Here is a 72,089-nt window from a genome sequence, read left to right as displayed (position 1 = left end):
TTTTGGTGCAACCTTGTTTTCTGTGGTAAGGAAAATAGACAGATTGTGTGCAGGGCTGCTGTGACCTCCAAAAATGGGATCCCGGCTATGCACACAAGAAAGGAGTCATACACAACAAATACAGAATTTTTTAAAAACCACAAATGTAAAAATTTCAAAACATAAGATAAAACAGTTTGTATCATATTTGACTCAGCAAAGTAAACAGATCGAATTGTTAAAATTAGATTCAGTAACTGCCTGGGATGAAATTGGAAATTTATTAACCTTAAAAATAGAAGGAGGAGACAAATCGGCTCTGAAATTCCTCCCAGTTTTTCTTTTAATTCGAAAAGAATTAGTTAACAGAGAAATAAAAACAGAAGACAAACAAGCACCACAGTATCCACCTAATTTTCCTAACTTTTCCCCCAAAACCTCTGTTCCCCCAATAGAAAAGATACCCGAGACAAACAATACAAGTTCTAATCCGGTGTGTCTCTCTCAGTCACCCAGTCCTGCCTCACAAGCCATCAAGGCTCCCTCCCTATACCCTGTCAGTGTTACAGAAAATGTATCTTTCTATCCCCACATGGCTGAGAGCCAAGATGGCGCCGGCCACGTGTTACCCGGCCACATGGTGAATCCTGCTGTGTATCCCCTTTCTCCAACCCATAATCCCCCCCAGCCCTGCCTGGCCCCACCCTATGACCCTGCCCCCCGAGGCTGTAACCCTATTCCCTGTTCCTCCGGCCCCTGTCCCGTGGAGAGGAAGAGCGGGGAGGGAGAGAGTTACACCCCTTGCTCCGGCAGAGGGGCAGGGAGAGGGGTGTCCCGGCTCTGCCCCCCGATGGGGGGCTGCGAGCCTCCGAGACCCGGCATGGGTGGGGGGGAGACCCCGAAACCCGGCATGGGGGGGGGTGGAGCCCCGAGGCCCGGTGGGGGGGGGGTGGGACCCCGAGACCCGGCATGGCGGGGGGAGAGACCCCGAGACCCGACATGGTGGGGGGTGGAACCCCGAGGCCAGGCGTGGGGGGGAGCGCCCCCCCGCCCGGCTCCTGCGGGGGCGGGGCTGGGGGCGGAGATAGGGTGGAAGCGAGGGGCGGAGCTGGGGGCTGGGCCGAGTGGGGGCTGAGGGGCGGGGCCCCGCCCAGTTCCCACGGTCCGGGGGGCGGGGCCGAGACCGAGCAGGGAGGTGAGGTTGCCTCACCACATTCCAAAGGCGGGTGTGGTTGCGCTGCTGCAAATTGCCCTGATGGCCCCGGGGGACGCCCCGGGGGATGGAGGGGTGGAACCTCACAGCCTGCTCCCAGTGTGGAGCCACATGGTGCCCCTGGGAGATGGGGGAATACGGGCTTCCCCGATGTCCGAGCAAGACAAGCCCTTCCCCCCGCCCAGCTCAATACAACTGAGAATAGAAAACTAAATAGTTTTAATTCAGCCTTTTTCCCCACTGTTGCTCCTGTCACCTTTACTGGAACGAGACCACAAAACCGTACTTACAAACCGTTTTCATACCAAGACAAAAAAGAAATTTGCAAAGTACAAAGAGAATTTAGCCGTAATAGTGAAATATTTAAAAGCATTGTTAAAACAACATTAACCTCAAATGATTTAGTTCCTACAGATATTAAAGATCTTTTTAAGTGTTTGCTTACACCATCTGAATTTGAATTATGGGAAAACACATGGAAGCGGTTTCTAAAAAACATACTGGTGGAATTATTAAAAACTAATCCCCAATATGTAGATTTATTAAATAATCCTATTACTTTAGAGCATTTATGCGGTGAAGGAGTATGGGAAAAACCTGAGGACCAAACTAGGGCATTGCCAAAAGCTGTGATAGATAAAATCACTACAGCTGCAGAAAAGGCTTTCACACAGCTACCTACAGCTGACACTAAGGGCAGTTATATTAATGTAAAACAAATGCCCTCAGAAGGATTCCTGCAATTCTTAGACCGATTAAGAGAACAAGTCTCCCGTCAGGTAGAAGACCCTGTGGTACAGACAGAGTTAGTCAAGGAACTTGCTCAGAGAAATGCTAATGAATCTTGCCGTAGAATTATTTTAGGTTTGCCTGTGGATCCCCCTCCAACCCTTGCACAGATGTCAGCGGCCTGTGCAAAGAAAGCAGAGATGTTTTCGCAGGAAAAGAGACCTCCCTGGACCACCCCAAGACCTGTTGCTGCAGTTTCATCTGAGACAAGGAATGAACAGATGACGCCTGACCAGCAACAGCGAATTTGTTTTTATTGCAGAAAACCAGGACACTTTGCTAAAAACTGTCCTTTAAAACAACAGAAACACATGGATACCAGCTTGCCAAAAAACTTACATCACAGCGCTTATCCACTCAGCGTGCAGACATAAATGAAGTGGAAACGAATCTCTGTCCTTTAATAAAAAGGGGGAAGGGGGGTGAAAAACTGCAAAACTATAATTGTGAAAAACGTTTGCCTAATAAGGTCTGGCAACCGCAAAAGCGATTCAGACTTGTAACTTCTAAAGCTTTTTGTTTCAGATCTGACCGCTGGACTGTCGTGGGAGTAGATTTGCAGGATAATTCACAAGACCTGGCTGGACTGGATAGTAGGTATTTTGTTATTGGAGACACAGCACACACACCAATAGAGATTGAGGTGGCTCCCATGACAATCACAGGAGGCCTAACACACCTCACTCTCTTAGCTAGGTGTCCCCAACCACCTTTCTATATAGACAAAGGGCAGGTAATAGCCCAGGTAATCCCTGTTCCAACAGAAGTCCCAGTAGATGACAAAGCACCGGGAGTTTACTGGGCAGAAGTAGTGGGTAAAAACAAGCCTATTATAGGATGCAATTTAACACATAAATCAGAACATCTCCATGTAGAAGGGTTAATTGACACTGGGGCAGATGTGACCATCATACCGGAAAAGGTGTGGCCATCACACTGGGAACTACAACCAGTGGCAGGAAAAATACAAGGTGTTGGAGGGATGAAACTGGCAAAAATTGCTAGAGATATCGTCCAGATCGAAGGTCCGGATGGTAGGATTGCTAGTGTCCGACCTTTTGTAATTGACTACAAGTGCCCCCTGTGGGGGAGAGATACCATGTTGCAGTGGGGGGTAAAACTCACTATTCCTGAGACACCTCAGGATTTTTAATAGAGGCCACTGTACAGCGTCCTGTCCAAAAATTATCTTGGCTAGATAATGATCCAATTTGGGTGAACCAGTGGCCTCTCAGCAAACAAAAACTTGGGGCGCTAGAAAAATTAGTGGAAGAAAAATTGGCTAAGGGACACATAGTAGAAACAACCAGCCCTTGGAATTCCCCGGTGTTTGTAATAAAAAAGCCAGGGAAAGACAAATGGCGTCTCCTTCAAGATTTAAGAGAAATAAACAAAAAAATACAAAACATGGGATCTCTCCAACCAGGAATGCCCTCCCCAACCATGCTACCACAAGATTGGCTACTAGCAGTACTGGATATTAAAGATTGCTTTTTTCAAATTCCCCTGCATCCAGAGGATGCACCAAGGTTTGCCTTTTCCATTCCTACCATTAACAGGGAAGCCCCAATGAAACGGTACCACTGGACAGTATTACCTCAGGGGATGAAAGCCAGCCCCTTCATCTGCCAGTGGTATGTGGGGTCATTGCTGTCCTCAGTGCGTGCTGAAAAGAGAGAGGCTATCATTTTGCATTATATGGACGATATTTTAATATGCTGTCCCAATAACAACATACTGAAAGACACCCTTGACCTAGTGGTTAAAGTTTTAACCTCTGCTGGATTCCAATTGCAGGAAGACAAAGTTCAGAGGATGCCACCTTGGAAATATCTGGGCCTGCAAATTACAGCACGGACTGTTGTTCCACAAAAATTGGAAATTATTGGTAATCCTAAAACTCTAGCAGATCTTCATTCTCTATGCGGGTCACTAAACTGGGTCAGACCCTGGCTAGGTCTCACCAATGAAGACCTGGGCCCCCTACTCAATTTATTAAAAGGGGAGAGAGAGTTACTGTCTCCCAGAGTGCTAGCTCCAGAAGCAAAAACTGTAATTGAAAAGGCACAAAAGGCCTTGACAGAAAGACAGGCACACCGCTTCAAACCTGAGCTGCCTTTCAAATTTATTGTCCTGGGAAAATTGCCACACCTACATGGGTTAATATTCCAATGGGCTGAAGGGCAGAGAGACCCACTCTTAATAATAGAATGGGTCTTCCTCTCCCATCAAAGACCCAAGACTATCACCAAGCCACAAGAGCTGATGGCTCAGCTGATTCAAAAGGCCAGGGTAAGGCTGCGGGAACTGGCAGGTTGTGACTTTATGTGTATTCACCTCCCAGTCAGGCTCTCTGGAGAAGGGAAAAACTCCCCTGAGAGACTGACCAAAGAGATGTTTGAGCATCTGCTGCAGAGCAATGCTAACCTCCAGTTAGCTCTGGACAGCTATAGTGGGCAAATTTCAGTTCATGCACCATCACACAAATTGTTTCATGAGGAATTCCATCTCATTCCTCGTGAGAAAAGGAGCCGGAGGCCACTCAAAGTTCTCACAGTGTTCACTGATGCATCTGGGACATCTCACAAGTCGGTGATGACTTGGAGAAATCCACAGACTCAGCTTTGGGAAGCTGATGTTGAGTTTGTAGAGGGGTCACCCCAGATAGCTGAACTAGCTGCGGTCGTGAGAGCCTTTGAAAAATTTTCAGAACCGATTAATTTAGTTACTGACTCAGCCTACGTAGCAGGAGTGGTGTCCAGAGCGGAACAGGCAGTTCTCAAGGACATTGAGAACGAACATCTCTTTAGATTGCTTTCAAAACTGATTTACTTAGTCTCGAATAGAGAACAACCTTTCTATGTGATGCACATAAGATCGCACACCCCATTGCCAGGTGAAATCGCTGAGGGGAACCGGAAGGCTGATTCCCTTGCTGCCCCAGCCGAAAAGGTATGTCTCCCTGATGTGTTTCAGCAGGCAAAAATAAGTCACCAGCAATATCATCAAAATGTGCCAGGACTGATTCGTCAGTTCCAGCTGACACGGAATCAAGCCAAAGCCATCGTGGCTACCTGTCCCAATTGTCAGCTCCAGGCAGTGCCATCATTAGGCATCGGGGTTAATCCCAGAGGCCTTAAGAGCTGTGAGGTGTGGCAAACAGATATCACTCACATTCCCAGTTTTGGTCGCCTGAAGTATGTACATGTGAGTATCGATACATACTCAGGAGCGGTGTATGCCTCTGCTCATGCAGGAGAAAAGTCTGTGCATGCTAAACAACACTTAGTACAAGCCTATTCTGTATTAGGAATCCCTAAAGAAATTAAAACAGATAATGGCCCAGCGTATAAATCCAAGGAGTTCCTGGAATTTGTCCAGCAGTGGGGAGTGGAACATAAAACTGGCATCCCCCACTCCCCCACAGGTCAGGCTGTAATCGAGCGTACACACCAGACGCTCAAACAAGTCCTAGCCAGGCAAGGTAGCGAAGCAGTGTGGATGTCTCCCCAACAGAAACTCTGTAAAGCTCTGTTTACTATTAATTTCCTAAACTGTTCATTTGAAAACATGAATCCTCCTGTAACTCGGCATTTTAACAGTGGTGATCAGTTTAAATTGTCACAGCATCCACCGGTGTTAATCAGGGACCCTGAAACTTGGCAAACCAAGGGTCCCTATGAACTTGTCACCTGGGGGCGTGGCTACGCGTGTGTATCCACCCCTTCAGGCCCCCGATGGATCCCTCAGAAATGGGTAAAACCTTTTATTCCAAAGAATCCAGCACCAGCAAGAAGAGAAGAGAAGCAAGTGGCTGTTGCTTCCAAAAGAAGACGCCGCTGAAGAGAGCAAGAAGAAACCTCTCTAGCCTCTGACCTGCATACTTTGGCTGCGAATATGTTTTAAAAAATTTGTTTCCTTTTTTGAAATAACCTACCTCTTATTCAAATCCATGTTTCTCATTTTTGTATAACAGAAAAGGGTGAGGTGTTGTAGTGCATCTAGAAATCTTGGTACCTCCCAAGGGTAAAACTCACCTCTGGTTTGTGTAATGTTAGTTCCTACCTGAAAACCTTCTTTCCCTCCCCCCCCTTCCCATTGGCTGTGACCTCCCTGCATCCCCTAATCACCCCTGCCCCCTGGTATAAGAGATAAGATCCAGAGCATTTCGCTCTCTCTCTTGCCCCGGATGGACGACAGACAATAAACCCGGGATTATTCCAGCAAGTTTGAGCCTCCTGTGTCTAGATACTTTGAGTCCGTGTTGTATCCACTCCAGGACCCCCTCCGCCGCCTGTGCCCAGAGACGAGCAGGCACCACGGGGGGTGGGACAGAGGGGTCCCATCGGGGAGCTGGATAGCAACACAGCCCCAGTTTGTACAGTCCCAGTTTTGTACAGAGCCCCAGTTTGTACTTAGCCACAGTTTGTACAGCCCCAGTTTGTACAGCCCCAGTTTTGTACTTAGCCCCAGTTTTGTACAGAGCCCCAGTTTTGTACAGAGCCCCAGTTTGTACAGCCCCAGTTTGTACAGAGCCCCAGTTTGTACAGCCCCAGTTTGTACAGCCCCAGTTTTGTACTTAGCCACAGTTTGTACAGAGCCCCAGTTTGTACAGAGCCCCAGTTTGTACAGCCCCAGTTTGTACAGTCCCAGTTTTGTACAGAGCCCCAGTTTGTACAGAGCCCCAGTTTGTACAGCCCCAGTTTGTACAGAGCCCCAGTTTGTACAGCCCCAGTTTGTACAGTCCCAGTTTTGTACAGAGCCCCAGTTTGTACAGAGCCCCAGTTTGTACAGCCCCAGTTTGTACAGAGCCCCAGTTTGTACAGCCCCAGTTTGTACAGCCCCAGTTTTGTACTTAGCCCCAGTTTGTACAGAGCCCCAGTTTTGTACAGAGCCCCAGTTTTGTACAGAGCCCCAGTTCGTGAGTTCCCCAGGCTCCAACAGTGGGTGAGAGCCAGGCTTTGCCCTCATGCAGCTCAGTTCAGGGCTGGTGTCACCAGCTCTCTGTGCCAGCTCTGATCTCCCTCCTCCCACCTGGGGAACTTTTGGATCATATGCAATCTGTGCCCCCACAAACCCTCTAGAAAAGAAGGGTAGAATTCCCTCTCACCCACTCCCGCTTGTCTGTGTTTTGCCTCATTGCCTGAAGAGTTTATTTGGAGTCCAGTTTGGTGAAACACCTTGATACACATTTTCTGCACTCAAAAAAGCAGGCATAAGCTTAACTAGATCCTGAAGATTTGCTCTATCAGGGCCTTTTTGGTGTGAATTTCAGTCCAGTGCCCACCCATCACTAACTGACTTGAAGTCAGGATGCTGAAACCAAGAACTGGATAAAGATCTTCTTTCAATGTCTGATACAAACCTACATGCCTCTGAGCTTCTATTAACACAGGATTCTAGATTACATCAGCATAAACCAGTTCAAACTATTCATTTGGGAACAGAATATTTAATGTCATTAAAACTGGAACTGAAATTTTATAGCTCTAATTCTTGTAAAATTATAAAAGCAGGGAATCAAGAATGAACTTTTTTTGTTTAAAATTAGATGAATCAATAGAATAAAAATCTTGGTGGCACAAGTGATAAGAAAGTGTGCACAGTAGTTTAGTACTTGAAACGTTCACTAAATAGACATAGTTTAGTATTGTATGGAAGAATATTCCCTGTACTTTTTGCCATTGATCTAAATATCTCTTATCTGCTGCTGATGCACTTACCCAAAGCCACATTGCTGTAACACCCTGTTGAAATGTTTTAATTCAGTATAATTTTTATATCATTCATTGTTTCAGAAATACTCCTCTTTACACCATCAGGGTTTTTTTCTTTGTGAGCGCCACTCTCTCAGGGATGAGGGCAATCATATGTAGACCAGCACAGCATATCTAATGTACTCCTTCTCTAAAAGACCACCAAAAAAATCTTATTTCTTGCCCTCAGAAAGATTTAGCAGTTCCTTTCCACAGCTCACATTGTCCCAAGCTCCTGGGACAGGCTGAGACTAGCTTACCATGAGGCTGAGCTGGGAAAAAAGGGGCTCCTCATCCCCTTTGCTGGGGATGTGACAGCGGTGGTGGCAAAGGGCTGGCAGCAAGCTGCAGGGCTTTGGTCAGGTCTCTAGGCCTGGCTACCCACAGCTGCCTGGAGCCTCACCAGTGGGAAGATGTATACCATGTATCCAGCAGTAATTTATTTAGGAATTGGACTGGATGATCTTTGAAGGTCCCTTCTAACACGAAGCATTCTATTATCCTATGATAACTCTTCCTATGACTATTCCTCTTTGTCAGCAGGAATGTTTTTTATATTTCTCCTTTGTTTTGTTTTTTTTCTAAGAAAATATCTCCAAGGTGGCAGTCTGGATTTGCTGTCAAAGAACTGCAGACAATGACATCATAGCCTGTCCGTGGAGTAAGCCACAGAATTTGGGACCAAATGGACCAACAAGGCCATGTTTCTCAGTAAAAGACCTTCTCTTAGCTGTTAAACCACATGGCTAAGGTAGTGCTGACAAACAAAGTACTGCAGATAAGAGACTTGCTCTGAATACCACCCCTGAATTCCAACTTGCTGCTTAGATACTGTGATTTTAAAACCAGGAAGGGATGAATCACCAGTCTTGATGGTGCACAAGTTGGTTAAAAATGTAGACCATTGATAATTGCCAGAGATTTTACTTGTGAGCTTTCCCTGCCTCTGGGCAGCAACCATACAGGATTTCTTCCCCACGCTGTGGCACTCATGATCCACCTTTCCCTCACCAAGATCCACCAGTGACAGTGCCTGGGTGAAGTGATTAGGAGGAGAGATTGGGAATCTGATACTCCCTAAGGTGTCACATCAGAAGGGACCCTGTTACTGGGGCTAGTATGGATCCTGCTATAGAAATAAAATAGATCTGAAAAAGCTACAGGTATTTAAATTGCTTATGGATATAAAAACTGGATTTCACACTGAAGAGTGCTCTCACTCTACCATCCTAACCACTCAGCTTGGAAGAGGTGAAAGCCCCTGGGGTGATTTTCTGAGTTCCATGGAGCAGCACGATGGAGTAATGATTTAAAAAGCACAATTTCCCTGGACTACTCTGCTGTTATTTCCCATTTCAGCGACTATCAGGCTGTGTAAAACCAGCCAGCTCTTCTTTGGCACAGGCTCCCTCCTGGCCCTTGGAAGAGGCATGCCCAGCCAGCCTGGGAAGAGATTTCTCCTCTCTTCTGCTGGGAGCTGAAGCTCTCCACCCCCTCCCAAAACCTGCTCAAGGGCAACTCCAGGAGCTCCCATAGCCGGGACCCAGCAGATGGCACTCCTGGATGGTGTTTCCTGGATGGATCTCAGACAGCCTCCAGCTGCCCCATCCCAGCTGCCCTCCTGGGGAGAGGCAGGGGCAAGGCACAGCTGTGCCTGGGCAGGTGGTGAGCTCTGCCCTGCCTGGTTCATCTTCAAAATCCCGCTCAAGCTGCCACAGGCACAAGGCTTGGAATTGCTGCCAGCTCCTGACACGGTGGACCAGTTTTCTGGGGGCTTGTGCTCCTCTGCCAAGGAAAAAGAGCCAGGGTTTGGCCTCTTTGGAAGTCATTCCTGGCTTCTCCCAGGAGCCTCACTGGGTTAGACAGACTTTATGAGAGAAAGGTGAACCTGTGGGCTGCACAGTAAATACAGCATCCCACAGAGGGTCCAGAGAGGTCAGCATCTCACATGTCAAAAAATCCTGGAAGCACAGAACAGCTGGGGTTGGAAAACATCTCTGGAGATCATCCAATCCAGCCACCTGCTCACACCATGGTCAGCTAGAGCATCTGTGTCCAGTTGGGGTTCTCATATCTCCAAGGATGGAGACTCTGCAATTTCCCTGGACAACCTGCTCCAGTCTTTGACCCCTTCCAGAGTAAAAAAAAAAATGTTTAAGTGGAATTAGTTTTATTTTAATTTGTGCTGATAGTCTCTTGACCTGTCACTGGGCACTGCTGAGAAAAGACTGTCTCAAACTTCTTTACTAACCCAATCAAGTATTTACACACATGACTAAAATCTCCCCAAGCATTTACTTGGGGAATTTGATATATTTTCTTTCTTATGAAACCACACCAAAATTTAGCAAGCCAGGAATCAGCTCTGAAAAGTAAAATTTATTTGATTGTTTATGAACACAAAAACTGGCTTTTAAAAAAGATTTTGCAGGATTAGGACCATGAGGTAGTCCCAGCTTTATCATCCTGTGAAAGCAGGCAGGGTGCTATGCAGAGCTCATCCCACTGGCAGAAGTCACAAGTTCTAAGCATGGGGCTGAGATCACAGCAGGATGCACTTCTCAGCACACAGTAGGTGTTTCTTTGTGTTAGGTAAAGGCAGCCAACCCCAGAAACTGGATCAAACTATTCCCAGCTTAGAGGAAGAGATTTCAAGCCTGGATCTTGGGCTTCTGAAGTCTGCTGTTGACAGACCCAAAACACTGGAGGTTTTTCTGGAACTGGGGCCCAGGTGAAATGCTGTTCAGTGGGGTGAGATAGTTAGTTCAAACTTTTAGAAATATTACTTAGTTTGTTTTATCCTTGTTGGACCTTGCCACTGTAATAACTAGCTCCTGATAACAGGATAGCCTGGGAATTTCTTGTGTTTTCACTTGACAGTCATTGGCTCCTCCAGATAGAGATGTCTGCATGCCAAGCCATGATATTCCTTCACAGAATGATTTAATAGTGATTTATTTATTTCTGTGCTGCATCTCTCCTGTTTGCCAGTGGAAATCTGCCGGGAGGGGTTGTTTCATGTCTCTTGCAATGAGATGTGGAAATCTGCCTTCCCAGCTTTACCAAAGTACTCCCAGCCAGTAGAAGGAGAGGGTGCCAGAATATAACAGCTCCTGTACTACAAGGGAAATGCATCATCTGGCTAAAAACTGTTTCTCTTTGGTGATTCTCTGCTCCTCCACTTTCTCCTCCTTCTAAACCTCCTCCTGGTGCTCATCTTTTAGAACTGTTCTTAATGATACGTTTTATTTCCAGAGGAAGCAAAGAACTATCTTACAGCCCTGCCAAAGAGCCTTATCTGTATACTATGCCTGAAATGTAGATTTCTCTTTAGTCATGGACCCACACTTATCATGCTCAGCTTTATTAGTCCCACCCCCTCAAGCTCTTTGTTTAAGGGAAGTCTTGCAACCCACTTTAATCCCTGCTTCCTACAGAACGGAGATAAAAGGTCTTTCCCCACTGTATTGTTTAAAGCTGAGCGTTACACAAGAGACACCACAAGGCTCTTATTGCAGCTTTTGATTGTGTCCAGATACAAGACCATGTTCAGACTCTGTTGGCCTTCATATGTTCCATGCTGAGACAAAAAAAGAGGTAAGAAAGGGGCCTGATGCAAACCTTACTGGAGTCAATGGAAGGGTTGCTGTCAGATGATTGAAGCAGGTCTTTAATGGCAAATTCAATTATTTGAGCCAGCGGGATTTTGGAGTTGATGGGTTTCTAGATACTGGCTTTTAACATTTCGTCCAAATCAGCTTCTGACAAGGAGTATGAGACTGTCCTCTATATACCCTTGACTTCAGTTTAGGTAAATTTCTTTATGGGAGTATGAGCTGTATGTGACCATTTAGATGAGTTTCAGTAATGCTACTCCACACTAGAGAAGAAAAAAGATGCAGCAGTGGGGGTTATAAGAGCTACAGTTGGTGTCCTCATTATGGCATCATTGCAAAATATTAACAGAAAAAATGCTGAAGATATTAGAGATTACTCAAAATGTCCTGAATGTTGCGTTAGATTCATTGAAATGGCACTGGATTTTTTTCAATAAAAACAGTGAAAAAAACATTAAAGAGTTGTCCCATGCCCATCTTCACTTAACATGAGACTGGTCAGCTTGTAAAAAATCTGTAAAATCCTAAACAGATTTGTACAGCCGAAATGTGACAACATTACAGGAAAGCACATCCTGTCACGGGAAAAGTTCCTGTTTGCCAGTCATGTACCAGAGACATCCAGCAGCACATCTGAGCAGCAGAGATGTCAGAATGAAGACATTGTGTTCGGTCTGCAACTGGCCATAAAAATATGAAAATTCTGTTTCATGTTTCTTCCTCCCTTCTATTGGTGAATACAATAGATTTATATATAAATAGAGGAATATAATATTATATATATAGAGGAATACAATTCCTCTGTGGAGGAATGGCAAGCCAGGGGGTCTGAGGTAAAAGCTTCCTACAGCTGGCAGGAGAGGCTGGAAAAAAAAAAGGATCAGAGATCTGAATATATATGCCACTTGATAAAGTCAGCATTTAAGATCCCTGTTCTTGTTCTTGCTCCAACCCAACTGGACATGCAGATTCCCACCCAGAGCTTTTATCTCTCAGGCTGTTCCGATGTACCAAATTCACACTTGTCAGTGCTAAACTGTAGCCCTGAGCTCTGCAGGATGGTGTGGGAGGGGAGCAAAGCACATCCATTTCTACAGCCTTTTTCCCAGGCTTTGTAAATCCAGTTGTGGTCCTGGGTGTAGTGCTGCATCCAGGCTGCAAATTAAAGCTTCAAAGGAAGCCAGTGGGAACTGGTACCTGTCCAGTCAGGCAACTTGGAAAGGCACAGTGTAGAAACATGAGCTTGTATAACAAGTCAGCAGAACACTTGGGTTTACCTGAATCATCATCATACCTTACTAATGAAGTGTTGGGGGCTCAGCTAGCAGCAGACAAACTCCTTGGGAAGTCAAGATCCCACAGTCCTAAACTGACTTGAGTATTTTTACTACTTCTCAGAACCTGAGATGAGTAAACACACAGGCAAGATCACTGGCATCTTGGGGGAAGAGTGTATGAAAACACACTGAACTGATTAAATGGAAAGAAGGCACAACTGGCAAGGAATGCTATCACAGATCCTCAGCAATGATGTTGAGGTGCCTGAAACAAGAAGCAAGCAGAATTCAGGTGGCTGAACTCACTGGACTGTTGAACTTTATCTCCAGGTCTCTTGGCTTTTCAGCTCATCACAGAAACAGCATCAGGAAGAGGGAAGCAAGAGCCCAGGTATCTCAGTGCTCTGACAGAACCTGGCCTCTTTTGTCCACTGACTCCTGAGTCCCTTGGCTGTGTTGTGTCCACCTTCAGCAGTAGGATGAAAGAGCCCGGCAACAAGTTGTTCTGGAGCATGATGATTAGGATTTTCCTGGGACAGATGAGAATTCCTTTCACTACAGCATGTGATGGACCTTACTACACCAACAGTAGTGGGTAGTGGTTCTTCCAATGCAGCCCTGGAGAAGCACTGAATTCCTACAGAGAAATGTAGAATTTATTGTACCCCTTTGTTCAGCTTTTTTATGATTTATCAAGCTTCCTAGTGAATTTTTTTGGATCAATCTGAAAAGGCACCAAGTTTCTCCTGTAGGCTAGGAATTATTGGTCAGGATCTTACCTTTGGCTTTGCTGGGCACAGATCCACAATGGTATGTGGTGGGTTTGCAGACATCTGTCATCACATGGCATCAGTGATATAGATAAATAGAGAATACCTTCTCTATTTTTGGCAGCCTTTGCCAACTCTGTCTCTGTTTTCCTGAACTGGGACCAGGCTCTTTTCCTTTTTTTTTTTTTTTTTTCCTTTTTTTTATGATAACAAAAGTTCTAAATTAGGGGTACACTGGATCCCTAAAAAGCACACCGTGTGTTGGGTCATCATAGCTTCTGATGGCTGTAACAGTAAATTGAGGTTTTATAGTTCCTTCAGCACAGAGCTGACAGAGGTCAGACACATGCACACACATACACAGCCTGTCAAGTTTGGGGCTATAAGACATTAAAGGGTTTAACAACATGTGCAGCCCCTTCCCACAGCTCTTCAACAGACCAGTGAAGGCCGTACATTGAGGGCTGAGTCTGGCCTGTGATGTTGACTAACCACTTTAACATTATAAGACTAATCCATGTTTCTGACATGAGAATGAGATGTGGAAACGGATTTGCATAAATGGCTCAGCCTGAGTATCAGCTTGGAAAAAAATTGTTCTCGTTTCAGATAAGCAGCAAGGCAGTTCCATGTGTTATGTTTTACATTAGTGAACTGCCCCATAGCTCCTCAAGCACAAGATGCTGTTGAGTGGTTTATTTGAGGGTGGACAGACACACAGAAGCAAGAGGAAAGGTTTGAAGGCAGCCACAGGCTAGAGGCATGCACTCATCTCCTTGGTACTGTGAAGTGATGCATATGAATAACCCTCATTGCCTCATTTAGCACCCCAGCAAGGTGTGCTTGCTTGGTCTGGACACTGTTAGATCAGCCACACACATTCTGACAAGGTTCTTTGTCCCTTCCTGTGCCCCTGCATTTGATATATGTGTCAAGAAGAGAAAGGCAGTGTGTGTTTAGTTTGCCCCCTCCATTCTTAACCTTGGCTCTCCATCTTAGTGCTCCATACACAGCACTGTTTCTCACGCACAGTCCAGCCCAACAGAGAAAGTATAAAACAAAAGAGAAGCAAGCAGCTCTCACACCCCACACTCACAGTCTGGAAGCTGCATCATTTCAGCATGGCCAGGAGCAGCACTAGTAGAAGCTGGTGGATGGGAGATGGTTACCTGCCTGACCAGTTTGGTATCACTGCTGGCATTTTGCAGGCTCTGGAGATGATGATGCAAAGATACCTGAATGCAAAATCAACTCAAGTCAATCAAGCCAGAGCTGCTGGCAACAGCCCTGAGGGGTGAGAGGGAGGTGGAGGCAGAACCCGGAGCCATCACACTGAATATTTCACGCTCCAGGGTGCCGGAACTCCTACTGCTCTGGGATGGAGCAGCACCGGCCCAGGAGGCGGCCTGGGCTTGGCTCCCAGGGAATTTACCCTGCAACAGCCAGTGCACAGGACTGAAGGGTTTCTGCAGGAGCCAACCCAGACCAGAGCTGAGTCTTTGTCAAGTTGCCCAGGTAGCTGTGCATCACACTTCAGGAGTTTTACAGTACTGGGAATCCCAGCCCTGTGTTTCCCCAGCTGATGGGGAGCTGTCTATAAATCAATGCCTGTTTAGCATGATCTGTCTTTAAAGGCCTGAGTTCACTTGGCTGACAGCTACCTGACAAAGGTATTCATTATCCTGAACAGGGAGGCAAAGGCATTTGCTTAACATCGGGTGAATCAGCAGCAGCCCAAGGATGTGCATTGAGAGGCTCTGGCTCCCCCCACAAAAATTCACAAGACTTCACTGCCTCACATGCTAATGGCTTCTGTGCCCAGAGAGCATCACCAAAAGCTGTTGATAAAGCCCAGAGAGTGTTACCAAAAAGCCCTGAGTGTGAGAGAGATGCCTGTGTGGAATCTTGGAAGAGTTTCCTAAGGACAGGGCATGCAGGGAATGCCTGAGGGATGGCTCAACTGGCCCTACCTCTGTGCACGTGAAGTCTGCCGATCTTGCCATGCACATCATGCCACTAATATCTTTTCCAGAGAAGGCGTTTTCCTATCCATTTCTGCATCTATGTGTTTGAAATGCACTGAAGTCAGGTAAAGCAATTTGCTTGTGTTTACCTCTAGATCAAAAGCTGTTCTGATATTCAGGTATATTTGAATTACAATTAAACTCACAGCTGTAACAGCCCTTTCCACGCCTGTGTTATCACTCTGGTTTGAGGCAAGTGAGTGGGAGTTAGAAGGTGCCTGAAAGTATGGGCATTTTTAACTATATGAATGAGTAAGCAGGAAAGGTTTTGGATTGCAGATGTTTTAGTTCAGCTTAGGGGCAGACACTTAGGTAAGTTTTCCTTAAAAGTCTGAACAACTGCAGTTCAGACATGTGCTGCTCCTAGGCGAGCACTTCCCTATCTCCTCTCCTTCAAACACAGCAGCTGTGCACTTGTGAGAAGAAGTGGTGTCATATTAATAGTCAGTAATGGCTAAGAGCTGATGAATCTCTCAGATGAAAGGCACCATCTAATTGCAAACTTTTGTCATTGTTATTATGAAGCCATTACTTAAAGGGCTGTTACCCCTAGAAATTTCATTTTTTTAAGTGTTTACAAGTTGTTTAAATGGTTTGAGTTCTTGCATCCTGCTAATGTTTTATTCTCAGACTTGTGGGCTTTTATTTTCTTTTGTTTTTTTTCTCTCAAAGAGGTTTTTGCCTTTTCTGTTTCATGAGGTTTCTCAACATGCCATATAGGTGGTGTGGTATATGATATTTGCACACCCACACTAAAAATGCTGCCTGAAAGCTGACTGTTATTTCCAGGCATGCCTTAGCTGAAAATGTAGTATTTGAGCCTAATCTTTTGTTCCTTAACAGTGTTTCTGTAAACTGCAGTGCTTGTTTGAAGTAGACAACACTTGTGAAAGAAGATGGAAAAGTTCTTAGAAGTAAAAGTTGATCAAGTCCAGCAATGATCTGGTCTGTGCATCTGTGTATGCCTGGGCCTCTGTGCGTGCAATGCCAGGCTGCAGCTTGTAAATAAGAACCACAATAACAAGGCAGATATAAAATAAACAACTCACAAGATCAAAGAGACAAGTTCAATATATGTGAAACAGAATATCAGACATAGCAGTAAATTTGACCAGCCTGGAAACTTAAACCACTTCTGTGTCAAGACCATGGTGGGAATAACTTCATGGAGTTTAGTGGTGAACCATGGACAAGTTTGGCATGGGATGAATTTTTTGTTCTTGGGTAAGTTGTGGCATAATGTTGAAATTGTTGTTATTGAAATGTGCTTGACTCAAATTGCTGAGGCTCAAAGCAGGAGTTTGGTTGTTGTGAACAGAAACTGCATGCAAAGTTAACAGAGACTTACTTAGACAGTGATTGCTTCCAGTTGATTAAAGTAAGATAACCATCCTGCTGAAAACTATAACTGAATTTCCACAGCCATTCACTCTCAGAAGGCTTCAATTAGACTACTGTTCATGCCTTCCTCTGCACTGGAAACCACACTGCTGCTGCTCTCTGAGCCACCTTAACACTCATATGGGCTCTCACCTCCCACTGCCATATGCCTGTAGGAGGTGGAAATACACATCTTCAGCTTTTAGACAAGGGGATGAACATTTTCAATTTTGATCCATGTAGCTGTTTCCCTTGGTTTGCTACTACAGTTTGGTAAAGGCTCAAACAGAGGAGCTGAAAACCCTGTTCTTGGGATAAAGAAATTCTGGCCTGTTGGGTTTCCTCCTGCAGGACCCTGGTCCTGAACTGCATATAGACACACCTCACAGTTTCACAGCTGTGTCTTCAGCACAGGTTCTGCACATTGCTGATGCTTTGCTGGGCAGGGACTCTGTGGTGAGTGATAGAACTCCGGCCTTTATGAAATCACAGAAATAATCCAAATACAAAAGTACTGATATTGCTGAGTTTTAAATGAACAAAGAGCTTCAGACCCTGGGGAGAATGTAGCGATTCCAAATTGTTTGAGAAATATAACCCTGGAGTATCCTTATTTCTTTGTAAAGCAACAAACTATACTACTACATCTCTGAGTTTTGTGATTCATTATGCTCCTTTAAATCTCCACCAAAACAGGTGGCAATGATTGCAAGCCTTTCTGTCTTTTTCAGATGAAAAGGAAAATTTATCTCAGTCCTAAGAGCTCATGTATGAAAGATGCTCTTAACTTGGCAGGCTTGTGAAAAGAAACCAGTGCTGCTGTTCTGCAGTAGGAACACAGTGGGAAAAGGATCTCCAAAGCCTTCAGGATCCCAACGATGCCAGATAGTCCTGGTGTTTGACTGATTTATAGGCTGCCCTAAATAACTCAGCTTCCCCTCGCTGATAGCAGAAGTCTGCTTTGCTTAATCCCACAGAAGAGCAGAAGGTTCTGCTCTTCTGACGAGCATTTACTTGTGAACTTACTGATAACACCTCCTCTGAGGAAGCAAACCCTGGCAAAATAATAGTTCCTTTGCTGACCCAAGTTATTTAAAACACAAAATAACGAGGTTATGTTACTTATTATTGGATCTAATAAGAAGCAGCGTGAGATTTAATTTCCATGGTGTATTTCACAGAAGTGCTTGCGTCCCAGCCATCCCCATCAGTGGCAGTGGAATGCCTTGGTGTTATCCTGGCAATGGGTCAGGTCTCAGAGCAGAGGACAGAGAAGTGTGTCTCCAGTGCTAATTCTTGTTCATCCAATGAACAAGTAAAAAGATGGAAGTAGCAGGTAATGGATGTCAAAGAGAAGTGCAGAGTATAATTGAGAGTGATAACAGAAATTCATGTTTCCAAGGTTTTCTTTGGAAAAGTAAGGCTACAAGATGCCATATTATAGAGTTTTGTTCTTTTAACTTTGTTTCAAGACATACTGATTACACAAATGGCTCCCAGCTGAAAAAGGGATGGGATTTTGACTTGTTTATAAATCAGAGTTTTCCTCTTCACTGTCCTTAGTATTTGCCAATACTGCTGCAGAATTGATGTGTTCTAGGATTTATTTTTTTCCAGTTGTTTCAATTGCAATCTGTTTTGTTTCTGTACCCATCTTATGCTTAAAGAAAAGTAGCATGGCCCTGTACAACCTAGGGTTTTTTGTAAAAAAAATATCCTTCAGTGTTTGAATATTCAGAGGTTTTTTTTTCCAGTAAGTCTTAAATAAGCCACTTTTTTCTGTAGTTCAGAAAACTATATTCTGCAATTACCCTTAATCTTATTTGTCCTTATCCTGAACTGTATCTTTTTTTCTTCATCCAACTGCCATCTTTTCACTGGGAAAGGTATTTGTGGAAGAAAGGCCATTGATTTTTATCTTCAGTGCCATCTAAAAAAGATATGCATGGGTTTATTCATATCTGATGTTAAACCAAAATGATAATTTGGAAGCCATATATTCAGAATGTAAATGACTCATCTTTAGGTGAAACTGACCCTAATTAGATCTAGATCAGCCATCACTTGACAGAGAGAAAGAAAATTCATTTTCTCTGAAATGTGGTAATGGCTAGGAAACTAGCCCCAGAACCTTAAATTAAAAGCAGGTTTTAACATGCTGGCTCCATTCCTGCCTTCAATATCAGCCTCTGCCTGTTTTAGTTTTAAATAAATGGTAACAAAAGAAGACAGACTGGGTGACGTTAAATAAAGAGAAATTTAAGAGAGCAATTATAGCATTAAAAGGGGCCAGAGGTGAGGAACTATAAACTTTGTGGAACAAAGTGCAGCATCGCAGTTTCTCCAAAGCTTTGTTCGCGGAAACCTTGTTAGTTCTGGTCACGCAAGGCTGTTTGTGAGTGAAGGTGGCTGTCCCCAGCCCAGGGCAGCAGCCTGCTCCCAGCATGGGTCTGGCCACGCTCCGGTGTGCCAGTGCCCTGTGCAGGCCAGGGTCAGTGAGGGTGGGATGGGACGTGGCAGGGCTGGAGCCTGGTCAGCGGCTCTGCGGCTGTGGCATCTCCCTGAGCAGCATCTTACTCTGCTACTCCATCTCACTTTTCATTTCCACAGCATGATTGACTTGCTCCTCTTCCCCAGAGCGCCAAACGGCTTCAGAGAAAGGAGTTTGCTGGAGAATGGACTGTCTCTCCCACACACAGGTTTTGAAGGATTTGTGTTAAGAAGGTAACAGTGGAGGAACAGCCCAACACAGTCACTTAGAGTCCTAAAAGAACAGTTCTGACCACAGTCTTTTGTAATGAAATCAAAGATATCGCTGCAAAATCAATTGCTCTAATAAGATATGGTGGGCAAAGCTCAGAAGATTAAGAGCTTAATTCATATAAGCACCAGGGTAAGATGCATAAAGGAGAATTGAATTTTAAAAAATCACATGGGCCTCACTTGCTTTGAAATGTGATGCCTTTGTTATGAATGAGGCAATTTAGGCATCTGTGTTCTGTGTGTGTGTGTGTAGCAAGACATAAGAAACATACTCATGACCAGAACAGGTCCATAACCTGATGTTCTTGTGTAGTTCAGAAGACAAAAAAAGATGCAGTTTGATGCTTTTTAAATGTTTTGTTGCAGGAGGAATGATGTGGAAAGGTTCATCAGCTGCCTTTTGAGCTGGAGCAGAGTCCTAGTGTGCAGTCATCACTCCTCATCACCCTGTGCCTTGCAGGGCCTAAGCAAACCCAGTTTTCATAACTCTTCCTCCTGGAGATTAAACTAAAATTGATCCATACTCTGGAAGCAAAGTATTTTATACTGGCTAGCACAGTATGGCTGGATTTCCCTGACCTAGCAAGTCCTGTCATGGGCCAGGGAAGGTATTCTCAAACAAGCATTCAGAAACTGGGATATGTACCAAAAACTCATGAAATTTTCAAGATTGATAACTTTCATTTTGTTTGCTTTTGCCTTCTGCTTTCATACTGTTTCAACGGCAAGGCTTCCAGATATTGATAACTTCAATGGATGGAGAAAATAAATGTTCTCAATGAATTACATAAATTCAGGATCTGAGTATTTACAAAAAAAACATTAAATAGTGAAAATTGCATTGCTAGCTTAAAAGCTGTTGAGATCTTCAAGAATCTAATGCGTAAGTCAGGACTGCCCTGTGTTACATCAACTTAATTTTTTGCTGGAGCATGGTAGAAAGGGAGCAAGGGGGAAAAGTGCTCACATTATTATTGATCAGATTTTCAAAATCAGTACACATGAAAATTAATTAAAGGACTCTAAATGTCAGAATTTAATTCAAGATTCTGTTTATATGCTAGAGTCTGCAGTACAGATACCTGACACGTAAAACATAATCAGTTTGCTCTGAGATCCTTGTACAAAGAATACGTGCATCAAGGTCTCTCATGGGATCAGTTTCCCTTGTGGTTTTAAGGTAACTTTTGCAAATGCAGGACATGTTGAATTTTACAGAACTCCTGCTGGTTTCTGGGTCCTGACACCTTTAGCTATCTGGAGTATTTGCATCTTAAAATATTCTTAGAATGTAGAAAAGTAAATTTTATGGCCCTAATGGCTTGTTGGTGAATTTCAAAGTGCTGTTATCAGCACTGATGCATAGGTCTGGGGAAATGTCCCTTTTCCATCACCCAGGAAAAAAGGAAGGGCAACATGCATTGGATTATTTAAGGAAAATGAAAATTAAAGTGATTGTTCCAAGCTGATAAAGTTTCTTTGAAAGAGAAAACACTCTGTCCTCCCCCATGACATTACCTCAGTGGGAGCACATCATCTCATACCCCTAAGATTTCTCAGGAAATCTTGTCTTTTTCCAGGCCATGCTGGTACTTGGAGGGCACTCCTGACAGAAGGCAAAAGGATGCATGCTCCAGTTTCCTTGTATCAGGGTTTTGGATTGTTTGGGGTTTTTCTTGGTGTGGGGTGGGAGGAAGGAGAAGTATTCTTTCAGTTTAAGGGGATTTTCTCAAACTGCTTGCACCATTAAGTCCTATTTCATGTTCCAGGTCCCATCTCAGCTCCTAATGAGTCAGGCTCATTAACCTAGTTCTAGTTCATCCTGCCAACACATTTTGCTGGAACTACCTACGCACTTCACTCTGGGCATGCTGTTGAGCACTTTGCCAGACAAAGACTTTTACTGCTCCTCTAAGAACTGCTCATCTAAGATTTAATTAAAAATATCACATTTTTTCATATGTGTATTTCAAGAGCATAGAGCACAGGTTTTGCAATATTTGCTTGCAAACAACGAAGAATACAATAATCTCTAATAATTAAACCAAAATGGTTTGAAAGGCAGGACACTGTGAGTTGAGGCAATGATTTATGCAGTCTTTTACAGCATCTTTCTTATACTTTTTATGCTTTAATTGTATGCATCTGCTGCAGAGGGTGGAGTTCTCATGTAGCAAAGGACAGGACATTTATTAGCAGAAACAAAAGGAATTAAGTCTCTGTTTTTCAGGTATTAAGAGCTCTCCATGTCCACATCCTGAGAAGGGAAACCATATCAAGATAATCTCGTTGTTGTTGCTCTGTGTATGTCAGCTCCTCCATGACTAATGTGTCCCATATTCTTATCATCCAAATCTTGACATCAGATGGTTTCTTTTAGAGTGGGATGTGATTAAGCATTGCCGGCACTGAGAGCTCAGAGATCAGCTTGCACGCCTTACTTTGAATGAGCCTGTAACCAGCACTCTGAGAATAAAGACTTCCTGAGGAGGATGAAAATAGCACCCATATGTAATATGAAACACCAGGTTTTGAGCCTGCAGAGATCCACCTGAGCCCAGAAGAAAGACTGGATCCTGCACATCCCGTGAATCCCAGCATTTCTCTTGGACTTGCAGAACTAGTGCTGGAGCTGCCATGCTGTCATCTCTTTAAGAGGAACCTGAGAGGTTCAGGATGGGTGAGTGGTCCATACCCCACATGGAGATGAGGAAACAGCAAAAGTAATTCGCTAAGATCCAGAGACCAGCTTCTCTCAGCATGTGTCACTGGATAAAACCTGCCTTAGCCAGAGCCCTCTAAAGTGATTTTTGTCCCATACCTCCCTGGTCAAACACAACAAAAATAACAAAAAATCCCACAACCAACATAGACTTCTTGCTTATAATCAGCCATCTCCCAGGGACCTGCAAAGGAGTGCCACAGCTCTTGAAGGTCACAAAAGTCAAAAGCTGAGCACCAGCTTCCTCAGCCTGCCTACTGCAGGCAGCACTGCTGCTGTGCCCATGTGCATCTGCCCCCTGGCACCAAGAGATTTTGTCTGCAGATCACCCAGCGAGGGGGATTCACACCTTGGGTGACCCCCAGGATGCTGCTGCTGCTTCTATGGATTTCTTTCCTCTAAGGCTTCTCACAATTTTGTTGTTTAATCTCTTCTTTTATATGTATCAGACAGCTTCTCTGGTCTGAGATTTTTTATAGAGAACAAATCCTATTTGTCAGTGTTCTGAGAAAATGACAGAATGGGTTAACTAGAGTGGAGGTTTTTTCTTTACATATAGGACATTTGTTCTAAAGACAGAGCTTAGAAAGATGAATGTTTGATGAGTTCAGGCAAATCAATTAAAAAGTACTTTCGTTCTTGGAGAAAGTTTTCTCTCTGACACTCTGGCGTCCTTGAGAAAACAAGATGAAGAACCTTTTGATTTGATGTTTTAAACAGAACTTTGTTTATTCTTTTAATCAGAAACTTTTTTTAACTTGAGAACTTCAAAAAGAAGCATAAACATTTTCAGGGATTACTCTGAAATGAAGGGTTCCCTTAGATGTTAAATCAAAAGTTTCAGATTGAGTTTCCTTGTCTTATGTTTTCTCATTTTTTTCATTGCAAATTCTAAAAAATTCCTGTGTCTGTTTGACCTAAAATTATTTTCCTATATATATATATATATATATATATTTATTTATCAAGCAGATACTGCCAGTTTCTAGCCCCATATAGGTGTATGTCCATACACTGATCAGTGCTGTATAAAAAGTAGTAGTGCTGTATTGGTCAGTGTCTGGTCAGTTTGCTTTGTTGGCTAGACTGTTTCCCACAGAGATGATGATGATTTAGATGTATTCCAATAAAAAACCCAGTCATACCCTGTGAAGTGTGGCCCTCTGTTATACATCACTATTTTGCTGCCTTATCTACTGAAAGATTTATTATGCATATGTTCTTTTTCTACCAAATTTTTCCAAATATGAAAAATATAATATGAAGTTAATTGAAGAGGTGTGGGGATGTGATTCCATAGCAGCTTGAACAAATCTGTTGCTGTAGAGACAAAGGACAATTTTCTCTGGGCTGCTTATGTGCGTAGTTTCACTTGAATTGACTGTGTTCTTGGTGTACATGAAAAAGCTTTAACATCTTCAGTGTCCTTTGAAGTAGCATAAAATGTCTCTGTTCCTTTTCTTAGGCAAATGAGCTTCCTGGGTTCATTTCAATGTAATTTTTACATAGCATTTCAGATATGATGGTTCTGCTGTCTGTAATTACAGTCCCCTATAGAATTAGCAGCTATCAAATGATGGTATTACCTGTCCTGCCTCTTCCCATTTGTTTTTGATCCTATCCTGTAGTTTGCCTAGCCCCACAATGGAGCAGAGTGCATCCTGAAGTAAGACCTTGTATTGCCATGGCTTTTCCTCTAAAGCCAGTGTTTTCCCACTCTGCTGATGAGAAACTGCCACTCCAAAGAGGTGCATTTGTCTCATCTGCTTAATTATGGCTTTCTCTTAGATTTTCCCAGTTGTGTCAGCATGTGTGGTCCAGTGACTTGGCACTGCCACATCCATCTCCCTTCTCTTTTGCTTCTCCCTTGGCTGTCACTAGGTCAGGAGGTCCCACTTCATGCAGAGAGAGCTCAGAAGGACTCCAGTCCCTCGTGGAGCAGCCAGCCAGCCACACTACTGCGTGAGACTCAACATGGGGCAAGTCCGCTCTGCATCAGCTGCAGAGTCCCCCTAGGCAGGTAATGTCACAGTGATTTCAGGGTTGGGAATATCTCAGAGAGGTTTGGGGAATGCCTTAAGAAAGCAATAAGGTTGAAGACTTAGTCAGGAAGTGCCATGTGGGAGGTGTGCATAGCCTGAGCTCAGCTCCTCCACATCCCTGAGATGCCTGACACCCTGTAATTATAGGCTCACAGACATAACTTGTACTCAAAAGTTTCACTTCCACCATAGATCCACAGAGACAGCATCTCATTTTGGTGTAGCCATCCTTAATTTCTTTGACCTAAGCTTCCCAATTGTGTCTTTTGAATTTGGCATTTAATACAATCCATTCTTTTTCTCCATTTCCCAAATAGTCTGTGGAGCCAGACTAATCGCCGCTCATCAAATGCCCATTGTGTTCCTATTTCCCTATCCCATGGTAACAGACACTTTTATTGTGATTATTCATCTGCTGTTCTTTCATTAATGAAAGATTTAGATTTTGCTGCCATAAGGCCTCTTCAATAGCTTTATATTATGAACACATTTTCAAGCAGAACTGACACTGGCTAGCTTCTTGCTTGGCCAGTGACCACACTAAATGTCCACTTCAGGGACTGATGATGTCCATTCCCTCTTGACAAGCTAGTTGCCAACCTACTGCAGTCTACATGCCCCTCAGGAAGGAGCCAGATGGGGAAGGAATTTTTTTAGCATGTCTCTTCCTTCCACCATGAACTCTAATGTGAGGGTACTTGGAAAAGTTTCCCACACCTTTGAAGTCCATCTGAATCCCTCTGTCTGTATGTATTTGCTCTAGCCTGTGCCAGACTGGGCACATATTGCCTGAATTGCCATTGGGTAAGCCTAGTATGTTCCATGAGGAGTACATTTATTCAGGGAATTCTCATTCTCCTTCATGGAGTTTGGGCTGTCATCACTGCCAGGTCCCTGCTGTGTCCCCAGGTGAACTGGAAAACTTACTCTGCCTAGAAGGCTGCATGCAGATTAATTCTCCTTACTCCTCGTTCCAGCCTACTTTTCCCTTTAATTAAGACCAATCCTGTTATCTAGAACCTGGGGAAAATTAAGATACATTTGGCCTTGATTGTATAAGTGTATTTATGATCATTCTTGGTAACATAAAATTGTCTTTTCCAGGAAGTCTATCTCCTGGACTGCTTGCTTTCAAGGACTGTCTGTCTTTATAGGTCTGGTTTGGGGTCTAAATGTGTGATCTTTCCAGACAGAGAACACCATTTAGACTGAGTTATGAACTATGCCCTTTACCTTCATTTATTTGAGATCTTTAGTGATAAAAGAGGAAGAAAATGTGTCCTTGTGCTGTGCTCAGTTTATAAATCATACTCTTAAAAAAAATAAAAATCTCTTAGTAGTATGGTGATGATGGCATAGTTTTAATAGGGTAGAAAGCTGTCCTTCTCTTAACCCTTGGAGGTTAAGTGGTCCTTCTCTAACCCTGAGTCACTCCTTCACTAAGTTCCTCACTATCTCTTTCACTCCTTCCAGTCTGTTCCTTCTTCCCCTCTGCTTTAACCCCTTAGACATGCACTTCTTTACATTGCAGATTAAAAAGTAGGTCAGACCCTCCTCAGAAAAAAGGCTTTATGTTCCTACTTGTCTCTCTACTTACAGTCATGGAAAGGGATGTTGGAGTTGTCTTGGCAGCTCTGTCACTCACAGACCACATACCCATAGCGCTGAGACTCAGTCTCTTTGTTGTCTGTCTCCTCTTTCTCAGGGTCAAGCTTTTTCTCACACATCCTTTTTCCATGTCCTTTTAGCTTCTTTTTTATTACTGCCTGTATCTCTGTGATTGAGCCTATTTTTCACAGAAGCCCACTCCACCCCCGTGGCCTGTGTGCAAACTGCCCCAGCAGGGAACACTTCACAGCTTGACTTGGGTACCTCTGGAGCCTGGGACTTCTCAGGAAGTCAAGGATGGCTGTTTTCTGCCTGTAGTACAGCAGCATTTCCAATACCCCACCACAGAGCAGGTTCCTCCAGACAATTGTCTCCACAAGATGCTGCCTGCCCAAAACTGCTTCTAATTGAAGTGCAAAGCAAAGGATCGTGAGAGAAACAACAGGTTCACAGCATACAAGAAGCTGATGAGGTAATACTCAGGGAGTAAACTTATATAGTGAGATAATGAGGCTACAGAAACCTATAATGAGATTATTCCCCAGAGAATAGTTTTTATAAAAATTCTAAGGTGCAGTCCAGATTTTCATCCCACTGCTGCCAGTCCTGTGCATTGCTGCTGCTGTCAGCTATGAAGGCCTGAAACAGTCCTGCTGCTTTTGAGTTTTCAGAGGAGCAGAAAGCATCAAAATGCCTAACTTTGGGTGGAGGTTTGCAGAGGATGGTGAGAACGGCTCCTGGGGCAGACATGAGGAGGAGAGCAGATTCAGCCTGCCTGGCTCAGGTGGTGGAGATGCCTTTCAGAATTCAATCTTTCAGCACAGTTCTCATGTTCTAGCGAGTTGTCAGCCTGCTCTTTGAAAAGGCATCCGTGTAACTCTGAACACGGTCCTTTCAGATCCCTTCACTACCGTGCACTGCTCTGTGAACTCAATACACTGAGCAGGGAGTTCACACAGATCAACCTCTTTTATATTTTTCATCTGGTGCATCATTCTCATTTTATAGCAAAGTCACTTGAATTTGACCTGAGCTGTCACAGCAAAGGAGATTCTAGAAGCTTTGAGGATAATAGATTTGTTTGAGAAAACAAATGTACACTCTTCTCTAAGCCTTGAATTAATTTGATTTTCCCCTTTGGATTCTTGTGACAGCAGTGTGGCCTGTAAAGAAATAATTTTATTTTTTTCTATAATCCTTAAGTCCTTGACTTTTCTTTAAGCTACTCTCTCTATATATAGACATTCATAGCCAGACTGACTGCTCCTTGTTGCCCTTCTTGCTAGAGAAGTGTCAGCCTGAGATGATAGAAGCATTTCTGAGATAAGAGATGTAGCTCCAGTTTTGAGCTGTGAATAATATGTGGGGGCTGAAGTGCTCCAGATCAAGCAAAAAAAAAAAAAAAAAAAGCAACATAACAAAGTTCTTGGTTAATTATAAGCATTGGATAGACTGGCATAGATACTGCGACAGTCTTTAAAAAGAGAATTCTTTGATAACTTCTTTATTTTGCTAATCGCGAAAAGGTTACTTCAGTCTAATCAGTTCTTCATAATAACAGATCAAGTAACTCATCACATCCCTTATCTACATAAGAATATGCACTAGTTCAGTTCAGACTGGTGCCATGTGTTGCATGAATATTCTTATTTAACTTAAGAATGTATTTCAATTTATTATCAAACTGCCTTGAGCTCATATACAGTAAACCAGAAAAAGACCTGTCTCAGGAGATTGCTGAGTTAACCACACACTTTCAGAACAACTTGTCTCACAGGATGTGGTTCCTCTGGCAGTCCTGTATACATCTTTATCTGCAGTGGTCACCACCATCTGAGTATCTGGAGTCAGTGAATCTAGGGCACAATTCATTCCATGCCAAAGCAGATGCATAAATGAGATTAGTGTAATTACACCATATGGACATCTCTCCCTCCCCACTGTTCCTAAGTGGAGCTAAAGGGGAGGAGCTCAGCTGAAGAGCTCTTGTCTCTGACGCTCTGCACTTGGATCATATAACTTGACTTGTCCTGCTCCAGAGACGTAACCTGAGCCAGGCTGGGCACAGGACCCAGCCCCACAGTGAGGCCTGGGGGGGCAGAATCTGACTCTGCTTCAGGTGCTGGTGGGGCTGTGTGGGGCTGCAGAACATAAGACCTGAAGTATTTGATTATTGCTACTAAAGGCAATAAAGAGGGACAGCAGTACCCTCAGAAATGACAGAGAGAGAAAAGGAGCCTAATGCCAAAGAGCAGTGAGGCTATGAGGTGCTCAGGATGTCCACCTGACTGCAGAAAGCATCTCTATGGGCTTCTGGTGTGTCCTGGGAAAGAGAGGTGGTATAGATAGCAGTGCATTTGCAGGATAGGAGGACAAAGACCTGCACGGTCTAAGTTGCAGAAGAGTAGAGATAGCTGAACTCCCAGGCCAGTGGACTTTAAAATCCCTAGGGGGTGAAATTATGAGGGTTATCAATAATTTTAAAAATGCAACCCTGGCTCCAAGGATCACAAAAACCCTGAGGGCAGCAGGCCGTCACCTTGAGGGACAGACATGCTTTCCCTTCTGTCTCAAGACAGACAACATGAGTGATGGAGTCTGGAGGTTTAGTTAATGTGTGGAATTGCTGATTAGAAACCTCAGGTACCCTCTGCTGTACAGGGCACAGGATGCCTGAAAGCCATCACTTTGCTGACCTTCCTGTTAACTGTTCCTTGCAGTCAAAACTGACTTGTCAGGAGCAGTCGATCTGCTCCTCTTGCATCCTCTCCCTGGCCTCCTCCAGGGCACACACAGGCAGGATAAGGACTTGTAGGACAGAAGAAAGAGGAAGCTGCCTACTTGGTATGTCAGGAGTTCAGTCTGTGGGCACAACTCACTCATCTCCCATGGGTTCCTCCATGAATGATCCTGCAGAGACACTGAGCTTTCTTGAATCTCATAGGTTTTGGAAAGAAATCTATGACTACAGGTGTTCAGAAGGCAGAAATTCCCTTTGTGAAATATCTTAATTTAATGATCTTTTGACCCTATTTTCTCCAAATAGGAGAATCCCTCTACCCTTTTTGGAGTATCCTGTTCATAGAAATGTAGAAAAGATGATTTCACATGGAGTTATCTCATGTTATATTCTCTACTGACTATTAAAATTTGTGATATGGTCTCCTTGTTATTCGTCCCCTTAAGAAAGAGAAATGGTAACTCAAGTAAAACAGTTCCTTGAAGTGTTTTGATATAAGTGAATAAGCATCATGTGTCACAAAACGGTGGCTGTTGCTTTGGTTGTTTTTTGATTTGTTTCTCCCCAGAAGGAACTAGGGATGAACTTGGGAGTAAAATCTCATGGGATATTAACTGTCTCTATGGAACATATTAAACTGCTTACTTCCTAAATGTTTGTCATTCTGACTGATTGGGTAGGAAAGCTCCAGGTCCCAGAGGCCAGACCTGGGGTTTGACAGCCATGGCCTGCAGCTAAGCCTAGCCTTGATGATCCTACAGTCCTGGAGAAGAACATACCTTCCTTGAAACTTTTAGCAAAAGATAAGATGCTGAGCTTGGTGGTCTTGACTGGTGGAGGGGATCCTGTGGCTCTCACAGGACAGTGTGAACTCCAGAATAGAATACCGCAGGTTAAAGAAAAAATAAAAAAATGAGAGCCCACAGTGAAATAATTTTCCAGATTCAATAACTAATTAAGTTCTGGGAGAGCTTTACAAATTCCAAAGGCTTCTGGGTGTTTAAATTTTTCTGACATCCTTCTATTATCTGAGATATTAAGGTAGTTAAAGCCTGAGAAAAATGTAAGCTATGTCTGCATATTTTGTGTGGTGCTATCAGTTAATCCAAAGGCTTTCTCAAGGAATCTGGCTCTTAGTCTGGGATTTAGAAAAATTACATTAATGTTCCTTTCCCCTCCAACCCTACAGCCATTAGATTTAAGTTACAGTCTCTCCCAGCTTGATTACCACAAGTTCCTGTTCCCATATCTCTTGGCACTCATTCCTCTCTTCTGAGTCTGCAAAAAGGTTTCTGCCCACCTTGCCCTTCTCTCTTGCACTCACTTCACCAGCACCATCTAAAGCCATCCCATGACTCTCCTCTCAAGTAACTCAGTCTGTTTTACCCAGCCAGGTTTTACTCATCCACACTTTTGGTCTGGATTCCCAGTTCAGACCCTCCTTGTCCTTGACCTCCTGCACAACCCTGTTTTCTCATGAGGTTTTGAAGGAGATTAACTCAGAAAAAATGGTCCTGTGGCACCTGGCCCAGATAATGAGGGAAATCAAAGATTAGAGGTAGAGGCTGGGGTGATTCTTGTGCATCAGGAGGAAATTGTTTCTGCCCCTTTTTCTGAACCCACCAGTGATCCAACCACCTGTGGACCAAAACTGCAGGTTAACAGAAGACTTGAGACCTGGGATCCATATAGTTCTTAGGGGTATAGCTAAGAAGGATTAGGCACTGCAAAAATTAAGGCAGCAAACTGGCCTCCAGCTGCAAGTTCAGCAGAGCAGGTGCTGGAAATCTAAACTCTTGACATTGGTGCCTTGGTGTACAGGGCATGTGATGGAGCTGACAGGATGAGGTCTTGTTCCTCAGAGCTCCTTCCCCTGCCCAGAAATTCTGCTTTGGGCAAAATGCTTTGGGGACTGGGAATATGGGCTCCTTCCACTGTTGCCTTGTGGGTGCTGAACTCTGGGATCCATCAGCTCTCTGGGACACAGAGACTAGCTAAACTTGACCCAGTGCGTTTTGCAGGGTGAGAGGGGCAGGAGAAAAGGCTTTTAGTACTGATTTACTGGAAAGTGCAGTAAAGACAAACACCCAAGGCAGGATCTTCCCCACCCAGTCCTACAGTTTCAGCCATTACATCTGAAGGGTGAAGTGCTAGCCTTTATACAAACTCTGCAGCAGGTTTATAATGCAGAGCATTGCAGAGCTCTGGCTGGCAATCCTGCTGCCAAAGGGACCTGCTGGGGCTCACCAGACTCCCACTTGACCTGGGTACTCTGCACTTTTCTGCACAAAACCCAGCCCATGGAAGCTGAATGTGAAAGTGCACTCTGGTATGTCCTGGTGAGCTGGAGGATAAATCCAGGTTCCTCCTAAGAGCCACCTGCAGTAAATGGCAAAGGAGAGCATAGAGAAAAGAGAGAGACAGAAGGGAAAGCAAAAAATTCAAGACCATCCAGGATGAATGTCAGTGACTGACAGAAAACATACTTCTGAACTCTCAGATTTCTTGCTAAGAAAAAGGAAAACTAAAAATGTAAAAAATAATAATGTTTCGGATTTTTTGTGCTATTGAAGAGACTGAAGGGGCCAGGTTACAGAGAAGGATTAAGGGCCAAAATCAATAACCCATTTGAAACCTAGCATGACAACTGGCAGGGGACTCTAGGAAAGGAGAGGAATTGTTTAGAGGTCATTGGAGTAGCTGGGAGTTAGGAGATGAAGCTGAACATCAGCTTGCTCATGACCAATTCAGATTCTCTTGAGTCACTGCTTCTATTGATGAATCCAAGCCTCCGAGGCTGAAGGACTGTATCAAGAAAAAAGGACATCCTCTTCTGGGAAAGGCTGACAACAGACAACAATGATGAGTGCTTTAGGCAGGGACTTGAGCCAACTTGCCCAGCAGATTATCACATCCTGACAAACTGTGCTCAAAGTAAAAAACCTGTACCAAGCTCTCTTCCTCTAAAGAGCCCCCACAGGGAAAGGGGACAGGGTGTGTTTGCAGCAGGGAACTTCTGTCTGGTTGTCATGGCAGTATACCTTGCTGGTCTCTAACACTTCCCTAAAGCAATATATGAAAAAAAGAAATCTTGTTAGCTGGCTAGTTACATTGATGAGGCCTAAATATGATTAGTAATTCAAACTCATTATATTTCTGTATGAAGTTGTTAGACTGGAGGTCACTTTTCACAGAAGAGAGATGATGTTAATCATTCTAGGAGCTGGTAATTCTTTATGTGTAGTTTGACGTGTACTAGCAATATCTCCTGAATTTTCTGTTATGGTCTCAAAGGTTGCATTTACTTCTGGTATCTTCTTTACTGCAAAGTTGCATTGATATAATTACATGGAAAGATGAATTTTTTCAGTGTTTTACTATCATTTAATATGGAGAATTTTTTATCACAGTCTTGAATTCGATTTGATTTAGTGATACAAAGTGAATAAATATGAGCTCTCTAAGCCTAATTTAATATGGGTTTCACTTGCACATGCAGAGTATTTCTGACTGTTTGAGGGAGAATAAAAAGTCAAAATGAAAACAGCCTTTAAGTGTTGTTTTATGTACTAAATATATCTCTTAAGGGGTCTACTTTGACCAGGCAGATTTGATGAATGCAACATGTGTAATGTTTCTTGATATTTCCGTATTTCAAGATACATCATATAATCATTGTATGCCATTGTATGTAGCCTATGACAACAGAGACACAACCCAAACGTGTTCCTTCAGCAGCAGCTTGACATGAAGTGCTTTTGAGAGAGACCCTCTGCCAAGGGAAAAATATGCTGAAGGTTCTCCAGCCTTTCACAAGAGAATATTCTTAAGGTGTGTGGTCCTAGAGAAACTGCAGCAACCTCAGCAGTTTGAGAAGAGGTATCACTGCAAATGGGCATAAAACCACAAACACAGTGTTTGGGACTCAAAGACGTGTTTTGAACTCATATTACTTGTACACAGTACAAGTTTGTTCCCTGATTTCAACACCAAAATGGGCTGCCACAGGGTTTGGAGCCCGCAGGGACATTTGAGTGGCTGTTGGGCCATACTGGCAATGCTTGCTGTGACAGTGACATGTTCAGCACCATGTCAGCTAATTTCTAAAGTATCAAACCAGAGTGCATGGGTTCAAAAACTGTTCCAGGACATAGGACACAGGATGGTGCTGTGCTTATACTGGGCAAAGGCTGAACAAAATGCTACCAGTAGGTGCAGAAGCCAAAGAGCACCCAGGGTGCCTCCTGCTGAGGGATCACTGATGATTTTTTTCCTATCATTACTGCTTTGTTCTTCCTAAATCAGTTTCAAGTTTCTTCACAGTCCTGCAGCTCTGAAAACTGTCCTTTCCCCTTCTCAAGTGTGGGATGGAAAAGACAGGGTGGGCACCAAGCAATCAGGAGACACACAGGATCTGGGGAGCACAACATTCCAACCAGTCAGGATCTTTTGGGAGCTGCTGCAGCAGCCAGAACCATATGGGAACCTGTCCTAGGAGCAAGAGTGCAGAGCCTGCATGTGCCTCAGAGGCAGCAGGGGAAGCCCGGCCAGGTGTGCCTCACTGAAATGAAGAGCCCTGCTGGGGCTGGAGAGCGTGCCCAAGAGATGTCACCTGCAGTCAGTGGCAGCAGATGGGACAGCACCTTGGCACATCCCTCGGCCTGTACTCCAAGCCATCTTGATCTCCACCTGTGGTCACCCCTTGGGTCATTCTGCCACCAATTGCATGGCATTTGTGCTGATATACAGCCTGTGTCTTCTGCCAGCCTGCAGCCCAGGGGACTCCAGGGGATCCCAGCACACCTTCTACCACTGTGCTGACAGTAACAAGGTACATCACTTGAATTTTGGACATGGCGTACAGATCGTTTGAAACAACGAAGGAGTATTTTCATCAGTTCTCTGAACAATAATAAACAGATTTATGCCTTTGTTTAACAATCAGTCATGCATGAGATGTAACAATTTCCAGTCCCTGTTTCTTGTCTATCTTCCTGTTTATAAAAAGTATTCAATAAAAAAAAAGTATTGCTCAAAGGAAGGATTTAATTGTAACTACCTTTTCATTGCCTCAGCTAGAGCGCATAAAACTGCATTTTACACTCTGATGTTGATCAAATTTTTGGGTACTAGTCCAGATACTTTGATAGTATTCCAAAGTAAGTGGGTGAGTATTAAAGAAATTAGTCTCGGTCTATAGTTTTATAGATCAGAGCAGGATTATTTCAATTTAAATAATTGCATAGTTGATATGGTTGCAAAAACTACATTCTCAAAAAACCCCCAGCTTTGTTCAAACAAGAATTTTATTTGACCCAATATGAGACATTTAATTTACTTTTGATGAGATAAGATGTTTTGAAAATAATTTTGCTGGCATTCAAAATGAGATTTTGAAAGAAAAATGCCGTTCCATTTTAATAGCACCAGAACAAAAAGATTTGACTTTTCTGATCTTCTTTCTCTAATCTCCATTTCTGTTCAAAATTATTCATTTAATTTTATCCCAATTCACAACTGGATTTAAAAACACAGATATGCCATCTGGCCAAATCCATGACAGATGTCTTTTTTACTTCAGTGTTCCATTATTATAGTGACAGGCCTTACACCATGCTATCAGGGAGAAGGAGAGAGGAAGGAAGTCTGTGAGAAATAGCGGATAATTTAATATCAGGCATTTTTCACAGTATCCCAGGCAATACAACTAAAGGCACACTAAATATAAAATCCCTACCAACTAGATCATAACAAATTCAGTGTTGTGGCTTACTGGCGTCTCCACACCAGAAATCTCTGTAGAAACTTAATTATTTAATCAAAAGTGGCAGAACAAGATAGTGCAATTTTTAACAAAGATGGAAGGCATTGCTGCCATAAAGAAAGTATTCATCCCCTAGATTTAGACCATGCTATACCCAGGGAAATAGAGTCATATTAAAGGTGAGGTGTTTGCGATTTGCAGCAGCAAGATTGCTAATTCTGCAGAGGATTTTCCTCTATTGAATTGCATGGGCTAACAGTTCATTCTGTGAGAATGCAAAATACATTACTCAATAATCATTTAAAACAGCACTTGATTTTAAATCTGAGATCTGGATCTCCAAAGGAAAAGAAAACAAACAACTAAGTATGAAACTTAGGATAGATCTACAATAAAATGAACAGATTTCCAAAATACTGGGAAGATCCTGTGATTTTTTAATGTCAACTGCATAATGCACATTGATGCTTCAAATCCAGGCTCATCACTGTGAGACACAGAAGTAACACCTTAACTTCAAACTCACGTTGCTTTGACAATCATCACCTTGTTTTGCATTGCAGTTACCACCTTTTTACAGATGTTGCTGAGAGACATTTGGCCAGAGGAGGGGAATAGCCAAACAATTTTGCTTTCTTGGATATTTGGAGGCTTTTTGGGCTGGTGGCCATAGGAGCTGGATATTTCTGCTAAGTATTTAATAACAGACCAGGTTATATGTAGATATTTGCTCTCTGTTTGTGTGATTGGATGCACATCTTGCATTGATTAACACTGGGAGCAACGCTGGGCAATGTTCACAGCTGGAGCCTGCATGTGCATAGCAGTGTGGTGAACTGGGGCCTCGCACAGGGCACTGGAGGACTGCCCTTCTGCAGGGAAAATGAGAGATATTTGTCCTTGGTGGAGAAAGGAGGCTTTTTACCCTGCTAAACCACAGACCTTTAATCCAGGATTTCTGTACAAGGCATGGAGAGCTGATTTCCACCTTACCTAGGTTCTCTTCCATCCTCATGGATGGTGTTGGTTCATCAGCAGGTGGGGCCTTTAAACACAGCACCCATGTTTCCTCCTGCAGTTAGGAGATATATTTTTCTGAAGGTGTGGCTAATTTATGGTGGTGTTGGTGCTTGCCTAATGCCATATATTTCTCCTCCTGAAGCCAGTACACACAGTTTTCTGTGCCATGTTTTCACCTACCTTTAGTGCTGCCCTTTCCCAGCAGCTTTCCCATGCTGCTCAGATGCTGAGCCTGCTGCTACATCCCAGATCCTCCCATTTATCCCGCTTGGGACTGTGGCTTGGGCCATTCTTGTGGGACACAGTGAGGTCTCTATTGCTAACACACATGCCTTGCACGAGGCACTTGGCTCGTGTATGTACAGACCAACAGGTGGCTTTCACTCCCTGTCACAAACTGGACATTCCTCAAGTCACTATCAAAAGCCATGGAGTGTGAGAAGGGCTGCTCTGTTTTACTGGGTTCTTCATGGCTGCTGTACTCCCACCCCAGTGCCTGTGTGCTAGGCTTGCCTGTGCTATGTCACACGACCAAACTTTGCCACATGCTAGTCAGCATCTTTCATCCTTCCCCTCAAGAGAAAAAGCAGTTGTGAGTGTGCGTGTTCATGCTTCTTCTGACAGCCCGTGGCTCAATATGCATGTTAGGTCAAAGGAGTGCACCTTCACAAAAAGCAGGAGAGAGGTGATGGGCTAAGGGAGGCTTTGTGAGTCTGTTCTGCCAGAGCTTGCTCCTGAGAAAGTTCTGTTTCACACAGAGACGTACAGAAAGTCAACTGTGCAAATGAAATGGTATTTACCAGAGCCCTCAGCTGGAGCCTGGGGTCCCTGAACCCAGGACCATACATATGACTTGACAGCCAGCACAGAGAGAAATTAATGTTCATGCTTGAGTTTATAGTAGCTCATGCTACTTGATAGCCAAAATTTCCAAGCAGCTGAAGACTTCATGCCCATATCCTGTGCTGCCACAGTGCAAATAGGAGACTTGACAGGTTCAGTCACCACTAGGTCAAGATTTGTCAAGTTGATGATTCCTTGCAGATAACAGGGTCACCATCTCATGGCTGAAGAGATAAAGAGGGAAAGCATGGGTATTTCCACATGAAAACATTGTGTGTAAAATTAACTAAAAAACTCCAAATGAAACTAAATTAACCCACAACCAGCATAAAATGTGTGGACTCCAAGAGAAGACTGAAGACTCTTATCTGACAACCTGTACATTCACATTCAGCTCTAGAAAGCCCTTTTCCTTGCCTGTGCTGATTTTGATCCAGATTGGGATCATCCTGCTGGTTATGATCCATATATGGCACTGGATTGGAAGGGCTTTCTGTAATCTACATGTTGTTGACTTTTGATTCATGCCTGCTAGGGCATTTCCCCAAGAGGAAGTATTTTGGTTAATTTCTACTGCAATGTCTTGAGGGGATTTTCCTTTCAGTGAGATCATCAGACCTCACAGCAAAACAGAGCCAAATATGTTTGGCATTTGGCTGAGACACACCGTGAAAACCGGTGAGTGAGAACGGGGTGAAGCTCTGGCAGTGAATCAGCAGTGGTGCTCTGTGCTGGGCCCATCAGTGAGTGAGCACACAGAGGATAATGGAACAGTTTAGTTTGGAATACACCCTTGAGATTGTTGAGCCCAGCTGTTAACCCAGCACTGCCCAGCCCAGCATTAAACCATGTCCCTAAGTGCCATGAATACACATCTTTTAAATACCTGCAATGGTGACTCCACCATTTCCCTGGGCACCCTGTGCCAGTGCTTGATAGTGCTTTCAGTGAAGACATTTTTCCTGATACCCAATCTCAGCCTTCCTGGCACACATAAATGTGCATAGGTGCTTAAATATATGCAAATGTGGACAACATAGGATCATGGAATTGTTAAGGCTAGAAAAGATCTAAATTATTTTTTTGCCTCTATAAAACCCTGTACTTACTGCCTCACAGTACTGCTGGAGGTGTGCTGGACACCTAGCAGTGAGCTGGCAGGAGCAACAAATGTACAGAAAGTTGGGTGATACTTGAAAAAGGTCTGGTTTCCCAGGTTATTATGGTCTTTAACCTCAGCCATTATATATTTTTGCCAAGTCCCAGAATATTTGTTTGAAATATCATCAAAAAACTCCTGACAGTTTGTGCATGATCAGACTGGGACTCTTTGGCATGTGTTGCCTGAGTGCATTGTTTCTTTGTCTGGTCTTTGATACCAGGCTTGGAATATGGCACTGGCAGAAGACAAGAAGTCCTTAGTCTTGTCTCCATAAAAAGAGTTAGACAGACTAAGGAGTTAAAAGATAATGGAGCTTTTCTGTAACAGTCTTAGAATAGCAAAAACCGAGGTTATTTACTGTTCCCACACTCAGAGAAGTTTTAAATTGCTAGGTTAACTAGCCATTCCTGAAAGAAATTTTCTGTGCACCAATGTACTCTTTGTGGTTGAAGCAAAAAATTACTTACAGACAGAGCAATGTTTCTTGCAAAGAAAAAACTTCAGCCAATGGAATATTTTAAAATTCAGCTGTGAGGTCTGTTAGCTTCTTTCTGGCTGAGGGTTAATTTGATATATGCATTTTCTGCAGACAGATAAAAGAAACATCTCATTTGCTAAGTGACATTGTCATGGATATGTGATGTAAAGTAGAACATATTCAAAAACTACCCTTGGTTCTATTCCATTTACTGCTGATGGCACTGAGGTGTAGTGTAAGCACATTGCAAGCCAACTTCTGATGTCAATTACATCAGTGTAAACAAGATTAGAAATTGGCCCAAGCCTATGGGTTTAAACATGACTGTCTTGAACTTCATTTTCAGGACAGATAATGTTTTCAAGGAAAACAATGTTAATTTTAGCAGATTTTTCTCAGCACATTTTGGCAACAGTTCTAATGTATTCCCAGCACTTGGCTTTATGTTACTGTTCATTATATTGCCTGAGCAGCAGCACAAATCAGCCTGTCAGATGAGATACTTCAATGACCAAAATACAGGTTTGGAGGCTGGGGACCAATAAGGAGAGAAATGCAAACAACTGTCATTAGGCATGGATTTCATATTTTGTGAATGACATATTTTCCTCTGTGGTAGGTCTGTACCAGGTCTGCTGCTCTCCCATCTGCTATTCAACACTTAGGCTGCTTATTATTAGTTGCAGAAATGCATAACACATTTCAAACAGATCAGTGGTATCAGAAAACTTGCCATCATGCAGGAGCAGAAAAGTCCAACAAGATAAGAATGAATTTGTTTTCTCTGTCCACTGTAATCTTTTTGGATACTCTAAGGACAACATTTCTTTGACCTCTTGAGTAATTTACATACTTAGAGAAAAAGAAATACCATTTCTCCTACATATGAAATATCTTAATACAAACCTGAATATGTTCTAAGGAAAAATAATCAGGACAGCAAAAGTCTCAGACAACCTTTTAGCAACATTTTGTTCTTCCTTTTGAGACTTGGTGAGAGGCTTTAGTGATAGCCTTTAATAAAGGCGTTGTTGCTCCTATGAATGTTGCTGAGCTAACCCAAGATTCAGGCCAAAAATATGGACAAAAATGTTCTTTCCAGACAAGATGAAAATTTATAAAGAGCAATTTTCAAACAAAAAGGAGCAACCAATCTTTTCCTCACAGAAGGTAAAGGATCTTAAAAAATGACCAGCAGGCATCCAACCCAAGTCAACAAGCAAAAAACTAGCTAAGGAGCACAAGCATGCAGGTAAACATGTGAAAGATCTAGTCACTAATGAGAAACATTTACTCCCTCACTATCTGGATAGTGTGCAGATCCTCCATTCACTTTTTTTTTTTAAAGAAAAAAAGCATTTTCTGTGCTATAATTTACAACAGCTGGGAGCAGTTTGTGTGTGTGTACGTACATGTGTGCATGTGCTGGACAAAAGAACATTGCCAATTTGAAAAGGAAAAGGATGGGCACTGTTTTTGGAATTTGGCTCCAAAGGGGATATCTAATGATATGAGAAAGATTAAGCAGAGAAAGCTGGGGGATCTTCTAGACCCAAGACTGCTGCAACATGGGTGGGCTCAGCAGGGTCTGGGCACATCCTGTGTTACCAGTGATACAGTGACCCTGGTTCAGAGATTTCACAGCACTGTGGAGCAAGAGGGTGGGTACATTTGTTGCAAAGGTTTCTTTAGCCAAAATCATTCTGGGCTGATGCCTGGCCAGTGACTGATAGCTGGGTGCAGAAATTTCAATTTCTTATACATAAATATAATGAGGTATTTATAATTTTCCTGAAAGTTTTGGGGTTGAGATATTGGGGAAAACAAAGAAAGAGACACTTTGAGAGCTCTCTGAGCAGTAAATGGCTCCCTTTGGCATGCTCTGACAGGCCATTTCATTTTAGCTTTGCTGAATCAGCTTAATAGGGAGAACTCAAAACTCGTTGCCAAACTCTTATGGCAATTTCTCTTTACCACAGTGGTCACAAACAGATGTTGTTATACTCTGTATTGAGAACCAAATATTCCTTGGGGCAGGTTTGTGTAGGATGTACTAGACAGAGTAATGCAGATTAAAATTAGGGAAAGGCTGAGAGTTAGGCATGTACACAGTGGACGTGAGCATTTGAGTTTGTCACATGGAACACACAGATTCTACCAAAAACTTCTGTGTGTGACATCAGCCAGTGTGACACCAAAGCACATCACTGCCTATGCTACATCAAATGCAGCTCTGGAGGGGCAGGGCAATGGTGATGGTTGTTTCTCATATTTTTATCTCATAAAATGCTCTAAGTGGAAGCAGGATATACAAATTAACCATTTTCCTTCCACAAGGCTGCTGAAGCAGATCGACACAACCAGGCCATTTGTACAAATTATAAACTGGCTTCCATGGGAGGAGGTGCACTCAGCACTTCAAAGCCTAGCAGAATTAGCCTTCCAAAGAGGCATTGCCTGACTCCCATTCCTACCCCCAGAAGAAGGCAGAGGTTATATTTAAGGACTTAGCATTGGTCTTTTGCTGCTGGATGTGATACTGATGCCCACAAATGTTCTCTGGGACAGGTTCAGCTTTTATTATGGCAGTTCACATGGGAGAAAAACACATTTTTAAGCATGTTATTTTGAATTGCATACAGGTAAGTCCTATTCAGTATTCAGAAGAGTATGTAATTATGCTATTATAAATATAATAATTCTTTTAATATCATCAAAAACTTCGCTTGCATTTCATGACAAAGTTGTTCATGGCTCTCTATAAACAACGTAGGGCATCCTTCTACTCAATTCTTTACAATCAAGGCATTAGAGCAAGACTCAGCACAGAGACAGCCCAGTACTGAAGGACAGATTTCTAGTTTTCAGGTTCTGGGGTGGCTAAGCAAGGCTGAGCCTTGGTTGACTTTGCTGCACCCTGTGAAGTTCCCAGTTTGTCTGAGCAGAGGAAGATGGAAGGCAAAGCACACCCTGATCACAGGCCACCTCAGCTCTGCTGTGCAGACAGGCTATGTCAAGGATGGACAGGATCCTCCAAAATCTCTGGCATGTCCTCTTGTCCTCCCTGACCAGTAACTCCCCTCCCCTCCAATCAGACCCCCTTTGTCATTCATTTTGCCAGCTTTGTGTCAGTTGTACCTATGTCCAAAAGTGCCGTTTCCAGCAGAAAACCCATCATGTGGATCATGGGTTTTAATTAATATATCCGTACATACTTTATGCCTGAATGCATGCCCTAATTTATGAGTAACAACAAGGATGTATTCTCCAAAGAAAGTAATACTTGACTAAATTGTTCTCTTGACGTAAACCTATAATTTAAAAATTATATATATTTAGAGTGCAAGTCAAAACAGGAAGTTTTGCATTCCCAAAGCGGATAAAGATATTTCTGAACCTAAATATCTAGTGATACAAAATTGTCATGAAATGTCTCTCCCTTCCCTGCCTAACAAAACCACTCTTTACTAAATAAGCCTGCTATTTATGGGAGCACTTTTCTGTACAGGCAAGTTTGCTCGCACAGCCTCTTTAAATGGAGAGACTGGGGATTTTCACAATCACCATCTGTCCAAAGACGATTTTGCCACTGGAAAGTGTAAGCTTATCAACTGAAAGCAAAGTAAAACTGGCACTGGAAAACCATTTCTATAAGTTCAGATAAGAAGGAAGGTATCAGGGAAAATCAATTCAGAGCAGAATTGATTCAGAGCAGAAAGCACCCAGTGGGAGATATACTAAATGCAGAATTTTGCATCTTAGCTAACACTGAGATCTATCAACTCCATTCATCCACCATGGGGGCTAGCCAGTCTCTCCATCAGCTCTAAGCCATCTGGCACAACTGGTTTGGCTGCTGACAGATGTGGCAAGGATCAGGGCTGGGTGCTGTGATGCTACTGCAGGAGTGAATCTGAACATCAGGCGAGAAACATTAACAGCAAAATAAAACACGTCATAAACAGTGGGGAGGAAAAGAGATTAAACTGTGGCAGGGATCAGCCGATAGGGACACAGTTTGTATGCTGTCTGACTCCTTACTTCCACTCGGGGAGCCTTTGTGTAGTCAACCCTTCAGCAGGCAGGAATAATGCCTGCACAGATTGTGACACAGAGCTGCAGGAATCACTCCTCTCTTTCATCACAGAGTTGTCTGCCTGCAGCATTTGCCACGGAAGCAAAGTAGTCTGACTCTAAAAGCGTTTAGGAATTCACAAAGCAGCAAAATCTACATGGATGAATCTAGGTCTACACATGTAAGCACATATGTATATGCTACATGTTTTATTTATAAGTCAAGATTTTGCATAGGAACTGGTTGAACAGATGTCAAAGCAAGTCCTCACAAAACGTGTTCCAACAGAAAAGAGTCAGTCTGGCAGGAGAGCAACTAGAGACACTGGAATACCAGTTTTGCTAAAGACCTAAATCCCAATGTAGTTTCTAATTCACAATATTCAGATATTAATAGCTGAAGCAGTGACTCAGAAGAGACAGATCTGTTGCCTCAGTGCTCTTTTCACTATTTTATGAGGCACAAACAGAAACTTTAACCCATGATTAATTCCATGGCAAATTCATATTATTATTGTACAGTGGAAACCAGTAGATTCATTTTCCATTGTATTTCTGCATTTACTTCAGGAAATGTTTTGGGTATGTATCCTGGAGGGATCACCTTGCTGAGCTGTCTTATTTCCCAGACACATTTCTCCTTACAAAGACAAAGTAAGGGGGATGACCTGATCCAAGACCTGTCTTGGCAACTATTTACCATAACTTCAGCCATCAGACCTTGCTCTAGGCTAAAAGGATAGCATGACAATAAAATGACAAATCCTATAACAATACTGCCACTTCTGGTAAGCTGGTAAGTCATCCATAGGTGATCAAAAGGTGGGCTGTGCAATTCTACAGCAGTATGCTTTTCAAGTAATTTAATTTTATATGTAACCCTGCATCTATCAGGAAGGCCCCTGAAGCCATAGATTTTAGAGAATCTTTTGTAAATAATCATCTGGCTGTCAGAGTATGCACATGTCCATTTGCTCTCCAGAACACTGCTTTAAAAAGTACTAAGCATCCTCATCTGTTCAGAGCTGCAGAGAGGATCCCAAGAATGCCAAATGCCAAAATCTGCTCTGCAGTTTGACTGGACTTCGGTGAACCAGGTTTAGCCAAGTGTGCTGTACTTCTGTGGCCTTGGATACACCTTGAATAAAGGTGCCTTAGACCAACCTAATGCAATCTCCTCTTTCCTAGACACAGCCTCGTTAGTTCAATGAATGTTTAGCCAAGACCATGCTAGTGCTATCACATTGCCTAATGAAAACACCACCAGCCCTCTCAGTCAATTTCTCCATGAAACAAAGCTTTGTGTTCATTATTTCCTCTCAATGTATGTTGTTGGAAGAATACATTGCATTTAAAGTTTCCTGCCTTCCTAATTAATGTGATTCATCCAATTGTACATAATAATTTTCATTATTTCATGTAAGTCAACAGTATTTTGCTAACAGAAGTTACAGCATGTCTTCAGCATGTACTAGAAAGTAACCAGAGGAATGCCAGAAAAATAACAGAAATTACTTCAGGCACTTTATTCAGTAGGTTTTCACTTAAAAAAAAAAAAAAACAACAAACTTACACCCTTTTCTGATGGTTTTACAGTACATTGCATAATAACCTATTATTATGTGATTTTTTTTTATCACACTCACCTAAGGCAGTATGAGCTCTTATAACTGAAATGAAATATTGAAACAGAATTTTCTACCAACTACACCATTATGAGTGATACTGATCTACAGCATCCTGCTCCTACTTTATTTATAGGGGACAATAATAAAATATTCCTACTAACTAGATTGTTTTATGTCATGGAACAGAAATGCCAAAATCAAGGTCAAGAGTATGTCAGTGGTTTAATTTCCCTAGTGCTAACCCACAGTAAAATTTCTCAGGATATAGTCTGCTGGTCTCCTGCAAGTCATTATGTATTTAATTTTCTCCCTGTAAAGTGCTTTTCTTGAATGCAAAGCCTGTGTATTCTAGAGGTAAATACATTAAGATAAAAGGTTCAAAGAGTCTTTTTCTAAAGACATCTTGTAATGTCTCGTAAGCTTCCTTATGAAATTCCAGTGCAAACCCCAACCATACTGCCTTCAAAAGAATTCCCAGTGCATTTTCTTTGTTTGCACAAAGGAAGGAAGGAAAATTAAAGGAGAGGGGGAGGGGGAAGCTGCGGTCAATGTTATGGCCCTGCAGATTGCCAGAGTCAGACACCCTGGATCCTAAGAGTGAAAAAGATTTAGCAGACAGGGCACTGCATGGGAATTTGCTTTTATCTACTTGCCTTGGCTTCCAAGGCCTTCAGAGCATCTCATCTCTCAGTTACCACTGCTGCCAACTCACCCAACACACAGCAAAGCCCAAGCACATTTTGTGCCAGCAAGTTCTTGTTTCCTGGGTAGTGAGGAACCCCCATTAGAAACAGCCCAAAGCTAACTAACCTCTCTCAAATCACGCCTCTACAGCACAACTCCCCTAAAATTACACTGCTGAGCTGCCATTACTGGCTGACGTGCCTCCCAAACCTGTCCCACTGGTTTCTCTTACCACCTCCCAATCCCCTTCTTTTATCCACCCATTATTCTGTTTAATAGCATGGGCTGCTTGGGGCAGGGACTGCCTGCACTGTGCTTGCACACCTCCTAAAGCCCTGGGATGGGGTGTTCCAAACTGCCAGTGCCTGAGATGTTCTAATAAGTAATAATATAATCAGGCACAGGAGGAAGTCTCTCTTCTCTGCATTACAGAAAGTGGTAGGAAAGATGACGTAGATAAAACATTCTGCAGCAACCATCTTAATATGCAGTTTGACTTTATTTTGTCTCTCTTCCAACTCCACCACAGAATTTTTGCCAGACTGCAGGCAGCTCTGCTGCACAAAAGCAAACCCACAGCCCACTCCAGTAGGCCTGATGTCTCTGCAGAGCCCAGTAAAGGGATAAAATAATCCTTGCTACACTTAAGGTCACTCTTAGATTGGCTGTTGTGCTCCTGGTGGGTGACTCCCATTTCAGGAAGGTTGTGCTCCCCCTCCAGCACCACTGGGTTCAGAGTTTCTGCTGAGGGCTGTCCCTTGCCTATGATGCAAACATTCCTCTGAAGCCCTGCCCAAACATGCACCTGGGAGCTCAGATGAGTCCCAGTCTTTATGGTGCAGTTCTCTCTGCTGTGACTGAGCACTGGGGAACATGGCTTACCTGCATTCAGATTTCATCTCAAGAAAATAAGTTTTACAAATTCACAGTCTGCCTCTGTGCATGACAAACAGAGTCTCCAGTGGAAAGCAAGAGCTCAGAAAATCATAGCCAAGATTTTTGGGAAGTCCAAAATTCAGAAAAATTCCTGAAAGAAAACATGTTAAGCTTGCTAATATTTGTGCTGTTTGCTTGGCCATGTCATGCTGGCCCAAACCAGCTCAAAATGGACCCAAAAGAGTTTGTTCTCTAAAAGAGAGGCAAGGCATGCTGGGGGTAGAAAGGGTGGTAATCAAGTGCTCTGTACAGAACTTGGGAACATGGGTGCTGCGCCTCTGCCTTTCTAGTGCTCCCAGCAAGGGAAGGAAAAGCGGCTTGCATTACCTAGGCTGAGTGTAACTAGGTGATTTGTGCCTTTTTTCATGGTCATTTAAATACATTTTTCATTGTGTAAACACAGATACAGTAGCAGGAAGAGAAAATTATATGAGACTGCATCATATCATAGAATTATAGGATGGTTTGGGTTGGAAGGGACCTTTAAATGTCATCTACTACAATCCCCTGGCAATATAAGTAAAGACATCTGACCTAAAGGTGATGATAAGATCTGACCTATGTCAGAGCCTTACCAAGGGACTGAAATAAACTGGGAATTAGCTACAGAGGACATTCAGGAGGATGAGCACATGAAGCTGTGGATTCTTTGAGGGAATGTAAATGGGAATGAGCAGTGTAAAATCAGAGTGTACACACAGAGATCCACAATGGAGACCAAGTCCTCCTCTGAATATACACGATCCAACCACGGTGCATTACACCCGCTCTGGTGGGGACAAGTCAGGCAGGGAGGGCAACACTTCCCAGTACAGGAGCAGTACAGGAAACTTTCTCCTCACAGTGGGTCACAGTGGACCCTGCAGTTTAAAACAGGCTGAGATAACTCCTCACTGCCTTTTGGGTTGCAAAAAGGCTGTGGTTTTGTGCTTGCTTCTCCTGCATCCGACAACTGGTTGTCAAATTATCTCAGCCGCTAACTCATTTGCACACAGGTGACGCTCTACAGATCACCAGCAGCACATGGAGGACATCCAGATGCACCTCCATCAGCCACAACTGTATTTATTGGGCTACCAGTCTCTCCTTGTCACTGAAAGACAGCTAAGATTTGAACATTTATGTGCTCCAGACTGTGAGAAAATGAATCCAAAGAGACCTTTGTTTTACCTGCAGGTATACTGCCCTGTGCTGTGATCTTGTCAGATCTTGTCAAGTCATCAGCATCAGGGTAATCTTGGATGATAAAAGCCAGAGAAGACCTCACTGCTGAGGGAGGCTGTGCCTGTAAAATCATGAAAATGGGAACAATGAGGCACCAGCATCCTTTTTAAACTAATTTTACAAAACACTTTACAGAATCTTTTAACAGAATCTTTCAACACAATGACTAGGTTGGAAGAGACCTTCAAGATCATCAAGTCCAACACATGCCCTAACACCACAACTAGACCATGGCACCAAGTGCCACATCCAGGCTTTTTTTAAACCCATCCAGGGATGGTGACTCCAGGCACACAATTCCAGTACTTTATTATTCTTTCCTTGAAAAACCTTTTCCTAATATCCAACCTATATTTCCCTTGGCGCAGCTTGAGACTGTGTCATCTCATTCTGCCAGTTGCTGCCTGCAGTTATTAACAGCATATTATGGAGAACAGCATATTGTGAAGAATTCCAATTCTAAGATCCTACAGAAAAGAAATAGTAATGACTTAGGGCTGGACTGAGCTAATCCTCTTCATAAAAGCTGCTGGGTAGCCAGGCTTTTTGGCTTTTTGTTTGTTTTTTGTTTTTCTTTTCTCACTCTTTACTACTCTAACTTTAAAAGGTGATAGTGTCCATTGCACTGTACAGTCTGCAGTTGTTTTCTGGAACAGATTTTGGGATGCCTTTCTTAACATGGATATACACCTGGATGACTCTTGGTCTTTGCAATGGTTTCCCAATGCTGTGCAGCCACCCCTGGAGCTGTGGCTCCAGACCTCCTACAAAGAAACCCAGGGAGAAGAAATCAGGGAGGAGGTGTTCCAGGGTGCTTTGGTTTTTTTTTCAAAGTTAGAGGATGTAGGCAGTAGCAATGAAAAGGTAAGACACAGAAACACTCTCTAGGTGTCAAGAAGTCTCTGTCACCAGCCGGCAAAACCTTGTCTAGTCCCAGGAATCTTGATGGGAATTGAAATGGGAATGTCTGTCCTGCTTGGTGCATCTTAAAATGCATTGGCTAGCCCTTGTGCCAGGACCTGAAGTGAAATTAAAACAATTCTTGCTAAGAAACATGATCTTGTAAGTGCCCCATTACAGTGATGCCACAACAAAAATTGCTGTGTAACTCCAGGTCTTTCAAGGCTTGGAAATACAGCTAAAAAGCCTTGGTTTTGGTTTTATAAATTTTGAGTCCTAGTGGCAATACAGCAGACAGAAAATGTAACCCTCTGCAGCAACCACAGCTCAGTGAATATGTCCCTGTACCCAAGGAGAAGGTGGCAGGTTTGACAGCATAAGAAAATCTTAGCTCTGGCACCTTATTCTGAGCTCTGCCAAGGTGAGCTGGCTACACAGGTGTTAAGGAATATATTTAAAACAAGCTAGTGTGTGAAGAGAAGACAGTCACCTCCACAGAAAAATTATTTACCACCTTTGTGGAAAGGCAGATATACCTCTAGAAGTCATGGCTGGCTGAAGCAAAGAGAGTATCATCTCCCAAACTTCTTTCAAGGTGAAGTTAAAAAATAAAATAAAATCAAATCAACATAGATCTATAAAGTAATAGCCTCTGTGTGTGATGACCAGTCACATCTACTCACAGAAAGACCTGACAGGATCCAACAGTCCTTGTTATACAAAGAGGAGGAAATCCAAGTCATCTCACTCAGCTCAGTCAATCTCCACTAACTGAGAGAATAAAGGCCAAAACCCTGAGCACTGAGTTACTCAAGATTCCAGATGCTTTAAATATCCAGGTTGGTTATAAAATTACCATGATCTTTTCATATTGAATCCTAACAGGCATTTTCTCAAGCTTGAATGTTTGGAATTCAGTAAGTTAGGGTTAATTACAGAGTAATAGACAAGGAAAAAAATTCGATAATGGGAAAGACACAGAAGGGAATGAAATCCTGAAACTTCATGTCCTGGGTCTACTTCTGGAAAATCTTGTTAAAAAGCCCTGGTGCCTTGGACATCCAGGAGAAACCACCCTCAAGGTGAACACTGGACAGCCATCTCTGTTTTCAGCCTGTGCCCTGTGACCATGAAAGAAAGAACTCTGAAGGGGTGGAGACCTGTGCAAGAAGTGACAAATAAAAAAGCCTAAGGAAGAGAGTATGTAAATGGAGCACAGAGTTCACTCCCAAAAAGAAAGACAAAAAATGGTGTTCATGTTTTACTCAGGACAGGGCAATGGAGGTGAGCGAGTGGGTGGTGGCCAAAGAAAGCACAAAACTGGTAGGATGATGTTTTACATATATTGTCCAAAGCTGGAGGTCATTTTGCAGATAGTGCCTAAAGAAAGCATCTTATTCACATTTGTTGTGGATCCAGGGAGAAATGGGAGAAACAGTACTCATGGCATTATCCATAGAAACTGGGCAGAAGTTTCCCAGAATGCTGGAAGTGTTAGTGTTTATAAGATATCCATGTAAGATTTCACCCAAAACCTATTCCAACTGCAAGGTCTTGGAAAATTAAAAAATTCTTTTGTTCATGCCTGGTTAAGTTAGCTGTCATTAAAATTAGTGGTTGGTGCTATGCAGCAAGTTAGTTCCCGATTTTTCTGAGCATAAAACCTGAGTGACGGATCAGATGCTGATGTAGGCTGCAGAAACACAGCAGCAGGCATCTGCTCCAGAAGGTTTTTCTGCAATGTTCCTAAAGCTGGTTGAAATATACTGAGCTTGCCAATATAAAAATACTGAATGTTGCTGACTCCTCTCCAGCACTCCATGGTGTTTCTCCCATATCCCTGCTGCACCATGCAGGGCTGGCAGTTTATTTCCTCCCTGCTGTAGGGGAGCCACAGACCCCCCTCAAGTGAAGCAAGTTTCACATACAGTCAGTTTGCACAAGTAATTACAGCAGGTTTGTTGCTCAAGAATACAAACAGCCCACATCTTTCATGATTGTGCAAGAAACTTCGCTCAGAATAAAGCCCAAGATTCAGAAGGCTGGGGATTTTTTAAGTGTAAGCTGAAATAAAAGTTTCCATGGCTATTTCTGATTTCTAAACCAGCCTTTCTGTTTGTAAACACCCAGGCAGCAGAGAGGTTGTCCTCCCTCCCCTCTCCCACGCAGAACCATCTTGCTACTTTACCTCACCCTCTCCAAGCTGCCTGCTGGCTCTGGAAACTGCCTGGGAATGAGACAACAAAGGCTGTGTGGACAGTAGCTAAAAATGCCTGGAAAAGCAGTCCTTGGTGGGCAGATGAGCAGACACTGTCTGTTTCCCCTGTCTGTACACAGGGAACCCTTGTGCTCAGAAAGGAAAGACGAGCTACAACACACCATGCTAACTGTTCCCAGGGTTTCAGTCCCATTTTTCAGTTAAGACCAAGGATTTTCCATGTTACTTAGTGCTAAATCTTTGGGGTTTGTGGCTGGTCAGAGAGCCAAGTATCAGCTAATCAACCAAGACATCTTTAAAAATGGCTACATATAGGTGAATTTTAGGTGTTGAGATTTCACCTTTGAACTTTCTTTTACTAAAGTTATTATAACTGTGCCAGACAGGAACTCTGCTGGTGCTGGCTTTGGGCAGTGTGTGTAGTTTCATGGGCTGGGCAGTGCTGCTGACTCCATGACTTTGCTCAAACCCTCTCTTGGCCCTTGCAGCTGGGCTGTGCATGCACAGGTACTCCATGTCAGCCTGGGAGAGCAGCGTGGCTCCACCTGCTTTTGTCAGGATAAGGCACCTCTTGAAACAAGCTGGAAGTCCTCTCTTTTCCCTTTTAAATTTTCTTTCCTTTTTTACCCTTGCATTTTGCTCTGTGGCTTGCACATCAAATGAGAGGAGTATGTCATTGATGACACAGTGGTGAGTACATATGCTGAGGGGAGTCCAGTTCTGCTCCTTGCTCCCATTTACCCAACTGGTCATGCCCAGGCTCCGCCAGACTTCAGCCTCTGTTGCTCTTTAGGGGAAGCTGCACAGAAAGGACAGAGGGATGCTGGGGGCTTTCTCTCAGGCACAGAACCACTGGACATCGCCAGCAGGAAGGTCCTGTTTCAGAACATTCCCCTTTCCCCCTGAGGCAATTGATGGATATAGGTTCTCATGGGTCACTGCTGCATCTCAGCTCCAGACATCCTTTCTTTTGCATCCCTCACCTTTCCTGGTCAGGAACTTCTGAGTTAAATGAGAAAGATTGTTTCTCATTGGACCTATAGAGTTCAGTTTGGGGAGGGGAGGGGAGGTGGTAACAAGAGCAACAGCCTCCATCTATAGGATAAGAGCGAGAAAAAAGAAGTAGTTGAATCCCACATACAGAGATAAACGCATTAAATTTTTGTCTAGAAAAGAGAATTTCAGAGACCTTCAAAGACTAAGCATTCAAATGAGCTGAATTTCTGAAACAGCATGGCATCAGATTTTTTCCTTAAGTACCTGGCATCAAAGCTCAAGCACAGAGTAGACAGCTGAGGCTTGCAGGTAACCCTGAGCATCCCCAGGTGAACTTGCTCTGTAGCACTGGTTCTGTGTATTTACAACTGCAGCAACAAGGACTGCTTCAGCAGGCTTGTATGGGCTGAAAATTCAATATGAGAACTCAGAGTGTGGAAGTGCTGACAGGATAAAGGTATCCTCACAGTGTTTGAACCCCGTCCAAAGCTAACATAAGTGAAAACCTCTGGAGAAGCTGTTCTTGTTGAACTGCAAGTTGCCTTTTTTCCCCTATTTAAATAAGCCAAAGTAGTTAAATTGAGATGATAAGAATCTGAACTTTATCAGTGAATTCTACCTTTCAAAAATAGTTATTCAAATTCTTACTTCATCAGGCTTTAGGAGGTAACACATTTAAAAAAATAAAACATGGAAAAAAATCCATTTGAAGGTGCTGGCTTCATCTGCATGGCAATGAAATGTTCTCAGGAAAGGCGTTTACTTTTAATTAACCATAAAGCAAATGCAAACCACCATAGGCCACATTTGAGAAAATTCTTCAGTTCAAAGTGAGGAAAAGGCTTTTGTTAAATGAAATTATAAGTGAATACCATTAAATACGTGTCAACACAACCATTAGAGCAATCTATCTGTCCACCAGCATAAAGAAAGCATAAAGTCACACAGGTGAGTTATGGGCCTAATAGAAGTGTGATTGTATTTTTTCCACTTTGTCTCCAGGAGAGATAGGTCTCTCCACAGCAAAAGACCACCAGCTCAAAAGCAAACCCAACCCTTAACCAGGACGGGGTGGCTCCAACCTAGAAAGCTTTTACAATACCCACTCATGGATGTATCACCCTGCTCCTCACCAGTGGTATTATTTTATTCTCTGACATGACAGGCTGTATTGTTGTGCCTGTAGCCATTGCCTCCATTAGTACTTACCTCTAGTTAATGCTGCCTCTTGTCACCCAAGCTCAGATAAGGAACATTCTGGCATGACCCAGGGCTGTGCTGGCTGCTCTGCAGCCGTGCTGTGTGTCCCACTCTGGGACACAGGCATGGCCAGGGAGGATGCAGACTTTGAGGTCAGAGGATGGGTAGCTCCTGTTTCACCCAGGGATGCACACAACCCCTGCAGCTGACCAGCTGGTGTTGGGGCGGGGACAGCCTACATGTCAGGTCACTCATGCATCAATGCAGCCACCTGCTGAGAGCTGGTCCATTTTTTTTTAATTGCTACTCTTCATTTATTTCCCTCTTTGGACCACTTCTCCTTGAGCTTGGAGTTATTCCTCTGGGGTGGGTCTGCCCCTTCTTGAAGAGTAGAAAACCCTTAGTGTACCATGGGTGCTGGTAACAGCAAAGATATATCAAGTCATCATAACAAAATCTTCTGGGCCAATTTCCAATTCCACCCCTACACAGCTAGCACTATAAAGAAAGGTTTACCAGGGTAAAAAACCAAAATCCAACCAAACAACAAAACAAACAAACAAACAAACAACAAAACCATGCAAATAAACAAGAAAACATAAGGGAGGGAGCCTGAGCACTTCTCTGCTTCCAGCCTCCATAGTGCTCAGCCTGAGCTGGCAGACCTCCAAGGACATTCCCCCAAGGGAAGCTGGTGCTGACTTTTCTAGAGATGGGCCTTTCTATTTTATTTCCTTTTGCTTAGAAGGGGAAAGAAGTGCACAGTGATGCTGACCCCGTATAGCTGCATCAAGACAAAGGAAATGCTGCTTCTATTTTTTTGCTCAGATGTGCTTCCCCTTCCAGGAGCCACTATCCTGGAGGAGCAGGGGGTGGTGATGCTGCAAGAGGAAATGCTAAATACAAGAATGGCCAAATGTAAGTTTGGTGATGTCAGCTCTGTGTGAGACAGGAAAAACAAGGACTATGTTCAGCTCCACCAGGCTCAACAGAAAGGGTATAAAATGCTTCTGAGTGGGCTAAACAGCTCCAGACCCAGAAAAAGACAGTTGAGTCTCTGAGATTATACTTAATTGGTGTTGTGGGAAGGCAGCCTCTCTGCAAGGCAGCCTACGCTGTCCCCTCGCACAAAGCCTTTTCATGAGCTACAGGGGACATATTGCCAAACCTCTTGCCAAATACCAGCCTTATAATGTCATCTCAGGAAACAGAGGAGCCTGAAGCCACCAGGACAGTCTCACTGCCCTCATGGCCTGTCCCTGCCATCCCTGCTCTTTGTCCTGGGATAATTTGCCCCTGATCTCCATGCCCCAGCCCTCCTAGGCTGGATGTTGGCCTCATCCCACCGCCTGTAGCAATGTGAGTAGCAGCACGGGCAAAATTTTCACATAGGAAAGGATCCATATTGCCAGACCTTGTTCAATCATCTGTTCAGGATTCATCTGCAGCTGTGAGGAAGCTGGGTTAGAGTCACACAGCCCCCCGAAGAGCAAGACAGTGTAAAGTATTTACTTTGTCCAAGCCGGCTTTCCTTGCAGTGACAACACACACACACACACAACTCTTCATCACACCAAGAGGCCAAATTTTCCATTTTGTCTGTGTCTGCATCTGTCTGTGCCAGGCTGGTCTGACAGCAGGATTTTGTCCTAAATATGCTACTGCCTCCCTAGCAGTGCTCAACCTGCTTGGAGCTCATCCAGCTAGATGTTTAAAATAGGTTTAAAATTCCTTATGTGTGCCAGTGTAACGCTGATAGAGAGACTGACCCATGAGTTCCAGGGAATTAGGTGACACATTTGTTTCTCTGTGCTTTCTCTGCTGCTAATGGTAAATTTCCCACAGAAAAATTGTAATTTTTGCAACTTTGTCACTGGTAGTTTCCACCTCTTGATGAATGTCACCATGAACCACCAGAATAATGTGCCATCTAGACATGGACAAGTCATGAACTTGTTTAGGACTTCATGTTAAATACAGACGGGGCTATAACTTCCCTCTCAATTTTTCATGTCCCTGATTAATTTTTGCATGGGATATTAGGAGCACGGGTTTGGCTGGATCTCATTCATGTGTGCATTTGTGCACGTTTGAGGTGTATCTGTGCGCAGATACATGCACCATCTATGTTCATAGCCAAATGTCTGACTTAAACACACAAAGCAAGGACAAATGTCCCAGAAAAAATGAGAATAATTTTGTTGGGGAAGAGGTGTGGAGGGCTTTTCTTTATTTCTTTCATTGGGCTTTTATGTGTTGAAGGTGTGGTCCAGTTGATTTAGTTTTGGTTTTTGTTGTTTTGGTTTTTTTCTCTCTAAAGGAACCATTTTACTGTTCTTAAAGTATTTTCTCAACTTTGAAACCTGAACCTAAGCCTCTTTTTTCTAACCATGCCTTGAAAATTGAAGCACTTGGAGCCAGATGCTGAACTGGTATATCCATAGGAATGCATCATTTTGTTTCCTAAAGGGTGCTTTTCCAGGCACCCTGTTCTGAGGCCAGGTTGAGCAGAGCAAGTTTGACCAGGCTGCTTCCAGGGGTCATTCCAGCTGAAATTTGTGGTTACATGAGCCCAGCCTAGTGGCTCCTGACTGGTGAGCCAGTGGCTCCCAGGGGAACTAACTCTACCAACACTGTGCTGGAGCTGGCAGCACTGGGGAGGTGCCCAAGTGGCCCTGGGCAGAGCCAGCCCACTCCAACCGTGCTCCTGGCCCCCAACTTGGGTGGGCTGAGACGTGGAGTTCTGCCAGGGTCCTATGGTGAAGAGGGATGGGAGAAAGACAATCTCTGGGGGTTGTAGCTGCCACATACACGTTGTGAAATGCCTCTCTAGAAGAAACAAAGGGGCTGCTGCATATAAAGCAAAGTCCCCAGTGAGGAGTGCTTCAGATGGTATGAGAAAAGGTCCCCAGAGCAGAGCACAAGAGCCCTTTGCCTCACTGTGCTGTTTTCGGCATTCCCACAACACTTTGCCTTTTGAGCTCAGGCTTGCAAGCTCCAAGGCAAATCAACAAGTTGAAGCAGGAACCTAATTCAAGCTCTGAATAAAACCCATACCTGACAACTTTAATTATTAGGCTGATGCGTCATATTTACATTAATTTGAGCACTACTTAGATTCAATTACAATAATTCTTCCAAGACATTGGAATAACTTAGCAGATAGCATATAGAATCAAAGATTAGCTGAAGAAACAGGTTTGCTCTCTACAGATATACTGTTCCTCTACCTGGGTGCTGACTACAGCACCCTGTGCACGGGTCTGCATGGATGTGCCTAACAGGGTATCAGCATCTGGAACAGTGTCAAAGGACAGGTACTGGAAAGCCCATGAGCCTTGGCCATAGTCCCAGGATCAAATTACAGGCCCTGTGGTGAGAGTCCACGTTCACCTTAACATGTGCTTTTGCAGACTGGAACTATTCTCGGATTCCTCTTTTGCTGTTCATTGATCATCTTGCAGTGATGCCCAGCACAAATTTTTTTCATCAGCCAGCTGGCCAGAAAGTTTATTCCAGATGATCTTGAGGTCCCTTGCAACCTGGTAGTCTATGATTCTATGATTCCAGATGGTATTTGGCTCATTCTCCCTCCCCTTTCCCTGCATGTTTTTCAGGAACACAGCTTATATCTGTTTGATACACAGCATGACAAAGCACTTAAGCCAGAGTGCCACACCACAGCACCATGTCACAGTCTGTTCTGATTCCTAGGTATAGCTTCTTTTGCTTGTGAATGATAAGGTGTTAAATGATCTGCATCCCCAAAGTGGAGAAACTCTTTCCCTCTTCCTACTACCAACACCTCAGGATCATACTGGCACACTCATGAGCCAGAAGAGTGAAAGCTACTGCCCAGGTGTTTTCCACCCTTGTATTTGGGATTCTTTCACTCACTTGGTGCAATATAAAGAGATGAGATGTATGGCTAAGAACTGGTCTTTCCCCAGGCATTAGAGATGAGAGCATAAGCAAACCAATTTTACAAGTCCAAGTTTGGAGTCCTACATCCCCACAGAACTCCTCAGTATGTTGGGGGAGTGGATGAACAGAAAAGCCCTTCCTCTGGACACAGATTTCACTCTCAAGGTATGAGAGTGAAATGATTTCACTCTCAAGGTATGAGAGAGCAAGTAAACTGGAGCTGCTTTAAAATCTTGCAAAAGTTCTGTGTTTCTCTGACTGTTCTAGCCTGTTCTAGAAGTTTCCTGAGCAGTCTGCCCTGAGGAAGGTCCCGATTTCAAAGGAAGCGAGATCTGGCTCTGAAAGGGACAGTTCCTCCCCAGCGATTTCTCTCCGCGCTGTTCATTGCTCCCGACACCGTTCTGCCTGTCCGAGCGGGGGTCCGGGCCTGCAGTGGGGGCTGAGCTCCACTCGAGGGAGCTCCTGCTTCTGTGGAGCCCAAAACAAACGCTGGCAGTGCCCTCAGGCAAAACCCTGCGGGTGACAAAGCCTCCGTGCCGGGGGGTGCAGGCAGGGGCTCCTCTGGAAGGCCGAGGAGATGCTTGTGCCTCAGCCTGAGATGCTCCTGGCTGAGGAAAGGCGGTTCCGAGGCTGTTGTGTTTCAGCCCGAGGTGTCCAGGCCTCCCATGGCTCTCCCACCTGTCCAGGGCTCCCCTGGCACTCCCACCTGTCCAGGCCTCCCCTGGCTCTCCCACCTGTCCAGGGCTCCCATGGCTCTCCCACCTGTCCAGGGCTCCCATGGCTCTCCCACCTGTCCAGGCCTCCCATGGCTCTCCCACCTGTCCAGGCCTCCCATGGCTCTCCCACCTGTCCAGGGCTCCCCTGGCACTCCCACCTGGCCTTGTCACCACAGATGCTCCAGCTGAGCACTGCTGAACGAGGGAGTGCAGCATGAGGGAAGGGAAAGGCCCCAGGAGGAGCTGACTGACCTGGCTCATAGGGTCACTGAAATGCTCAAAAAAGCAGACTGGAGGAACAAGGCCTACTTTGGTTATTTCTTAACCAGAAAAAGTTGACCTTACTGTGTCCTGCACAGTGACTTATCACAGCAGAAAACTGCATTTCCCAAAGGAATAACTCTCTCCGGAAGCTGAGAGAAATATACAGCTCTGGAAGCTGTATATAAGGAGAATGACTGAGGAGATAATTTCACTCCTTTAAAAAAAAAACAAACTCTTATGTCACAGGTCCATGGCTCGAAGTATCAAGACAAAAGCAGAGTCTAATCAAACGCTTAGAAAGCATCTGCACCTTCGGCAGGGCAGCGTTAGGGGAGCTGCTCCTCGCATCCCTGGTCAGCCAGGAATCCCACCAGTGCAGAAGCTTTTGGAGAAGGCCAGAGGGCAAAATCCATCCCTGGCTTCATTAGAGACCGTTAAACCTGATTCATCCTGTCTCCAGCCACTCCCTGACTTGCCTTTGGAAAGCCAGCACTCACTGAGGCGAGGCGTTCCCCAGCCAGGGTCAGGTGTCAGAGGCAGCTTCTCCAGCAAGCCGGTGTGAGTCAGAGTGTTTGGGAACTGCTCCAAGCTATTGGAAAAAAACAACTCCCAAATTAGCTGGGGTGGCTCCCAAGCGAATCCACCTCCGCGGGGAAGGAGGTGATCTAATGAAAGCGTGCGGTCAGAAATCAAAAGAGCCTGGAAAGCATTCCAAGCTGCATAATAAGATTTCACATTTCATATCTTCAAAGCATTAAGTGAACATTATCTAATTAATCCTCACAACACTCCTCAGAGATATTATCCCTATTCCACAGACAGAGAAACCAAGGCACAAAGTTAAGTCACTTGCCTGGGGCCAGAGAAGGGAGTGTCGAAGCTGGGATTAGAGTCCAGGAGTTCCTGGCGCCCAACTTTTTCCTCAGACTACTGGGTCATGTGTCTTCCCTGCAGGGAAGATAATAATGAGCCCATAATTACCCATACAAATTCCCAGTGACCAGGCTAACCCGTCTGTATAAAGCTATTTGTAATTCCAATAAACACACCCACAATTTAGCTGCATCCATGAACTACCAGTACTATCGCAGCCATAGGAATCCAGACCTTCAAACAGGGGCTGTTCATTGACAAAGCAAATCCCAGCTCTGACCCACTCCAAGGGCCATCGGAGAACTTCTTGTCCTTTGTAAATCCCTGGTGACCATCCATGTATGGCATGAGTACTGTGGGAGCTGTGGTGGCAAGGCGATGTTTGTGGAGAGGGAAGAGAGCTATAAAAAATGGACAAGCCCTTTGCGCACACATGCCCTTTTCCAAGCCTGATGCAGAAACTGAGACTTTTTGCTCAGTACAGGCTGAGAGCAAGTCCTCACCATCAAAGGAGAGGTTGTGTGGTCAAATACATTGCTCAGCATGGTCTGTCAGTCTCGTAAAATAAATGACCCCTTCCACATGTAGATACAGTTCCCTGAAATGGCCTTGAGCAGACTTACTGCAGCATCACTGGAAAACTCAGGGCACCCAAAGTGCCCCATGCCTTCAGCTCTTTCCCTGTCCTGCCCAGGAGAAGAGAGGATTAACCTGCTTGAGCTCTTGTGTACATCCCAAGGAGATGGCTCCGCCCTGAGCCATCCCATTGTGCCTGGGGTTTACCCTGTTTTTCCATCACAGTAAGGCCTCTGTGAGTGTGTGAGGGTGTGCACATGTGACACTTCTGTCATGCTCTGTGCCCTCCTCCACCAATACATTTGAATCCAATGAGCTGGTCTTTTCCACATGAGGCTCAGGCATTATGTGCCTGGTAACCTCCATCATTCAATCTTTTTCTGCTGTTAACTTAGCAGGAACACCTTTCCACAAAGCCTCTGTCATCCCTACTCCAACCAAACCTATTGCTACTCCAGAAAAGCGATCACCATGGAATTCCCATGGGAGATGTGGTACACTGCTATATCACACTTTATTTTAGCTGAGACTTGAGTGTCTGCCTGGCTCTCCTCCCATGCTGTGCTGTCTCCTCTTGGTTGCAATGTACTTTGCCAGGGACACCTATGGCTCTTGTCACAGACCAGCACAACACCCCACTAGACACTGTGAAACATAGAAATAGCCCTCTTTGTGCCAGTCAACCTCTGTGCTTGGGTCAGACAGCTCACAGTGATGTCAGGGATATTGGAAGAACTAATAGAAAACCAAGTTTTTTTGTGGTAAAGAGGCCTATGGTGCTGCCTGAGTATAGGACAGCACTTGTGATGGGCAGGGACACACAAGCAGTTCTGTCTCCCCCACCGAGGCCAGGACTTGGGCTCACTCCTCTAGAGCAATATCATCACAGTGACAAGGACTTCTCTGGGTGCTTTTCCTCTAGGCAGGTGGACGCTGTTTCCCAGCCAGGCGGTGCCATGGGTAACTGCCCACAGCTCCTGGAGGTTTGCTTCTGCCCAGGCACAGTCAGAGATCCTCCCATACTGCTGGAATGCTGATTAATATTTCCTCTGATTCACAGTGATGTGCAGAATCCCATCTGCTATTTTTCAGTACCTTAGGCAATATTTCAGAACCAGGCCAGGCCAGGAGTTATACTGAGCTCCAGATAATTTGGTCTGGCTGAAAGCTGTCCTACACTGGCCACATTGCATCCTTAGACCACTGGCCTCTTGTCTTCAGGATGTCTGGGTTTAGAAGAGGCAGGAGGATGGGACAGCCTTGGGGAGACACAGGAGGCCACAGCAGTGTCTACAAGGAGGTAAAAATGAAAGGTTGAGGAAGGGGTGTCAGCAATGAGCTTTCCTCCAAGAAGGGCTGAACCCTCACAAACTGACTGTGCTCTGTAGGGAGTGATGGCTCCTTGTCACTGAGGAGAGAACAGAAGGGCATTTCAAAGGCTTAAAGTAGCCCTGTCTGTCAAGCCCCAGGGTGCCACATCACATCCCCAGTGGGCTGCAGAGCAGAACAGCAGAAGGATTGTAATGGAGCATTTGGGAACATGCACAGCTCGTCCTCAACCAAGAGTCTCTCAGTAAAGATGATCACTTAATAGCAAAAAGGAACCAGTCAGCATTTAGAGACATGTTTCTCAAACTTGTTCAAAGCCTGCTCTGGTCCCAGGCCTTTAAGGCACCCAGTTGAAGAATCTCTCATTGTGATTTTTGTGCTTTGAAACTACAGAGCAGTGGCTTCTGCTGAGGGCCAAGTGCTTTGTACAGAAAACTGCTTTGGTGCTGCACTGAAATTAGATGCTGCTCCTTGGAATACCTGGATTTTCCTTTATTTTTTTATTATTTCTTATAACTGTCTTTAGTTACAGGAGTATTCCTTAAAGTTCAAAAGTATCATTAAAATAAATTAAAGGCGCATTTGGTTTACTTTCATGTAATTTTAAAAAAAAAAAAGATATAGTAAATCCAAAGACACACATCTTATCTAGCCTTTATATTTAGAAGCAGATTTATTCTTGTGAGGAATCAAACTGTCTTTTCCTCACTTTTTTGATCCAAGAACCAAGAACTCCTGTGTAAGAACATGTATAATTAGTTTATCAAGTCATAGATGTTTTCACTGCAGTAACTGCCAGAAGAGCTTCTGGTTGGCACGTATCCTACTGAGCTGTAACAAAAAAAATATGTATATGTCTGTGTATGTCTCTCCCCCAAGATGCAAACCTTTATATAAAAATTATTTACAATAAATGCTGACAGACAGGAACTAGATTACTCCAGAAATACTGCAAACCATACAAATATAACATATTTTTTCTACAAATGGTGTGGTTTAATGACATAAACTGATAGTATGAAATGGCATGTTAGAGGCTCATTAGACACTGACAGCTGTAAGCATTTCAGGATGCTGTATTAAAAACATCTGCTCAAAGGAAAAAATAACACTAAAAAAAGAAAGGAATGAAAAGTTGAGAACAGCCTCTCATCCAATTTGATGTCTGGTAGCTACCAATTCTAGGAATGACTAAGACCTCCTGATTTCAATAAGTTAAATCTAGCAAGAGCCATATCCGTGGGATCTGGGCACACTGTGCCTCAGGTTGCACATTTTGTCTTATATTCCCTGGCTTGTGGGAGGTGTTTTGTGAAATGCCTTCATACAGCTGTCCCGTGGGAGGAGGTTCATTGGAACAATGTAGCCACTCCACTACCAATATCTTCTTACCAGTTGTGATCTAGCAGATTTTTTGCTCAACATGGTCAAGACAGGTTTCAGACATAAAGAGGTTCCTGGCATGCAGAGGAAGAATAAAATGTTTTCTTAGGATATTATATAGCAATGTGAAAATACATGTGGAGTCGATCACCCAAAATCCAGATGCAGCTACTGTTTGGCATCTGTTTCTCCTGTTTCAAATTTTGTTTTTCCTGAAGCTGAGTTGTCGTACCTTTGGTGTCCTCAGATACCAGCTGCTGGCATTTAGACAAGGAATCCAGGAGGAGGTGACCTCATGGCATCTCTATGCCAAATAATGCAAAAGGGTTTAAAAGACCCAAACAAACCCCACCCCTCTCCTCATTCTCCTAAGCTGCAGCTATGAACTGTTCTTATCTCCAGACAGGGGCACTTCAGAGGTCACTTTGCTGGTCTCAGAAGGCTCCTGAGCCTCTTGGCCATTGCAAAGCAGAGAGATGAGTCTCAGTCACGGGACGGGTGGGAGGAATTCTCCCAGAGAATCAAAATGCAAAAAGACTTGGGTGAAGCATTGCTGTTTCCGTTGCAGCCATGGATGGAAGCTATTCTTCCTATTTTACTGGAGAAAAAGATACCTCTGCAAACTGAAACTGAAATTGTAATACTTTGTGAAACACTGTTCTGTTTCACTGAAAGTGTTTGAAGACGGGAAATGTAAACAAGAAGGTATGTATGTGCAACTTCTCCTTTATGTAAAATTTTTAATTCAGCATTTTTTAGGTCCATTTCATAAGAAAACTTTCAGGATTTCCAGGTGACTCTGGAAGCATATGATGCCTGGAAATTAAACAGACAATGAGCATCAAAGCAGGTCTTCTGCAAGCATCTCAAGTTTCTTATTCCTCACTACACAGAATACTGAAAGGGAAAAATGTCTCTAATGGAAACCCACTGAAATGTAGGAAAGCTGAGCAAGCAAGTCATGCCATTGAAACGGGAGACTCGGTCCCTCTTGAGAATGGGATGAACCTGAAGGTTTAAAAGCATAGCAACAAGGTCACATTCCTGACACTTCAGTTGCTGACCATCAGCTGAGCTGCATGTACTCTCAAAATGCTAAGTAATACCACAGCAGAGCCCACATGAAAAAAGGTTTGATTCCTTTGTGTTTTCCCCAGCCAAACCTGCACCTCTCCATGGACAGCCTCCACCTCAGCTGACGTGTAACTGGGGCAGGTGTAGCAAGGACTGAGCTGGAGACACAGTGGCTGTTTATGTATCGTGTCCAAAGCCTGCAAGGAGATCGTAGCAGCTCTCCTTTCACTGCAGTGGATTTTGGCCCAAGCCAAAAGGGAAGGGAAATGAGAGCCACTACAGCTACTGATCTGTTACATCGGCACAGTACTTCTGACATGGAGATACATTCCCCTTGGCATTTAGTGTGTCACTGGAAGAAAGTCTTAACACATGAACACAACCTTTTTGATATTTCTCATTTTTAGAGTCTCTCAAGCTGTTAGGAAAGAAAACAAAATCTCACAAAACATTTCACCAACGTGCTGCTCTTGAGCATCAATTTTATTTCCAGCAGCCCATTTACCCAAAGCCATCCTTCGACAGATATGAAGTAACTATTCCTCTTGCCAACCCAAAGGGAATTTCATGGACAATTACTTCCTGCTTCCATCTTGAACCAAGGACTCACAGAAAGATTTATTTCTTAGCAAACATCTGAAAGCTTCTCCAGTTGTGTCTAAATATTTGTGTTCATGTCTACATAGTAAAGACTGCATCTCATATAGAAGGAAGAGGTACAGACAAATAAAGGAAATTTCAGTGACAAAGGGAAGTGATGAAAACTGTCAACCAGTTTGAAGGTTAGACAAATTGCTTCTAAGGCCCAGATCACAGCACTGTAACTTCATTGTTGCTAGATGCAATTTTGCACAGTCTTAGGAGAGGTATTCTGTACAGCACATCTTTCATAATTAAGAAGAAAATCATTGTTTCTTTTCCAAGTCAAATAAACCTTGTTTATCTGGGGAGGGGGGTGGGAAGAGTATTGAGCTGGTCCAAGAGACAATTTTGAAACTTTAGATTGAGAAGAGTCTGAAAGTCTGAGCTGGGGACAAAGGACTCACCTGCAGCATCATGTAAAAGGCCCTGACACAGAAAGCTGTCAGGATCCCGGCTGTGAATATTCAGGGCATGTTGAAAGCCTCACCTAAGGACAGCAGACCTGACCCAGCACTGTGGAGCCAGAGGGCAAACCTGCAGCATGTGCAGCACCAAATCCCAGCAGACACAGGCAGAAGGGATCGAAGGCAGTGTGAGCTTCCCCCATGTGCTGCCCTGCCTGCACATCAGTGCCTGCACAGGCTTTGCCCTGGCCACCATGGGGTCTCTGGTCACAGTGATCATGGTGCTGCCTAAGAGCAGCCAGAAAGCACAGACATTCTCAGTGCACCATGGGATGGGGTTTGCAGGGGGAGTTTGTATTTTGAGTCTCATCTGCTGGCCACTGAGAGATGATCTGAGTAAATGCCATCAATCCCAAGGGAGGGCAGGCTAAGAAATGACCAAGACTAGAGTTAGCTGCCATTCTTCATCAATTCAGTTTGAAAGTCTCCCTGTCCCTTTGCTGTATTGCCACATACTGCCAATCTCCATGCTGACCACAAGCTAGGAGAAAAAACTTTAAGCAAACATTTATTTCCTTAAGTAATCTTTCAATTACAAAAATTCATCTTAAATGTGGTGCTTCTAGTGATGTGCTTGATGTTCCTTCTTTCATCTGCTGGACTTCAGCAATAAACTCAGTAATTGTGGCCATTCTCACAGTATGCGTGGCAGGTTCACTGTGCCAACTGAGATGTATCATTTGCCATGAGTGGCAAGGTTAGTGGCTGGGTTTAGGCTAAGTCCCCGGCAAATTCCAGTGCTGAGTCCACTGGCAAGTCTTCAGAGACAGCCTCTGGGACTGTTTTGGATTCAGGCAATTGCTGGTTTGGCCTCAGTCTCATGTCTTCTTGGACATAGCTCCCCTTTGTCTTCCTCTCCATGACATGTATTCCCTTTGAAACAATTAGAACCTTCTCAAGCTCTTTGTTTCTAATTTTGGGCAGTTTAGCACAAAGTATATTTATGCTAATTGCATACTGAAAGTATACTCTTTTTGGCTTAGCTTTCCCTTGCTAGGACTTTTAAGAATATATTTGTCATTGCTGGGAGCAACATTGGATTTAGGAGAGCCACAGACTTAAAGGGTCTTGCGTCACCTGTTTTATTCTGTCTTGGAATTGGGTAGCACTGAGTATTGATCTTGAAACTTTTCCTGCTTTGTTCCTCTTTAGAATGTCAGCTCTAATTTAAAACTTTATGTTTCCCATCCAAATAAACGTATCTGTTCTGAAACTGGCTGATGTCAGGCTCAGATCTAAGCAGATTTTATCTGCAATGGAGCAGAGATGGGAGTGGACAAGAACACTAGTGTCCCACCTTTGGAGAGTATATCCCAAGTTGAGGCTTATGGTGCATGAAATGAGTCCTTGAATTGAAAACTAGCACAGGTATTTCTACATAGCATGGAGCACATTCAGGTTTTGCACAGAAGTGGTCTCCAGTGGACAGAGCACTATCCAGTGCTGTAGATCAAGGTTCCTCTAGCCAAAAGAGAGGTCACTCTGTACTGTTAACAAATCCAAACAGAAGAAGGGATAAAAATATATTTTTAGGAACCTTCCATATTTCTAAAACAAAGTAATACTTATATATCTACAAACAATATTTATCCCCATGCTTTTCTTTCCTCCCTCCCCCTTCATTCCTTCATTTTTAAGTCCTTTTCCACAGTAAGCTGTTTCCAGTATTTCTGCTTCCCATTCTTCTTTTCACATGCTGTTTCCAATAGCAGAAGCTAACATTGTGATGCCAGCAATTATGGTGTAACTGGAACTAAAATGTTGGGAAGCAGGGAGATGACTGATGGCTATTGTTCTTTTCACGTATTAAGGAAAGACGGAAACAGGAGTACCTCAAGATTTTGTTTTTGGTATATCTGTTTTTATTTGGCCAAAATTCTCCTAAGCTGCTGGTATGAGTGTTTTAAAAGAACATCCTCAATTTCATATGAGGAAAGAAAAGGGTTCCTGGGGGAAAATGCACCCAACCAGGTGCTTTGCAGACCCTGTGACACACACAGGTCAGCCAGGTACAACCCAGCTGCAAACTGGAGGCTGTTGACCACCCAGACACTGCTGAGGTGCAAGGCAGAGTTAGCTCATCCTGTTGAGATACTTACATATCTCCACCAGATCCTGGTTACCTTCAGGACTGTGTATGCAGGACTATGTTAGCCTAGCAGCTGTAGCTGATTCTCCTTTTCTTTTTCTTGCTGCCTTCAAAAAACCTGGTCATTTGTGCTCCCCCTTGGGTGGGAACATCTTGCACATGATATTGATGTGCCTGCTAGGCATGGGGGTGACCCTGACTTCAAAGTCAAACAACCTGCAGCACAATCCTCTCAGAACTGTGTCACTTCCCCTTCAGCAAGGCGCACATGTGGATCCGGCTAGAAAAATTCCATCCAGACAGGCAGCCACCTCTCTCAGTGCTTGGGAACATGGAGGTAGATTTCATGAATAAAATTGCCTCTGAATGCTGGTGTTGCATTTCACAACCATTTTGAGTTTGCTCAATTACATGGTAATTACAGCAGAAGGCTAAGCACGATCTGCAAGTTCCAGCCCAGAAACAGTGTCCATGGCCTCTGCGAGCTCCCAGCTGCTGCTGCAGTGGTGGGGACAGTCGGCATATCTGAGCCTTTAGGCTCTGGCACAATTTATTAGCATAACCCTGTCCTAAATGCAGCTGTGGAGTTAGAAAAGCTTTGTAGTCATCTCCCATCTTCAGAACATTTTGAGGTGGAAGCAAACCCACCTCCTGTACTTTAGCATCTGCTGTCCAAGGGACCGGTGGCCTGCAGTGGGACGGGCTGGAGGGCACATGCTGTCTCTAAGCTAATGCAAAGCAGCATGTGCAGGCCTGACTCCTCCGGCTGGAATGGCTCCTGCACAGCCATGAGTCCCAGAAGAGAGCAGAAAGTGGCTGGCACCAGGATTGCCCTTTACACCCTGGATTTGTCCTCAGTGGGCAAGTCTGCAGTTCAAATGGCATCCTGTTTGCTACCAAAAGAAAAAGATGCGGTCAACATCTGGCCCAAATACCCCAACAATATTACTTCCATTTATCTTTCAGTTTGGGCTGTTTCAATTTCCCAAACTGTAGTCAGCCCCATGAAGAAAAAGACACCTTACAGGCCGAAAAGAGTCATTTGTTAAAAAAAAAATAAATGACAGTGGGTTCGTGCTGCTGGATTTATGGCTGAGAAAGTAACACACAGACAGAGCCCTGTGCTTTGATAGCTTAGCACTTCTGTGATGTGTGAATGAAGTCCAGCAGGCCCAGGACCACGTTAATCTCCAAGGTTTGATCTCTGTCTGTAATGGGATGCCAGCAGCCCGTACTTCAAAGCCTGCATTGATACAGATAATCTTCTGAAAGGCTCTCTGCATTTTGAGACAGCTTGTATTGGGGATTACAGTGAAAACAGGAGGAGATGATGGAAGAGGAGGTGATTGTTTGATGCTGATTCCTTCAGTTCCTGTCCAATATTCCTTTTGGTTTTGATTTCCAAAGGGTGGTGCAGTCCTGTTCCCCACACCCCCAGCTCAGCAGGACTCAGTCTTGTCAGATGAACCCTGTGTATTCTGGGGCAGACAGGCTGGCTGAGATGATCTTCTGCCCAAGAAGTCTGTGAAAATGCATCTGTTTGTGCTGAAGTGATGGATGCTACATCATCTTGGGTTAAATATGGGCAGATATTGCATTAGAAATGGCACAGGGAGTTAAGTGTTACACTTCCAAACTTCTGAGGTTATTTCTTTCTCAAAACTTTTGTAAGGGAGTAGGGGAAAGGGTAAAGATGACAGGAGACCACAGGCTATGAGAAGCATGTTATAAGACAAAATGAACACTAGTTTCTTGTACACAATTAGGCTTTATGTTAAAAGTATATAATTTTCAAGGCATGTCTGACCAGGAAACAGAACTGAAATATTTTTATGTTGACGAACCTACTGATCTAAGAGAAAAATGGTGGCAAATGTGTGTCTTGATTGATCTTTCAGCAAGAAGAGTTACAGAAATAGACCAGAAACTAGACTACAAATTTAATTTAAATAGATAGAGGTTAATATCTGGAATGCCAGTACTGTCTACATTATCCTCAGAAACCTTTTCAAAAACCACTCATATATTTAAGCACAGTTAAACCTGTATTTTCCAGGCATAAAATGAAATAATCTTACAGGGTCTATACCTCTGCCTGTCTTGCAGGGACAGCAGCACTGACAGCAGAAGTCTGAGAGAAACTATAGGGGCAGCACAAGTAGAAAAGTGACTGCACCAGGCGGATTCAGTCACTGGTGTGTGCCCTGCTATTTGCTACATGGGGACATGAAACACAGGTCAGGTTTTTGGCTGTTACTGCCAACACCCAGCCCAGTCCTCAGGACAGAGAGACATACTGGGCTGGTTCAAGATCTCAGTAAGGAAAAACTTTGTGTTTCCATCATCAGACACTTAGATTCATCATCTTTTCCTGAGCAAAGGTGACCCAGAACTCTTTCACAGCCATGATAAAATGCAGAGGGAAACTGTATAAATGGGGAAACTGAACACAGAAGGTAAGGCAGTGAAATCCTTCCTGCAATATGGCAAGTGCTGGATGGCAGACACCACGCTTGAAATGGAGTAACATATACAGTATCCAGCAGGAGAGGCTTGAGAAAGGGTAGGTGTTTGCTTGACTGAATCACCAGGTGAAATAGACTGGTTGATTTCCAAAAGTCTCCTTCAAAGAGCTCTATCCAATGGTCATGGTAAATTCAGTGGGCTGAATGTGAAAATATAGTTAGGCCATAAAATATTTTAAGGAGCAATGTCATAAAAGGAATCAAAGCTGATTCTAAGCACTGCTTCAACACACTAGGATCGAGTTTGGCAGAAGTCTGACTCTGGGGCCAGCTGACTCTGAGGTCTAAAAGCCATGCTCAGGGAGGGCAAGATCCCTGCAGAGAAGCAAGGTGAATTCTGGGTGTCCATGGTTCTTGTAGCAAAACCTGGGACATTTCAACACTGGAACCTTCTTGGGAGAGGACTTGGCCAGGGTGTATCTCAAATTTAGTGGGATTGCATGGAAGAAACCATGGCAAAAATAGTTGGGATGGAGACCACCAAACTACCAGGAGCAAATGGCAAGAGGTTCGAGACACCTAAGAATGTCTGGGCTCGATTACTGAGATAGAGCCCACCTTGGGATGTCAGGAAGCAAAAGTGACACCAAGACTAAAAGAGGTGTTAGAAGGATCTGGGGTTTTAGAGGCATGGAAGCCTGAGGTCTGTACCAGCCAAAGTAATGAAAATTTTAATAAAAGATCAAACTAATGGACACCTTGAAACAGTATGATCTGGATAGATATGATCCACCTGGTAAGAGCCAACATGGCTTCTGGAAATCCTGCCTTTCCAACACCTCAAAGCTCTTGGCAGAAGTAGCAAATGTATTGATAAAGGTTATCTGTGAAAGTCTTCTTTCACAGACTTCTAGGGAAACTAAGAAACTAGGGGAAGGGGGAAGTCCTGGCATAGAGAAATGGCTGCATGGCAGAAAACAGCACAGGCAAAATGATCATTTAACTCAATAGAAGGAAGTTACCAGTGGAAATTTTAGGGATCCGCACTGAGGTCTGTTCTGTTCAAAATAACCATAAATAACATGGAAAAGGGCATGAGCAGTGAGAGACAAAGGTCACATGTGATACAAAATTGTTTAAAACAATAAGGGCAGGTTGTGACAAATTGCAGACACATCTCACGAGACTGTGTGAAATGTCAAGTGAAGTTTGGTGTAGCTAAGAATAAAGAAAGAAAACACCATGAAAACCAGTCCTGATTTCATACAGCAGATTTTGGTCATTGAGTTGCCCATTTCCTATTGAGGAGCAGGCTTTGGAATTAAAACAAGTGACTCCATAAAGTACAGCTGCACTGCTGCAGGGTTGTGGAACCCCTTGAAGGAGTACGCAAAGGACAGAAGTTTTGTCGAGTTCAACGGGGGATTGGCCAAGTACTTGTAAGGAAATCCAATACAAGCCACATGAAAAATTGTCATAAGTTCACAAAATATCCAGTGCCTCTGCCCTGCTCGTCTCCTGCCCCCAGATCATGCTGCCTTTGAACACCAGGGTCCTTGGGGTCCTTATGGGGAGAAGTGAAACCACAAATGGTATTAATATCTGAGAGCCTATGAGGCTCTGAGAAGGCCAAGGGGAGACTGGGATGAGGTAGAAAGGAGATGAGAGTGACTGCATGGAGAAATCAGCCTACAGAGCTCATACAGAGAAGCTGGGCTCTTACACTACATACTTGTGGCAAAGCTGATGTTTAAGACATGGCATGTCTGGAACTGTACCTCACAAACTGACTAGGGATTTTAAAACAATGGTATGAGATTATTACTGCTCACAAAGTCAAATGTGAGGGCAGAGAACAAAGACTAGATGAATCCAGTAATTAAGGGAGACAGAAGGGCATACATGTTCCGAGTGAAACTGAAGGTCTGCACTGAGAACCAGCAAAAGGGTTCAACTGGTTTAGCTGGGAACCGGCACAGGCTGACTGGTTGGGAAGTAAATTGACTGGATTAAGTGCTAAGAATGCATTCTCATCTGAGCAGGGTTACAAGGGACAAAATCCAGGGAAAAAGGAACTTGCAGGTGGCCTGCCTCCTGATGAGGATGAGTCAGAGCGAAAGAGACATCTTTGAGGGAAAAGATTTTTAAGCAGTTGATTTTGAGGCAGTTAATTTTATATTTACTTTATAAAATTTCATGATGGGAGGAGCCAGATGAGAAAAAGTGAAGGGAAGGCAGAATGAGATAAAGAGAGAGAGAGAGAAAGATGGAAAGAGAATGGAAGTGTTAAGGACTGAATGGCTCAGAAAAAAATAACAGAACCTAAAGTCCATAGGGAACACAGGAACAGCCAAGAAAAACCCAAGAAATAAAATAAAGTACCAGGCACGAGAAAACAAGATTAGTTTCAGTCCATGAAGTAAAACAAAAATGTGCATGGAGGCAAAAGTGAGAGATGTACAGGTGAGGACAGTGTTTGATTTCAGTGACATGTTACAGACACATCTGCTATGTCTCATACCCAGCTGCATGTTACCCTCTCTGTCTGCACATGAGACTCATCTTATGTGAAAAAAAAGTCTCAGAACTGTGATTTTCATTTTTTCACAAGCCTTATCGTGTTAGTCCTCTATGAAAAGAGTGCTGCATGCATCCCATCCCTGCCCCAGCTGATTCCCCTTGGATACATGAGCACAAACACAGCCTCACAAATTTCAGAGCATCTCCATTCTCAAGGAGAGCTACAGGTCCCAGTTCAGAAATCTTGGTGGAGTCAGCCAGTGTGCTCATCCTCAGATCTGACAAGGCCCCAGAGCCCCAGGAGCCTCACAGAGAGCCTCTTTGAAGACACAGTTGGTGTGGCAACCAAGGCAAGGCAAGGAATATGGAGAAATGGGTTTTTCCAAGTTGGACTGCCTCAGAAACAGCACACCGCAACTGCACTATCAATTATAAATTGAAAAAAACCCCAAAGAATTGCTGAGGTTCCTAGTCTGTGATTAGGCAAAGACCTTAATTAATGCTTGCCCATATCCTGAGGATGTCTGCTAGTCAGGGCTAAGCTTTTTCATAGGGACTAAAGGAGAAGCAGATTTCATCAAAGCAATATACTGATTTACACTGTTAAAACCAGCAGCTGCTACAGAGAAAGTTTCCTGCAGGACCACTAGTGAAACAGCATTTCAGACAGTCCTGATGGAAAGAGGAGATAAATCCTCACTTTTTGTGTCTTGCTCTGTCTCAACTTCCTTTGGACAAACCCTGCTGTGCTGAGTGCATGAGGCTCTTATACCCAGAGAGAGGATGGGGCATGAGGAGATAGGACACAGCATGAGGAAGCTGGAGGAGAAACTCTCCCCTTGTTCCCCACTCCTCACAAGATCAGCACTTCAACATGCCAGCACCTGCAATCTGATTTCTGAGGTGAGGCTCCCCCCACAGATGAAGCATTTCCCTTCTTCATCTGTGCAGGAGTACAGGGTGGTATTAAGGGTGTATAAATAAATAAGATTTAAAAAGCTCCCCAGTTTCAGTGATGCATCAGCTGAATGTGTTCTGCAGTGTGTTCACAGCAGCTAATTGTCCTCCTCCAAATGTCAAAATCCAAAGTAAAACAGCAACAAGAGGTGTTTAACTATTTTATAACCAAATCATTTATTTATTATGTGAGTAAAGAAAAAAGGCCATTAAAACTGCTGACCTCCTCCTGGACTTGAAAGAATCACAAATCCTGTTTCATTAATGACAGAAGCAATGACTTTCCTGTGGGGCAGTTGGATGTCCTTCTCTTTAGCAGAACGAGAAAGACAGAGTTAAATTAGATCTCTTGCTTCAGAAAGCATCAAAGAACAATTTTTATAGCACATGTTTAAGAGAGGATTTTTTTTTTGTGTAGTGTAATATATTATTTTATTATATTATATTAAATGTACTTTCCAAATATATATCCTCCTCCTGTCCCTGTGCTTCTATGAGATGTCTATTTACACTAAATTATACACCTCCAGAATAATAAAATCCTGCTATTCTTACTTCAAAGACTTTTCTTGAGCATAAGCTGGAGACTTTCATCAAACATTTCACATCACCTAAATGTTATTGCTTTTAAGTGTTTTCAGAACACTAAAGAAATCTCTCTCTAAGCTTTTAATTGACTGAAGCAAGCACCTGCAAGATATAGGCAGAATTATTTTCCTAGGACATAGGTTTATCATGGCTTCAACCAGAGGGAATCCGTGTTTTATCTCACCTGATGCAACACCCCATCACAGTCTTATTTCACATTTCGCTTCAGGTAACCTCTAGGGCACCTTAAATGGCTACTGGAAATCTTCTCTAGCAGGCTGTACATTTTAGGAAGAAATCCTTTGACTGAAATCAATAGTTTCTGGCTTCTGGAAAGGTTTTACTCCTTGTTTCCAGCTACTATGTACTTGGAAACACACCTGAGTGCTTCTGACTCTTCTGAGTGGTTGTAAAAATG

The 72,089-nt window shown here is 43.7% G+C and overlaps 1 long non-coding RNA gene across 2 annotated transcripts; it reads right to left on the bottom strand.

The window, feature by feature from the left end:
* Nucleotides 1-34,858: 34,858 nt before the first annotated feature.
* On the bottom strand, nt 34,859-58,339 carry LOC111924100 (uncharacterized). 2 transcript variants are annotated; one of them, XR_015279059.1, is made up of 6 exons: nt 58,208-58,339; nt 57,565-57,659; nt 46,440-46,554; nt 45,216-45,360; nt 37,937-38,052; nt 34,859-36,531 (listed from the first exon to the last, which is right to left on the bottom strand). It is a non-coding gene; the product is annotated as an uncharacterized LOC111924100 (long non-coding RNA). The 2 variants fall into 2 exon arrangements; XR_002861466.2 differs by lacking the exon at nt 45,216-45,360.
* Between the last annotated feature and the right edge of the window lie 13,750 nt (nt 58,340-72,089).

Source organism: Cyanistes caeruleus, chromosome 1, assembly GCF_971803275.1.
Source record: "Cyanistes caeruleus chromosome 1, bCyaCae1.hap1.1, whole genome shotgun sequence".
Classification (NCBI taxonomy): Eukaryota; Metazoa; Chordata; class Aves; order Passeriformes; family Paridae; genus Cyanistes; species Cyanistes caeruleus.
The sequence above is the reverse complement of the archived record's forward strand: the minus strand, read 5'-3'. Positions and strand labels throughout refer to the sequence as shown.